At 37.2% G+C, this 51,433-nt stretch overlaps 1 protein-coding gene and 1 long non-coding RNA gene across 2 annotated transcripts; one reads left to right on the forward strand and one right to left on the reverse strand.

The window, feature by feature from the left end:
• Positions 1-933: 933 nt before the first annotated feature.
• Positions 934-4,369, reverse strand: RPS16 (ribosomal protein S16). The gene is made up of 6 exons (XM_034402737.3): positions 4,258-4,369; positions 4,090-4,142; positions 2,701-2,802; positions 1,925-2,021; positions 1,332-1,379; positions 934-1,128 (listed from the first exon to the last, which is right to left on the reverse strand). Exons 2-6 carry the CDS (start codon positions 4,135-4,137, stop codon positions 983-985), a joined length of 441 nt encoding a protein of 146 aa, XP_034258628.1. The 5' UTR covers positions 4,138-4,142; positions 4,258-4,369; the 3' UTR covers positions 934-982.
• Positions 4,370-4,414: 45 nt separating this feature from the next.
• Positions 4,415-46,225, forward strand: LOC132712600 (uncharacterized). Its single transcript, XR_009623245.2, has 6 exons — positions 4,415-4,671; positions 31,396-31,518; positions 31,743-31,810; positions 42,165-42,425; positions 43,325-43,392; positions 45,968-46,225. It is a non-coding gene; the product is annotated as an uncharacterized LOC132712600 (long non-coding RNA).
• The last annotated feature ends 5,208 nt before the right edge of the window (positions 46,226-51,433 follow it).

Genomic DNA, 51,433 nt, shown 5'->3' on the forward strand with positions numbered 1-51,433 from the left:
ACTTGACCTTATTGCTATGTGCTCAAAAGCCCAATTAGTTATTATATGTGCTAGTCGTTCCCGACTCTAGAGGGCGGTGCTCATCTCCGTTTCAAAGCCGAAGAGCCAATGCTGTCTGAAGACATCTCTGTGGTCATGTGGTTGGCATGACTAAACGCCAAAGGCACACAGAACGCTGTTACCTTCCCACCAAAGGTGGTCCCTGTTTTTCTACTTGCATTTTTTATGTGCTTTCGAACTGCTAGGTTGGCAGAAGCTGGGACAAGTAACGGAAGCTCACCCCGTGTGTTTAAATATTATTTTTTCATTATAGAGGGAATTATAGGCAGGACTGAGAACTTTGTATGCAAATCTATTAACACTACAAACTAGTATCTGGTAGATACAGAATCTTGCAATACATGGGAGATTGTATGGGAGACATTAGATGTTTCTGTAATTTGAAAATAAATTATACAAAACTAACAAAATTAAACAAAACCTAGTAATTCTAATTATAAGTTAATTACTATTTTACTACTGTCCAGAATTCCATATATGCTTTGTTACACTGTGGTAAAAATATTTACTATTGAGTTTAGGATCACAATCTACAGCATCCACTGAATGGAGGACTTTGTTCTGAAATGTCTGCAATGTAGCTGAAGTGAAGCCAAAGAAACTGAAATAGGACATATTTTTTATTCACACCAGATAATATTAAGTGCTAGCCCAATTTACTATATTTTTTTATGGAACTGTATTTTTTTATGTCTAATTAAGTTATAATTCATGTTGAGTAAACCCTTAAGACTGCACTAAGACAGAAGTTGAAATAAACTAATATAATTTTGACACTGACTCTAATCATGGATGCATTCTGTATCATACATATGAAGCATTCCCCTTAAACCTCACAAAAACAGATTGAAATATAGTTCTCAGAAACACAGGTTATTTATTAAATTTTATCCTTTATTTCAAATAGACAAAAAGTTTCCTTTTAACGATAGGATTTTTGGTAACGTGCACGAGCACCAGGTCCACCAAACTTCTTGGACTCACAACGCCGAGGATCAGCAACTAACAAGGTCCTATCATACTGGATGAGGATATCCTTTATTTCCTTCTTAGAAGCTTCATCAACATCTTGAGAAAAATGAAACATCTGTATTAGACTTTGAAGCTATTGTTTATAATTAGTCCTCTAATATTGCTCAGAAAGGGTAATTTATAGGAAGCATCCAGAAATAAAATCTTTCAAGAAGCACTTAATTTATATGGTCAATATTGGCTTAAGTATACATGAATGGGATGAAAAGCAGCAAAAAATAAAGTTAATGAAAACTTACATTTCTGATAATAAGCCACCAGTGCTTTGGAAATAGATTGCCGAATTGCTGTAGAAGAAATAAGTAAAATAAAATATTAAGTTGAAACAAAAATGCTGCATGTTGCTGGTAAAAGTTAAATCAGGTATTTTAACTGTGGAGTCTTTGGAGCAATACTTCAGATTTACATTAGTATTTATTTGTATCTCACTTTTCCAACCCACCTTCTTTTCCCCACAACTACTAGTGGGTTGGGTGGAGAGTGACTGGTCTAAAGTGACCAGCTGGCTTTCATGGCTAAAGTTTCAAGCAGAAGTCATAGTCTCCTGGTTTAATCTCTAGATCAAACTGGCTCTCTGGTATCTATACATATGTATAAACAATGATAAACAGCAATAATCTGCTACAGAGCAAAACACCAAATACAATATAGCAGACTTCTCTAAACTTGTAAATCAGGTTGACTATCAATCAGTAAAATACATCTAGAAATATCCGATTAGAAACTGATTAATACAGGCGATAACAGATTTTACAAGTATACATGTTGTTATATTTGGATAGCTGATACATTTAATAATATACTTTTCTGCTGTAAAATGAGCTGCTCATACCGTATATTTGGGCCACATGACCACCACCCTTCACACGGACTCTTATGTCAACTCCTGCAAAGCGCTCTTTGCCCAAAAGAAGTACTGGTTCAAGCAGCTGGGAAAGAAAAAGCATTTAGTTATAATCCTAAACAAGCTTCCCATTTAAGGCAGAAATGTCTGAGTAAACATACATTAGATTTATAGAATATAAGCTATCAGTATTCTTTGAATTTACTATTTTTACATCACCAAGTGAAATTATAGTAACTATTCTGCTTTCATCCAAGAAACTTATATCTCGCTATCTTAACAATTCACCCAATGATTTCATTATATTTCAACAGAGTATCCTTAAATAACTCCTCCAAGAGTTACAACTAACTTGCATGCAATGACACAGAAACAAATAGAACCATTTCATTTGCTTTCAATCTTTACAGCTTTCAATTACTGTATTCCAGCACAAAAGTACTGAATACCAGGATTAAACAGTACTATTGACAGAAATCATTCAAGCAAACATCAATATAAATCTTGCCTAGTTCTCCAAAAATGCATGTAAAACATTGGAACTTTAATGACAAGGCAGGTGATTCTGAATAACATAGATAAAAGAGTTTTACAAAACCGTTAACTATATTTATCAAGGAACAATTCAAACCCACTTGAATTTCACTCTCCCTTTACCAGAACTATAAGTCTTTAAAGAGAAGAGGGGAAAAAAACTATAGGAAACAGTTATTACTTTATACATAGTCACAAAATATATTATATTTACATAGAAAATAACTTACTTTGTATTGGAGAGTTCTGGGTTCAATCATTTCCAGAGGCCTTCCATTCACCTTAATAAGCCCATTTCCTCTTTTGCAGTGAGCAACTGCAGTAGCAGTTTTCTAAATGAGGGTTGGTTTGGTAATAAAAATATTAGGCAAAGTTATAGCATTTAAGACAGATCAGCACTGCAAAAAATATAAACAACCAGAATATTCCACTACATACATCACTGTTAATTATCACTGTATATATATCTTGCTATTGAAACCAATCAACGGAAAGTTTTATCTATCCCACTTTTTGTTGCCATGAAGCAAGAAACCTAAATTATAGATGCAATTGTCAATCAACTGATAGGAAACTAAAAAAAAAAAAAAAAAAGGAATCCAGTGATTACAAGATGAAATGAGAAATTTTTGAGATAAGTACATTCTATTGCAAAGCCACTGAGCTTATGCCAAACATTTATGTATTATTTGTTAAATGTGTTTGCCATCCATTATGCCTTCGGGCGACACTGGGTATTTGAACATGAATTGGTGCACACCAGATCCACTAGACACAGGAATAGTTTTTTCCCAAATGGCATCACTCCGCTAAGCAAATAATTCCCTCAACACTGTCAAACTATTCACTAAGTCTGCATTACTATTAATCTTCTCATCATTCCTATCACCCATCTCCTCCCACTTATGACTGTTAACTTGTTGCTGTATCCTTACGATTTATAGTTTCCTAGTATGATTCAATTGCTTATTTGTACCCTATCACTATCGTTAAGTGTTGTACTTTATGATTCTTGACGAATGTATCTTTTGTTTTTATGTACACTGAGAGCCTATGCACCAAATTCCTTGTGTGTCCAATCACACTTGGCCAATAAAGAATTAATTTATTCATTCTTTCTTTCTTTTTCTTTCTTTCTACCTACCTACCTACCTAATCTGGGAGCTGGTTAGAATGGGTCTTCACGAAAGATAAGCAACCAATTCCTATGGTAGCAGTCATTTTGGTTAACGGCAAAGGATGGCGGGAATTGCGGTACCCTCTTTCAACCCCCCACGCAGCCCCATCCCCAGAACACGTCGAACCGCTTATCCGCCCTTCCAGCGCACGTGCCGCAGTTAAAGCCCCGCACGAGGAGTAGAGAAAGCGCCAAGGAAGCCCGTTTTCCTTCGCCCAGGTTTAGGCCAAATCCCAAGTGGAAAGAAAACGTGGCTGTGGAGGAGTGGCATTGCGCGCACAGAAAATGAGAAACGAGGGGTACTTTTCAGCGCCGGAAAGCCGGGCGGGCCAAGGCAACTTTCGGGCAACAAGAACATTCCCGTTGCCCCCTCAATTTCTCGGCTTTTTATGGCGGAACAGGAGACGAGTTAGGCCCGTTCGAACAACCACGCGAGCCTCACCTTCCTGCCGAAAACCTGAACGCTCTGGAGGGGCCCCTTAGCCGGCATGGTGCCTGAAGGAGACAGAAAGATAAACCGACAAAGGAAGTGAGTGACCAGACCGACACTCTCCCCACCCCCCACCCCCCGCGGGCAAAGCTTGGACGAGCGAGAGCGACTCCCACCCACCTTCTGCAAAAGCAGCAGCGAAAGAAAGAACAGGGTTTCCCAACTAACTTTCCCAGGGGCCGGCTCGGCCGAAAAAGGCTATCGTCACTTCCGGAAGCGCGATGCCGCGCTTTCCGGCAGCCGCTCTGGCTTCTGTTTTGTCTTCCAGCTCTCGTTTCTGTGGGTGGGGCTCCTTGTCGGAATGCGCAGGTGGTTTCTATCCACGCATTTTAAACATGAAGAAGTGGCTGTCAAAGATATGGATAGATTGTATTCACGTGTAGTTACGCTTCAGTATATTATGCTGTGGGAAACCAATCGGGTATGCTTAGCTTAATTTCGGTGTCTTATGCAGACCCAGAAAACTTGTTTGAGAAGACAGTGGCTTCACCAACCATGGGTAAACGTGTGCGGAAATGCATGCTTCAAATCTAGGTGAATGTTGGAAGACCAGTATTGCCAAATTAAAGCCATCAGACCAGTTAATCTTTGGCTTGTTCTGTTAAATTTAGACATTGTTGCAGTAAGATTATCAATTTATTTGTTTTCTCTGGAGCTTCAACTTTGGATTCAAGATATTTAGTATAAACTGGAGGAGTATTTCCTATATTTAATAATAGAGTGTTGAATCGAACTTTCGAATCAAATTTATCAAATTTCTATGCCGGCCAACTCCCAAGGAACTCTGGGTGGCTTACAGCAAAAAATAATACAACAAAGAACATAGGAAAATTATTAAAAAACATTTAAAAAACATTAAAAGCCCATGCACACCATTCATGGCCGGATCTCACAAGATCGCAACAGCGAGATCAATGGCCCCAGGCCTGCCCCCAGGTCTTCACCGTTTTACGGAAGGCCAGTAGGGTTGTGGGTAGTCCGGATCTCAGGAGGTAACTGGTTCCAGAGAGCTGGGGCAGCCACAGAGAAGGCCCTCCCCCGTGGGCCCACCAGCCGGCATTGTTTAGCTGACGGGACCTGGAGGAGACCAACTCTGTGGGATCTTACCGGTCACTGGGAGCTATGCGGTAGAAGGCGGTCTTGAAGATAGCCTGGCCCTGAGCCATGTAGGGCTTTAAAGGTAATAACCAACACCTTGAATTGTGCCCGGAGACCAGTAGGAAGCCAGTGCAGCTCGCGGAGAATTGGTGTAATGTGGGTGTATCTAGGTGCACCCACGACAGCTCACGCAGCTGCATTCTGGACCAACTCTAGTCTCCGAACACTCTTCAAGGGTAGCCCCATGTAGAGCGTGTTGCAGTAATCTAACCTGGTGCCACATTGGTGGTAACAGGTAACTTAAGTTAGCCTGTATAATGGAATCTTGTATTCAGGATTTGTCTTATCTCCCTCCATTAGGCAAGGGAGATGATCATCTATTATTTGCCTGACTTAAAGATATGATAAATACAGTAATTTAGCAGGATTCACTTAAGAACCAGATGATTCACTTAACAACTGCAGTAATTTGTTTAACTGTGGCAAAGAAGGTTGTAAACTAGGGCACAACTCATTTAACAACTATCTTGCTTAGCAATGGAAATTTTGGTCTCCACTGTGGTTGTAAGTTAAGGACTACCTGTAGTGTCTTAGCATAATAAATGCTTTTCAGTTCTGCTTTTCCATTTGAATTGAAGATTTGCCAGAAATAAGTTTATTCAGTTTGCTAAGGCCTTTAAAGAGAGGATTATCTTCAGTCAAAGTCCTAATAACATCAAGACTAGTTAAATAAGTATTTTGTAGTTCAATTCAAATTGTCTTAAATGGATGATTATCAGTTATTTTCAGGGTGGACCCGCGGCGATATGGCGGTGAGTGAGTAACTGCTGCTCCTCAATACCATCAGTCACCGTGTTTTGGGGACCCCCTGAGGGGCGTGGAGCCCGGAGAGCCCCACGGACGAGAGAGCGAGCCGGGTGAGCGTGAAAGCGGGCGCAAAACGCTGATCGCAAGACCGGGCGGCTCTGTCTAACCCAGCACGCGTGAGTCGGCCAAACTAATGGCTGACGCGAAACTGTGGTAACCAGCAACCAGATGGAAGCAAGGGAGATCGGATGCTGCAGTGTGGATCGATACACACCTTTCCTGCATTGAGGAGAGAGGACATCAGGAAAGGGGTCGGCGAAATCGGGCGGGAGAGCCTTACAGATGAGAAAAGCGGCGATTGAAAGCTTCCTGTGTATTCCGGCAGAGAGAGAGCCCGACAAGCCGGCATCGAAATAAGAAAGAAAATTGTACTGACAGTGTGCGTGCCAGAGAGGATCGGTGAGAAAATTTAAGACCAGCACTTATTTCCTTTTTTTACTGTGAACACAAGCAGACCCAGCGGAGGCTGAAATTGGGTGGATCGAGTTTGGCTTTCTTTTTTGCACTGAACAGGAAGCTCAGCCATTAGAGTGACTTGACGGAGGAATAGCCTGCCCAGTGGTGGACAGTTTGGCAGCAAGAATACGATAGAGTGCTGAACCTGGAGGACTTATAGAAGATCAGAGACTGGGCAAAAAAGACTATATCCCAAAAAGGAATAATAAGTATATATATATATATATATATATTAAAAAAAAAAAAAAATTAAATTAACAACACTTGAACCTTTAGATAATTTGTCTTCAGTATCCTGATTATTAGATCTGTAAATACTTTGATAAATTGACTTCTTTTTTTTTTTTTCTTCTTGACTAGATAATATAATACACTCTTAAGTTTTGATATTTTAAATCTTTCTATATATATATTTAATTGTTTAGCATTTATAGTATTTACCAGTATTTTTATAGTATCTAAAATTATAATTATATAATTATAATCGTATTTAAAATTAAGTATTCAAAATTTCTATTTATAGTATTTATAGTATTTTAAGTATTTAAAAAGTATAATATTGAGTCAAATTAATTGCTTTATTGATATATTGATTGTGAACTGCTGATTAATTGATATTTTGATTTGTATAGTACTGAACTGTCTAACTTATATTTACTAAGCCAATTTAACATCAAATATATTTAAATAACATTCTGAGTACAAGATATTGTGAGGAAGAGATTAGAATCATCGTATAGATATTGATATTGACTGCCCACCGGAAAACTAGCTATACCTGTTTACAAATTTAGAAGGGAAAATTAGATATAGTAATATAGATATACAAATATATATTTATATATATATATATAAAAAAAAAAAGATAATAGAGGCGCTAAGTGGCGAATGAGAATTTGGAGTAACATCGACAGGATAATTAAAGAGCAAAAGAAAATCTTAAAAGAAATGACAAGCATGGCATCCACTGTGGGGAAAACAGGAAAAAAGACTCCCTCTAACCCCACTATAGCGACAACCTCTCCGGCGACACATAAATCAACAGAAAGCCTGGCAATGCAAACTCTGCAAGCATCATTAAGCCTAATTCAAGAAACAATGATGGCAATGCAGGAAAAATTATTAAATAACCATGTCGAATTAAAATCAGATATACATGCATTGGACCAGAAAATGAATGATATCCAAACATCAATAGTTAATAATGAACTACGAATCCAAAAAGCCGAAACAAGAATAGACCAAACTGAAAAGAAATTAGACATTGTGGATCAAGCACTAACCAGTCAAAATAAAGAGATAGAAGATACAATAATCCAATTGGAGATGGACCGGGCTTCCTTTTATTTGCGATTTCAGAATGTTGTTGAGGACAAAGAGGAAGACCTAGGAGAAAAAATGACGGAGCTGATAGCTGATGCACTTCACCAAGACAAACAGGCAATAATTAGGGAGCTGGACGACGTATATAGGGTCCAGACTAACTATGCAAGAAGGAACAAGCTTCCTAGAGAAGTTCATATCCGCTTCGCACGGAAAAAAGTTAAAGATACTCTTTATAATATGGCAAGAGACGAACAGATTACATATCGAGGAAAAGAAATAATAATCCTAAAACAGATACCAAGAAGAGTCCGGGAGATGAGGAAGGGATATAGATTTTTGGCTATACAGTTGAACAAAAGAAAGATACTATTCAGGTGGCTTCTCACAGAAGGGATGCTAATAACCTGGCAAGGAAGAAAAATTAAAATAGAAAATCTGAGTACAGCACAAGACTTCCTTGACCAGCTAAGAGGCGCGGAAGAAGAGCAGGGGAGTAAGGAAGATCTAGAAATAGCAGCAGTGGAGGAGGAAGCCCTACATCAACAGAACACGAACGAGGCAACTGTAGAGGAGAAGACAGAAGAAGAAGGAGAAGCCAAAGAGAAGAAAGCGAGACCAGTAAGGGCCGTAAGAAATAAACAAGAACCAGTAATCAGATAGGGGTTTAGAGATGAATGGCTTGAAGTTAATATCCGTAAATGTCAATGGACTAAATGATTATAAAAAGAGGAAAAGAATATTAACAAAACTAGGTAAACAAAATGTTGATATAATGTGTTTACAAGAGGTGCACATAAAAAAAGAAGAAAGTAAATGTTTAGAATATAAAAAATTTGGTCAAACATTTGATTCGCTGGCAGAGAAAAAGAAGAGGGGGGTGGCTATCTACGTAAAAAAAGGAATTGAAGCAGAATTGAAATTTAAAGATACAAAGGGTAGGATCCTTATGATTGAAGTTAAGAGAGGGAATTCCAAGGTATTATTAGTGGGCATTTATGCCCCGAATAAAAAACAGGGAGAATTCTTTAAGAAACTGCATGAACAATTAGTGAAAATGGCATATACTGAAATCTGTATGATAGGGGATTTTAACGGCATTGTAGATCCGGAGAAGGACCATAAGAGCAATAAAGTTAAAAAAAATAAAAGGACAAACTTACCGAGAGCATTTTTTGAGTTAGTCGATGAATTAGATCTAATTGATATTTGGCGTACCCTGCACCCAAATGACAGGCAATATACCTTCTTTTCAAATGCACAAAAGTCGTGGTCCAGAATTGACATGGCATGGGCCAGTAGAAATTTGGGGTTGGAAATTGAAACTGCAGTAATTAACCCAAACGATTGGGCTGATCATAATCCATTAGAAATCAGATGGAAGTCTCTCCAGAGAAAATACCAACGGAGGTGGAGGTTTAATGCTAAACTACTGGGCGACAAAGACTGTATACAAAAATTTAAAGAAGAAATAAATTTCTTTTTCAAGGAAAATGAAAACAAAGGCATATCCCGCGCAATAGTTTGGGACACAATGAAGGCCTATCTGAGAGGAGTCGTGATTTCATATATTGCACATAAAAATAAAGAAGAAAGGAAGATCCTGGAAGAGTACTTAAATCATATAGGAGAATCAGAAAGAAAACTCCAAGATAATCCAGAAGATGAAGCAGCCAAAGAAAATTGGATGATGTGGAAGCATAAAGTAAACATCATGGAGCAAGAAGAGTTGGCACAAAGAATGAAAAGAACGAAACAATATCTTTTTGAGAATACCAACAAATCGGGGAGGTGGTTGGCCTATAAATTAAAAAAGGAAAATGAAAGGGGAATAATTCATACTTTAGTAGACTCTAAGGGCAAATTATTGATTACCGAGGAAGAAAAACGGGATAGGGTGAGAGAATATTACGAATCCCTATATAAAGAAGAGGAGATATCGGATGACAAAATAGAACAATACTTGATAAAAGCAGAGCTCCCACAAATAACTGATGATGAGAAAGAAATGCTTAACAGAAAGATCACAATTGAAGAATTAAAAATAGCCCTTTCCAAATTGAAAAATAATAAAGCGCCAGGACCTGACGGATTTCCAGGGGAAATATATAAAAAATTAGAAGAAATACTCCAACCGAAATTAGTAGAAATTTTTAATGATGCACTGTTAGACCACAAAATTCCAGAGTCATGGAAAGAGGCGCATGTCACACTTGTGCCGAAAGAAGGTGCCGACCCAAAACAAATTCAAAATTACAGACCAATCTCGCTCCTAAATACGGACTACAAATTATTCATGGGCATAATGGCCGAAAGAATGAAAAAGATCTTAAATAATTGGATATATAAAGACCAGAATGGATTTTTACCGGGGAGACAAATTAGGGATAATATGAGAATTGTACTAGACACGCTAGAGTATTATGAGGAACACCCTGGAAAACAGATGGCTCTGATTTTTGTCGATGCTCAAAAGGCATTTGACAATCTAAATTGGAAATTCATGAATAAACAAATTGAGATGATGAAATTTGGAACAAATTTTGAAATGATGATTAAATCCATTTATAATAACCAAAAGGCGAGTATCTTGGTGAATGGGGATAGGACTAAAACATTCCAAATTAGTAAGGGAGTAAGGCAAGGTTGTCCCCTATCCCCTTTATTGTTCATTCTGGCCCTAGAAGTTCTTCTAAGGAAAATTAGATTTAACGATGAAATAAAAGGATTGCAGATCAGAAAGGAGATTTACAAGACGCAAGCATTTGCGGATGATGTAGCCCTAATCCTTGAAGACCCTATAGAATCGGGACCTAAAGTATTGGAGGAATTAAGTAAATATGGAGAGGTGGCAGGCTTCATACTGAACAAAACCAAAACCAAAGTATTGATCAAGAACACAACTGAGAGCCAGAAAAACGAGATAGAAGAAGTACTAGGATTACAGGTTGCCAAAAAAATTAAATACCTAGGAATTTGGATTACATCAAGATGTTCGACCTTGAAAGACGATAATTATATTCCCCTAATCAGGAAAATAAAACAAGACCTAGATTGCTGGAAAAAAATAAGACTATCACTTTTGGGCAAGATAGCCACAATTAAGATGAACATCCTCCCCAGAATATTATTTCTATTTCAAAATATACCCATAAATTTAGATAAAAAATTCTTTTTAGAACTAGACAAAATTATTAGAGAATTCATATGGGAGGGGAAAAAACCGAGATTTTCCATTAAAATTTTAAGGGGCAAAAGAGACATAGGTGGATTTGGACTCCCGGACTGGGAAACATACTACAGGTCAGCCAAGCTAGTATGGATAAAAGATTGGATCACCCTGGAAAATAAGAGAATTCTTACCTTAGAAGGCCATGACCTGCAAAAAGGCTGGCACGCCCACATCTGGGAAACGGAGAAGAAAAGGAAGACACATTTTCATAGACACAAAATTAGAGATTCCCTGATACAAACATGGACCCAGATTAGGCAAAAATATTACAAAAAAATCCCAAATTGGCTCTCAACGATGGAGGCCCTGACCCACCCAAATAGGTGGGAGAGGGAGAAAATGGGCAGATATAAAGATATCCTAGACGAAAGAGGGTGGCTTAAACCAAATGATATTTTACGAGAGCAAGGAATAACTTTAGATTGGTGGACTTATGCACAAGTAAAATCCAGATATCAGAAAGACAAAGAACAATATGGTTTAGAACTGGGATCAAACGGACTGGATAAAGTCTTGATGGGAACAAACAAAAAGATTCTGGCAAAATTATACAATTATATATTAAACGGTGACAAGTTCGAAGATGTCACGAAGAATCAAATAATTGCATGGGAGAAAAATATAGGGCGCAATATAAATTTTGGGGAATGGGAGGAGGCATGGAACAGAAATCTTAAATTGACTAGAGCGGTGACATATAAGGAAAACCATTACAAAATGTTTCATAGATGGTACTTAGCCCCGGCCAGACTAGCGAAGATATATCCCAATATACATCCCAATTGTTGGAAATGTGGCCACGGTCAAGGCACCTTCTTTCACATGTGGTGGACATGCCCGGAAGCAAAAGGATACTGGAATAAAATTAGGAGATGGTTATATGAAATAACTGATGAAGATATTGCATTAACACCAGAGATTTTCCTCCTGGGAATAATAAAGAAGCCATATAGAAAGGAAATGATGCATTTAATGATCCATATAATTACAGCCGCTAGATTGGCATACGCACAGTATTGGAAAGAGAAAATTCAACCACCAGAAGAGCTTACAATTAAGAAAATACTTGAGTGCGCAGAGATGTCTAAATTAACCTATGAATTAAATGATGAAAAGTCAGTTTACTATATGGTGTGGGAAAGGTGGTACAAGTGGTTGCATGATAGAATGAAAGAAAGATCTAAAGGTGTATTAAATAATGGTTAAAAGTGAGTTAAAATGTCACCAAGTATTATTTATGGAAATAGTTAAAACACTGCACATCCGATACAAATTGAAAAGCTATATTATGTATATGTTGTTTCATGTTACTGTTTGAATGTTTGTTTGTTTTTTCCTCTTATTTCTCTTTTGTTTTTGTCCTTTATTTTTTGTTTGTTTTTTTTTTAAAAGAAAATCTCAATAAAGTTTAATTAAAAAAAAAAAAAAGGATTTGTCTTATCTCCCTCCATTAGGCAAGGGAGATGATCATCTATTATTTGCCTGACTTAAAGATATGATAAATACAGTAATTTAGCAGGATTCACTTAAGAACCAGATGATTCACTTAACAACTGCAGTAATTTGTTTAACTGTGGCAAAGAAGGTTGTAAACTAGGGCACAACTCATTTAACAACTATCTTGCTTAGCAATGGAAATTTTGGTCTCCACTGTGGTTGTAAGTTAAGGACTACCTGTAGTGTCTTAGCATAATAAATGCTTTTCAGTTCTGCTTTTCCATTTGAATTGAAGATTTGCCAGAAATAAGTTTATTCAGTTTGCTAAGGCCTTTAAAGAGAGGATTATCTTCAGTCAAAGTCCTAATAACATCAAGACTAGTTAAATAAGTATTTTGTAGTTCAATTCAAATTGTCTTAAATGGATGATTATCAGTTATTTTCAGGGTGGATAAAAATCAATGATTTTTTAAAAAAAATAAAAAAAATCAGGTTTTTTTGATTTAAATCGGATTTTTTTTTATTTAAATCGGATTTTTTTGATTTTTGAATCTTCTAACTCTTTATTTTGACTTGTTAATGCTTGGTCCACGATATCCAATTTCTTTTCGGTTTGGTCAATTCTTGTTTCGGCTTTTTGAATTCGTTGCTCATTATTGAATATTGATGTTTGGATTTCATTCATTTTCTGGTCCAATGCATGTATATCTGATTTTAATTCAACATGGTTATTTAACAATTTTTCCTGCATTGCCATCATCGTTTCTTGAATCAAGGTTAACGACCCTTGCAGAGTTTGCATTGCCAGGCCTTCTGTTGATTTCTGTGTTGCCGGAGAGGTTGTAGCGATGGTGGGATTAGAGGGAGTCTTTTTTCCTGTTTTCCCCACTGTTGATGACATGCTTGTCATTTCTTTCAGGATTTTTTTTTGCTCTCTAATTATCCTATCAATATTACTCCAAATTCTCATTCGCCAGTTAGCGCCTCTGTTATCTTTTATATATATATATATATATATATATATATATATATATATATATATATTTCTATATCAAATTATTTCTTATAAATCTTTGGATGAATAAAGCTAATTTTCTAGTGGACAATCACTCAATATCTATAAAGGGGTCTAAATCTCTTCCCAACAATACCTTATATTCAATATATCGTTAATATGTATTAAGTTGGCTTAGCAGTTATAAGTTAGACAATTCAATACTAGACAATCAATATATCAATTAATCAACAATTCACAATCAGTGTATCAATTAATTTAGCTGTACTCTTAAATGCTTAAAATACTATAAATACTATATATAGGAATTTTAAATACTTGATTATAGATACAATTATAATTTTAAGTACTATAGATACTAAACAGCGGAATCAATATAGAGGAATTTAAAATACCATTGCTTGAAAATATAATATATATATCTGGCCCAAGAAAAAAAAAATTATGGATATATTTACAATTCTTGCTGGTAATAGTAGTTTTAACAATCAGGATACTGGGAAAAGAGTATCTAGAGGCTCAAACACTGTTAGCTAAATATTTTATATTCTTCTTTTTTTTTTTTTCCCCTTTAGGATAATTTTAAATAACGATAGTTTTTAAATAATTTTTAGAAAAGATTTAAATTGTTTTCCTTCAAACTCCTATATGACTATATACCAATGAATTAATTAGCTAAATACTGTAGTTCTTATATTACTAAATATTAATAAGTTAATATATAAAATATGCAAAGTTACTATAGATATAAGTAAGTATACTTAGATAATTAATTAATTAATTAGATGAATGCAAATCAAATAACACTATATAAGAGTATATCTTGTAAGCAAGGAAAGTCAAGACTTAAATAACCTAAAAATTAACAGTTCTTATTAATAACACTATTACTATGCAGAAGGTCAGGAAGTTAAGGACAGCGTTATTAAAAGTAAAAAGAAGAAAGAAGAAAGCTATCAAGTTGCAATAAGGGACAAATGGTATTTTCCACAAAGATAAAGTTTTTTGATTTTGATTTTTTTTTCCCCACTCAGTCATCAATCTCCTCCAATCCTTCCTTAGCCACAGCCAAAGCTCTACGATAAATCTCGCAGCTAGATTGTCTCTATGCCTGTCCTTTTCAGTTTTTGCTCTGTCAGGCTTCTTTAATGGCTGCACTTCCTGTTCTCTGGTACAGGCAAGTAAGGTCCGATCTTCAGCTTGATTCACCTTCCTGCTATGGCCAGCAAATGAGGAACAAAATTTTTCTGAGTTCTTATATGTTCCTTGCTCTCTGTGTCCACCAAACCTCTTTTTACGCAGGCAGTTTCAGCGTCCTCAGTCTTTCCTTTTCTGCGCCGGCTAGACAAGCTCTGTGCCTTAGCAAACTGCTCTTTGATCTCCGGCGCCACTCGTTTCCACTCTGAGCCCCTCGCGCTCGTCTACGCCGACCCCTTTTTGATGTTCAAATCCACATAGGCAGGAAAAGTAAGTTTCGATCACGCCACTGCAACCTCTGATCTTCCTTGCTTCCTTCTAGTTGTCAGCTACCACAGCTTCAAGTCAGCCATTGAGAGGCTGACTCACTCACGCTGGTTTGACAGAGCCGCCCGGTTTTTGCGAGAAGTGCTTGCGCTTCACTTTCTCACCTGACTCTCTCTATTGTCCGCGGGGCTCTCCAGGTCCCACGCCCCCGAAGGGATCCCCAAAACGTGGTGACAGGCGGTGTTGAGGAGTAGCGATCACTCACTCAGCACCATGTCGCTGCAGCTCGCCAACCGGATTTTTTTGATTTTTATCGAATTTATTTTAATAAAAAAATTTTGGGGTAAAAATCTATCGTAAGATAGTTTTCTATTTAAGATACATAAATAATTTAGTTTATTCAGCATGAAATGGAGCTTAGTTATGTAGCATGAGGCTGTATATTCTGCAACTCCAGGACTATCGGTGAGTCAACAGTGGGTCAAAGGAGTAGCAGAGATGACAGTTGCTCTTTAAAAATTATGATTTAAATCGAGTTGATTTAAATCAAGCCTTTTTACTAGTGATTTAAATCATGATTTAAATTGTGATTTAAATCACTCGATTTAAATCAAATCCACCCTGGTTATTTTTCATTTGAAATCTTGGAAAGAGTCAATGCAAGGCAGAAGTAAGGAAGAAGGATACCCAAAGGAAAGATTGGAAACAGTTCAGACATACAAGCTCAATGGTTTGGCTACATAATGGTATATTATTAAAGAGAACTCCAGAAAGCTAATGCTAAACTGTGCTATAGCTTGCCTGTTGAACTTTAAAATATATCCAAACTATTTCTGATCCTATGTTTTACCTTCCAAAATTGCCCTTCCTTGGGCTCTACATGGTGCTATTTTGTTCTTTAAAACACTTGAATTAAGGAGGATTCTATTAGAAGGAAAATCAAACGTAATTGGCAAATCAGCTGTCATAATATTGAACAGGTAAGAATGTACAAATACTTTGAAGTTATTTTTCAAAATACTACTTCCTGAAGGGCACATGTAATAAATGCAGTGAAGATTACATTATTACATCAATTCTTTGTCCTTTCTATTCAAGGTGGAGTCTAAATAATATTTACAGTTAGGACTTGATGGTATCCCAGTTGATAACATATATCCCAGTTGTGTGCATGTAAGACTTCTTATCTTTGGAGTTAATAGAACCTTAATTGAATATAGTCATTTTTTGAACGTCACATTGTGCTCTGAGTCTGAATGCTGCATGTGTTGGGTGTAATCTCTAGAGCAGGGTGTCAAACTCACGGCCCTCAGGCCGGATGCATCACGCACTGGCCACCCTTGTGTTAGCCAAGGTGGAAAAAGTTGTGATACGTCACATGATGACAATGTGATGACGCGAGTTTGACACCCCTGCTCTAGAGGCTCAAACCTGATTTCACACAATCAAGTTCTAGCTTAGTTTTATGTTCTGCCTTGTGGAGATTGTCTCCCTTTGATGGAAATGCTAAATGAAAAACCCTCAGATTTATATATGCCCCATACTCTTCATTCTCTGTTTGAGATTATCAGAGAGTTTAGATGTAGACAGCCAGAGAAACAGAACCTTTATTCTCTGACAGAGTTCCCCAACCTTTTCAACTTTGTGGACTGGTGGGGGGTGGGGGGAGCAAAAGAGATGGTTCCACACACACACGCCATTCATGCAAATGCACATGCGCTCACCCACTGCTCCCACGAGTGGGGATGCATGCATGTGCTCACCTGCCATTTCCATGGCCCAATTCCAAAAGGCTCAATGCTTAGTACTGGGCTGCAGCCCAGGTGTTGGGGACCCCTGTTTTATGCTATTGTTTCAACTGGGAACTTTATCTGTGTGTATATATTAAATATGACTGTTTGCCATGTTTATTTTTATTGTTATTATACACTGTCCAGAATCACTTCTTGTGAGATAGGTGACCATGTAAATTTGATTGATTGATTGATTGATTGATAAATAAATAAATAAATGTTACAATCTTTATATATAAGGGAGCCTTTAATCTGACTCATTTTGATGTCTTCTGCTGCACTATAAGGAAAACCTGCATGAACAGTCTGTTGAATGTCTCTCTCCCTTCCTGAAATGTTTGAAAGAATGGACTCTGTACTATATATTATTATTATATTTCTCTATTATTCTTGCTTTTAAAAATGTTATGACTTTTATATTTCTGTCAGAAATAATGTTGATGTCACAAATTTTGTGTTTGTAACATTAAGATGCAGATAGTCAAATGTATATATATGGTACATAAATCTGTATGTTAGGTGAACTATGGACTGTTTGCAATTATACGGGAACTTGAATGTTCTGTTTATACTAGTCATTAATAATTGAGTTTATTTTTTTATATGTTATAAAAAAATGTCATGAGTCAGTCACAATAAATGATTTTTGAAAAGGCCACTAAATACTTTCAAGGACAACCAACTGAACAGAATCTATAATTACTGTATGCAGTTATATCAGAAATATTGTATAAACCAAGCTGCAGTTGTTGGAGCAACCACAATGACTGAAAAACATGGACATGATTACATGTTTATATGCATCTGCATCTTATGCACTAATTATTTTAATTTAGTGACTTGGCTCTTAATATTTACATTGTTTATATTTTGCAGTTCTAATTATTCCCAGAGGTTACTGAAGCATCTTCAAAGTAGTAGTGCTATGTGGTCCAAATATATTGGGTTTCTTTTCTTGTGTAGAATTAGGTTTTAGGAAATGAGACATAGGAGACTCATTAGTTGATACCAAATTTACCCCTTAACATCATTTCAAGCTTTAAAAGGCACTGAGAAAAGAGCCTGGATTGGAGTATAATAATACTGGATTAACAAATTATCTACTGTTGGGGGAACATGGTTCACAGAATATACAGTGAGGATAGAGTTGTTTGTTTGGCAGGTGAGGCCACTGTAATGTTTTTTCAAAAGAAATTTGGAATTAATATATAGATATATGAAATTTGGTTGAGGATATCATCATATCATTTTTCCAGCACAATTTTTCTTTTAAGATGTATGTTCCATTATAGTCCATTTGCCTACAATGCCTATTTCAAGAGAATGAATAGTCCTGTATGGGTATAACATCCTTTTGTTCTAAAACCAGTTCAGTATTACTGAGATGATTCTTGCTATCGTGTTACCCATTTCATCTGCTTGTGACAGGAGAAATCAAAAACAATTACACAAATGCAAAATATTTGGAAGTATGTTAAATTGGAGAGCCTTACAACAAGTTTAGAAACATGAGTTAAATCCAGATTGTTATGAGAATGATGCTACACAACTGCAGAATCTGTAAATAAATGGTCATATGTGGGCCCACATGAGAATATTCCAAAGACTCAAATCTTGAATCAAAGATTTTATTTGTGCAAGCAGAACGTTTTTCTACATATAATAATATTTAAAAAGGCATTTCTGAATATTAACAACAGGAATGGGAATGTTTTATAGAGCAAGACAGAATGGCTAAAAGTTTTAGACTAGGAGTGCAGAGAGCAAGGGTCAAGTCCATTTACATTTTTGGAAACTGACTGGATAATGTTGGGCCAGTCATACACTCAGCGCAAAGCAGAGGTGGGTTTCAGCAGGTTCTGACCAGTTCTGGAGAACCGGTAGTAGAAAGTTTGAGTAGTTCGGAAAACCGGTAGTAAAAATTCTGACTGGCCCCGCCCCGATCTATTCTCTGCCTCCCGAGTCCCAGCTGATCGGGAGGAAATGGGGATTTTGCAATAGCCTTCCCTTGGAGTGGGGAGGGAATGGAGATTTTACAGTATCCTTCCCCTGCCACGTCTACCAAGCTACGCCCACCAAGCCACACCCACAGAACCGGTAGTAAAAAAATTTGAAACCCACCACTGGTGCAAAGTAATCATAAGGCACTGTAAAATGAAATCCCCACATTTTAAAAGAAATAAGGTCTTAGAAGAAAAGATATAAATGAAATAAAATATTTTCCTTTATTCTTGTTAAACCTTATTGAAATAATCAAATGATACAAAAAGAATAACTTGCATTCTGTATGTGTGCCAAACAATAACTAAGATATAGAAAGTGGTATCAAAAAAGGATCTTAAAAATCATACTTTTATATCGTAGCATGTTCTTTCACATGACATGTTGGACATTACTAGTAAAATTTTGGCATCACATGTAGTCTATTTCCTATATATGTTGTATCTATGTATGATGGAGTGGATCCTACATTTTTTCTATGTGTTATGTATTGTTATATTAGCCATAGTGTTCATGTACAAACCTCTTTTTTGGTTTTTGGGAACTACTGTAAAGCAAATTGGATTTTTCATTCTGCAATAACACCATTTATTTTGTTTTTAAGTCAATGAGTATGTACCAGAAGCAATATATTCAACAAAGGCACTAACTCTAATTGTATAATGTGAGTATTCAGATGAAGAAGAGGTTCAGGACATTAATTCTTTTAAAATGGTCAAAATCTCAAATTAGCCATGATACTAGGTGCTGTGTGAAGATGTAGACTTGAAATACACAGAAATATCTATAAAACCTGAGTGGTTTGTTTTGTCTCTAGATCATGGATGTCCAAACTTTTGGCTTGCCTGGGCCATATTGAGTGAAGAGGAGTTACCTTGGGCCACATATAAAACAAGTAATATAGTTAATGTATACAAATCACATAATAATGTTAAAAGTTTACAATCTTATGGGGCTGCATTACTAGCTGTCTAGGGCCATATAGCCTGCAGGTTGGGCACTCCTGTTCTAGCTTAACACTTAAAAAGTACAAGCTTTCATCTGGACAAAAGCATTCCTAAAACTTAGCCTTCCCCATTCATGCTAAAAAAAATTATATTCCATTTAACCATGATAATCAAAAAATCGAATTTTCAGCTTATACTTAGAAGCTCAATGTAAGCTTCTGTTTTACAATTATACAGGGTTTTTAAAAATCATTTGTTTGCCATCAGGCTAATGATTAGGAATATCTTTTTGCTTATATTAGCTGTTTGCATTTACCATGGTTCCTTGTCATACAAGTTGCTTTGTACTGTCAGGACTGTCAGATAGAGAGATGAATATATTTAGTAACAGTGGCTTCCTGCCACATCTTTAGTCAGCATGAAAAAGAAACCATTAAAGGATGAGCTGTTTGTAAAGTAATGATGGGAAGTGGTGGTCTCTTGAGAACTTGCCAGCGAAGACTTCGAAAGCGGGACCAAAAAAAAAAAAAGTTGGCCTATGTCACATGCAATTAGATGCTTCACAAATCTAATTGCTTAAATACATTACTTATGAATAGCTTCTGTATCTTCTGTTTGTTAAGCAGAACTTAGCCATTTTTTAAAAATGAATACGAAGTAGCATTTGGAGTGGGCTTTTCTATGTTTATTCTTTGCTAGTGTGAAGACTAAAAGAAATGTTGCTTCTTTTCTTTAACTACTGTGTCTACAAGAAGCAACATTTATTGTGTTCTTGAAAGGCCAATTGTTGTCTCACCTAGTTGTCTCAGTAGACTCACCTAGTCTAGTAAACATGTAAGAGTTAGGAGGGTGAATGGTGAGCTGTAACATAATAGGTTCGGTGTTAGGTCATATGTAGAGATTGGACAGCAGATAAGGATAAATGGAAAAAGCTAAGAATCAGCACTGATAATTCATTGTAAGGAAATATGGAACTGAGAAAGAAAGGGGGTTTCTGTTTAAATTCTGACTAGGGATGCAGAGTTTAACTGATGACGTGTTCTATGGTTGCCAGACAATTGAGCAGTGAAAGGATAATATTAAAATACATTTCATACTTATTTGGGAATAAGCCGCTTTGCATTTGGAACATGTATCAACGTCAACACAATAGGATTGAACGATAAAGTAACTTGGTAGTTCTGTGTAAGTATAAATGAAAAAATCCAAGGAAATAAAACATTGCAATATGCTGTCAGAAATTAAAGAAAAAACATTAAAAGCCAAAGAAGGAAATGACAGTGTGGTACCTATAATTATCTGAACAAAGCTCGATAATTGCTTCTGCTTGATCAAAATGTAATTCTAATGCATAGGAATCATTGGGCTCTGGTTTATACAAATACATTGCAATTTCTGATGCTGGCACTAGAGGGCCTTGAATGCTGAAGAAAGATGCTAAATCTCCAAATGATTCAGTGCTTTAGTCTGTACAGCAGAATTGTTGTTCTTAAAACACACACACACACACAGAAACACATTATATGAATCCTTTATGTAACAGTTATGGTAGTTGTAGAAAAGTTTATTGATGCATGTTTATTAGAAAAATCAAGGAAAACCGATAGAACAGTTTTTAGAAAGAAATGGCCTTCCAAGATCCTCATTTCTCTTCACCATCAATTTCAAACTGCAAAATTCTTCTTAAAGCTTTTAAAAGGAGCTATGAAGAGGTTTGTCAATATTCTTAGGACTATTAAAGACATTTAGACTTGTAATCTTTCCACCTGAGGTTAAAATTCAAGGCCTTCCAGGATTTACTCTAAATAAAGTCTTTTTTAGGGGATGCAAAATGCACAGTCTGGAATTAGTGCTGTCAAAATGAAATTGTCCAGATCACCATTTTTGCCTCTTTCCCCTCCCCTCTGTGTAGTGATTTCATGGCAGGCTTAGTGGGCTTCCCCAGCCTTGTAATACTATTTATATATTATATTTCTAAATTGTGCCAAAACCACAATTTTATGGCTAACATAAAGATATATTGAAAGTATATTGTATAATAATGTAAGAGCAAATATAGCAACAGTATAGTTGAATTATCAGCAAATAAAATTGCACTTTATTAAAATCATTAAAAGTAAAATTATTAACAAAATAGTAATATATTACTATTATTAGTAATAGATCGGCAGTTCTAACAGCTGTCAAAATAATTTTTGAAAAACAAATATTTTTTTTAAAATCTCTGAGAAAACAAATATGTTCAGTTAATACTGAAAGCATGATAATGTAGGCACCAGATAGACATTGCTGGGTGTCATAAGTAGAGAGCTTGCTTATAAATAAGCCTTGTGACTTATGTACATATCCTCAATGTCACTATGCAAATATGAAAGTTAGATCTGCATCATGACATCATAATTCATTTGCTTGTTTGCTGTGTAGTGCATATCTATAGTTGTCTCATATGCACTAGTTATTTAGAAAAGTAAGCTAATAACATTTAATTGCCAGGATGAGAAGGTGAGTTGGGAAAAACAAGCCAAGGGTGCTCTGACCTGGGAAAGGAGAAAAATATTTTCAGTTCCTAATCAACTGCAAGAGCTTGACAATCACTTAATACAAGGAGAGAGTGGATTTCTTTCCTATCCAGGCCTGGGGCTTAATGGAAACCAGCAGTTTAGGTCTCCCTGTGTTCTTTTATGCCCTTGTGTTCCTCCTTTAAGTACATGTATATTGTAACTTATCTTGCATTGAGCTTCTAGCCTAGAAGCTAGATAATCTAGGGCAGGGGTGGGCCAAATCAGGGTTGTGTTTGACCTCGGGGGGGGCAGGGGGGGCTTGGCCAGGGTGGGCATGGCCAGCTTGACATCACTTGTGTTGGTAGTGCCTGTGATGACCCGAGTGAAAACTGGCTCCTGAGCTCTGTTTTCGGCTAGCATGGCCTCCTGCCAACCCTCTGCTAGCAGCCCTCCTGAGTTCCATTTTTGCTGGCAGAGGCACCGCAGGGCCAGTCCTTCGCTGTTTACAGGGCAGTCCCGTGGGCCAGATCTAAGCACCCCATGGGCTGGATCCAGCCCCCAGGCCTTGAGTTTCACCTGATGTAGGGCAGTATTGGCTAACCTTTTCCAGACCAAGTGTCCAAAGCGTGCGTGCCCGAACCCCCAAAATCCAATGCGTGCACAGCCCCTGTGCATGTACCCTGCCCCTGTGCATGCATGTGTAGCGACCCTGCATGCACCCCGACCCATGTGCACACGCCCCCTGTACATGCCCCGTACATTCGTGCACTCCATATACCCCACCTCCCTGCGCATGCATGCGCAGCCATGCATGCGCCCCAACCCCCTGCATGCATACACAGCCCCTGCATGCACCCCCATGCATGCACATGCAGCCCCCTCACGCCTCCTGCACATGTGGCCCCCCACATGTGGCCCCCATGCATGCATGCACCCCACATGCACCCCATCCCCGCGCATGCACGGCAGAGACCCGAAGACCAGCCGGCTGGTGGGAGGTGCGCGTGCATGCATAGCAGAGCTGAACTGGGGCAACAGCTTATGTGCCCACAGAGGGTGCTGCGTGCCACCTCTGTCACACGTGCCATGGGTTCGCCATCACGGATTTAGGGTAAGAAGCTGATCAGAACTGCAGGGAGGAGGGGCAGTTGGGGCTTTCTGAGGTTGTGAAGAGGAAAAAGGGAAAGGAATATCTGAGTGATAAGACACCTAATAGGAGAACAGAGTCCCATCCAACTCAAACAATAGAAAAACAGCTACATTTGATTTAGCCTATCTGTTTTCCTAGAAATAAATTATTTATTTATTTATTTATTTATTTATTAAATTTTTATACCGCCCCCTCTCCCAAAGGACTCGGGGCGGTGAACAGCCAAAATTAAAAACACACAATACAAATATTAAAATACTTTAAAACAAAATTAAATTTATCTTTGGCTTCCCCAATTTAAAACCCCTTACCCATAAAATTCCCCAATTAAAAGATTTTTAACCCAGCCTGGCTTGCTGAAATAAAAAAGTCTTCAGGGCCCAGCGAAAGGTATGGAGGTCTGGGATCAGTCGTATCCCTGGGGGTAGCTCATTCCAGAGGGCGGGTGCCCCCACAGAGAAGGCTCTTCCCCGGGGGGTTGCCAGCCGACATTGCCTGACGGACGGCACCCTGAGGAGGCCCTCTCTGTGGGAGCGTGTTGGCCGGTGGGAGGTTATCGGAGGCAGAAGGTGGTCTCGTAAATAACCGGGCCCTAAGCCATGGAGCGCTTTGAAGATGAGAACCAATACCTTGAAGCGCACCCGGAAGACCACTGGAAGCCAATGCAGCTCGCGCAGGAGAGGTGTCACGTGGGAGCGCCATGTCGCCCCCATAAGTACCCACGTGGCCGCATTCTGCACCAGTTGGAGCCCCCGAGTGCTCCTCAAGGGGAGCCCATGACCCCAAATACCATGGCATCTCATGGACCTTTTCCTGAGGAGATCTTAGGGTCAGAAATTTTGTCAAAACCAATTTTTATATCCATGAGGTACTATTCCTTTACATAGCCTTTCTCCAAGGCATTTTAAAGACAACATTTTAAACTCCCTTAGAATTTCTACCATATGTTAAATTCTACCATAAGTTTTATTCTTGATATTTTCCATCATTTTGTTAGTGTTTGGGGATTTTTTTTAGTTTATCATGTGAATTCCAGCTATTTGGTTGTTTATTATTCATTTATTCTTCAAGTTAAGCATGTTGTAATAAGACAGGCATTATTTGTATTGATTAGCAGCAGATACGTTTCATGCTAAATTGTGAGATATTTGGTTGGGTTTGGGCTTTGAATAAGTCTGCTTACATGTCTGACATTCCATGGGCTCAAACAAGTGCAAAACTATGTTTACTTAACTATGATTTCCTGAACAAGTCACAATTGGTAGGATTCACACAAATGCTTAGCCAACAAATAACATAGAATGTTGGACTTAACTGATTCTTGACTCATCTTGTGCTTTTATTTTTATTTTATAATGATGCAGCATAATGCATAAATCCAAATTATATAAAATGTCTAGGTCATTATTGGCCAAGACTGAAAATTTCAGGTAGTTTGGGATATTTAACATGATAAGCCTGAGAATTTGATGATCTCATAGAATAAACTTTAAATAAACTTTAGATTCTAGAACTATTGCTGTCTCCCAACAAAAAAACAAAACAAAACCTTGTTGCTGAATGTTCCTTTTTAAAGCTGCCTTATCCAGATCTTTTGAATTGAGCCACCTCAATGATTAGAGACATACTGTATCAGCAGTGGAACAAACTACTTCCTCTGCTGCAAGGATTTAAGTGAAAACTGAATATCCATCTCTCAAGGATGCCATAGTAGTATGTTCTTAAAATTAGCAGGAGATTGGATTAGATCAGTCTTTCTCAAACTTTTTAGCCTAAAGCAGCGGTCCTCAACCTTTCTGGATCTACTGGCGCTGTTGGCGATGGGGGGGGGGTGAGGATGGTTTTTCACGTGAGCACTCCATTTGCACAAATGTAGCTTCGGGTACCTGCATTTTTGTCTGCCACTTGCATGGCCCAGTTCCCAATTTGCTGCGGCACAGCATTGGGCTACAGATCCTTAGCCTAGAGGACCCTTGAAATATTTTTCAGGTCTTAGGGAACCCGGCCAATCTGGCTCAAATATAGACCAGAAATTACAAAAAATACATTGTTTCATGTAGGCTTATATTTATGAATTAACAGTGTTTTTAAACTAAAGTGTTTCTTCCCTCCGCTCCCCCTCTATGGGTAGTTTCTGCTGCATGTGATGTCTGGGCCAGCCCAACCCCAGATCTTCTGCACTCACTTTAAGATGGAGCCCCCCAGGCCATTGCACCTGGAGAAAGGCCCGCGCTGGCAAGGAGATCTCCAGTATTCAGGCTCTGGCACCATCTCTTGCACATGTGCAATTTCACTATCTGCTGCTCCTCCTTCCTCTCCTTGTCATTTACTCCTCTTTGGTTTGTGCTTTACTCTCCTCCCCGCTTGTATGCACATGTGTAATCCCAACCCCGCCCAGGGCCTCCGCATGCTCTTGCTGTCCAACCCACTTTTGGAGGGTTTTATTTGGTTTCTGCTTTTTTAAAAAATAAATCATAATCTCCCAAAGAATTCTTGGTAACGCCTCAGAGAACCTTAGGGTTCTATGCAACTCTGGTCGAGAAATCCTGAGTTAGATAATCTCCAAATGCTTTTTTTCAAAACTCTTGTATTCTGTTTTTTTAACTGTAACATTTGCCTCAACACTGCTACATTCAGCACTTTAATTAGCTCAGCTTGCCTATTTTATTTGTCATTGGAGCACAATTGACATTTTAACATTACTTCTGCTTTAAGTCATAGAATTAAAATATTTTAGGAAATATTTAAAAAGAAGCTACATAAAGTAGCAACAGATGCTAAAAAGCAGGTTGCTTCTTGCTTGATCAGTGACAAGCTGATTTATTTGCATATGTAAGAAAATCCCAATATAACTTGCTGCCTATAAAAAGAAACAAGCTTCTGAACTCCAAATAAGCAGCATCTGGGAAGGTCAAGGAATTCATCCTCTGAGAACTTCTCTGTCAAGTATGCCAACAATAAACTGAGAGGAGTTACCATGGCACCAACACAAAGGGAAAATAAATTGGCAAGAAGTGACTAAGGCTGGCTATAGCCGTATAAGGTATTTGGGAAAAGCATGACTTTGCTACTTGATATTGATTATAACTCTATGAGATCTTCTCTCATTCTTTTCCTGCACCTATTAGGCTTTACTACTTACATGTATTTATTTATCCTGGAAGGAGTTGTTCCCAATTTGCATGCCAGGTTGATGGCAAAATGATTAGATGCACAGACAGCAGCTTAGTTGAATTGTTATATACCCTATTAAATAACCTGATATAATATTTTACCAACATACTTTACCTTTTATAGTTACATTGTTATTATGCTGTAGTGTATAAATGTATGGATGAAATGCATTAAAATACAATAGCCCTGTCATTTCTAGAGCCTAGGAATTTTCTTCATCCCAATCAAACTCACCATGTCACATTACCATCACGTGATGTTTCACAATGTTTTTCCCTATTGCGGAGCTGGGGTGGGCGTAATGATGCATCTGTTCCACGGGCTGCCAGTTTGACTCCCTTAGCATAAATCATAATTCCTTTATTTTCAGATAATTTAATGTGTGTCCATTTCTTTGATTCTAAGCAAGGCAGAAAGTAACGTTCCTCTCCTTTCCAGATTAAATCCCATAAATCTTATAAAATAAATGTATGCAACCCAGTGCAATAGAACTGTACTCAGAAAATCTACTCAGTCACATACTTGTCTGTAAGTAACCGCTGTATTCTCTCTCTCCTGCACCATTCACTGAGGTAACTTAATATTAGAATTAAAACAGGTTTAGGAATAATAGGACAAAATGCAAAACCAGATCATAATACATACATTTCAAGGAGAATAATCAATTCCATAGTTATAACAGAGAAAATAGACTACCAGGAAACACATCACTCTACTGCACTTAGGGTCTGCTGCCAAATTTTCAAATGAAAACTCAACGTAACAGTCTCAGGGGAAAGCTGTTCTACAGGATGTGAAGCTACAGAGGCAGCCTATTGTGTAATAGGCTCGTGTGAATTCCCTACATCAGAAATTAAAAAGACAAACCTCACAAACCAGCAGCCTGAAGGACCAGTAGATACATACACACTCCAGGAGGCAATGAGCTTCTGCAGATGAGAGCAGATTCAGATAATAAAGGGCTACTTATTGGCAGAGAGCATAGCCCAAATGTATCTGTGCAGCTACGGAAAGCTGGGCAAAGGACCTCGGCATACCTCTTTGAGAGGACAGCAATCTAGGCTTTTGCTCCTCTTTTGGAAACAACTCTGACTCTAGGTTGGCATTTTTGCCACTCTTACTGCATTTGGACCTATTCATGGAATTCTCTGAACTGTTACAAACAAGTCTTGTGGTTCTGAATCTGCTTCTCTCTGTTCACAGATTGTCATGGCTCAAATTATGGCCTTTGTGAAGTTTTGGGTGTTCTCTGGCTAATTACTGATTCTGTTCCCAGTTGTTGTTAGAATGCTTCTGTTAACTCTTTGAGGTAGTCCAAACAAAAAGCACAAACCATGAATAGTAACACTACCTTTATTATAAGGTCACCATTAACAGAATCTTGCAAAATTGTAAGCACCTCTCTCCTCCTTTACTTTTACTGTACAGAAAACCATAGATGGTCCTTTCTGAGACACTTTCTCCATTCCTCTTTTGTTTCTGTGGACATTATGGTTGTGTAGTCCGCAGCTCTTCCCCATTTCTCAAGTCATTCCCACATACCATTACAGTTTCTGACATGGCAAAAAAGCCCTAAGAACTACTTATTTATCTGGTTTTCTATTGTGTTAGATACCATTAGATACTCTTATCACCTCATATACCATTCTCAATAAGCTTTTTATATATAAGAAAGGTACCTGCAAAGTTGCCTGTTCTCTATCTGTGAAGACTTTTCTTGATATTTTAAAACCATGCTATTTTAGTGGAGAGATCTTAAGAAAATCTTACTTATACAAAGGAATTTTGTTTCCTCTGCCATGAGCAGGAATGATAAATGGGTTGGAAATAGCATTCTGATCCTCAAATTATTTTATGAAATGTTCTTGAGATTTTAGATAAATAACAACCACCTAGCTTAATTAGTGTAGCAAAACTATATAAACTGCTTATAGGCTTTGGTCTGTTTTACCTAGAAGAATGCTCACTGTCCTCCCAACATCCTAAACTACAAATTTCAGTGTATCTACCTTCTCAGATGAATGAACTAAAGCAGGGGTGTCAAACTCACGTTGTCACCGTGGTGTATCGTGATGTATCTGGACTTTTTCCCTCTTCGCTAAACCAGGCTGGGGGGGCCAACACATGACGCATCCAGTCCACGGGCCACGAGTTTGAACTAAAGTGTCAGATGAAGTGGTGGTTCTGCTGCTTCTCTGCCTTGCTTAGACTGATGCAAAACCTTTGAGGAACTTTCATTTTTGCCTTTTACAAGGAAAAATACACACAATACATCAGAGAATATATTATTGTATTCCCATGGCAGACACAGTTGCGTAGGCAGACAAGCCTTTTAAAAGAAAGGATTCCATTGGCATTAAAAGCCTGAAGAAAGATTCACAAACTTAGTAAAGGAGGAACTAATACTTTCATTAGATGAGATCTCAAAATCTTTTGTGAATCAATCCAATATTATACTGACATAAGAAAGCAACAATAGGAAAATAAGAGCTTGCATGCAGAGTAAAAGAAAATGTAATGGGCAAACATGAAATATGTACCTATTTCTGAGCATTGGCTCACATTATTAAGATTAAAAAGGGTGCTTTGGTATATTAGTATTTGGAACAATTTAGAACATAATTGTATATCCTGAGATATACAATTCATTATGTTATATTTATAGAAGGAGTATTATTGGGGTAAATCCAGGTCAGCAATTCATTACTTCAACTTGACAGTAATGGGTCCACTGAAATCACCAAGGGAAAAAGCTATCATTCTGCCAAAATGTGCAAGATAATGATTTATGATTCATAATCATAAATCACTCAGAGATTCATTCCCCGAGTTTATGACTTATCTGCAACTATACCTGCAGTTATATAGATGCGTAGATTTCCTCTTCATTCTATTAGAGAAAAAGTTGGTGAAAAGTTATTATAAAATTACCTCCTTTCTCAAAAAGATCCTAAAAGCTGAAGAGGTTCTAATGCACTGGCCGCTCTTGTAAATTTTAATTTACATATTAACTTAAAATAATCCTCAGTAATTCTCAAAGTGAGGACTTTGGTGATCCATTAGGTAATTTGCTGCAGCAACTACATTCATAGCTCTTAGAGTCTACTTGCTATCTCAGATTGCTTCCCTATCATGCACCAAGAATCAACCTGAACATCTGTCTTTGCTATAAGAACCAATTCTCACCCTGATGAAACCTCTTAATAGCTTTTCTAAAACAATCAACAAATGCAGCCTGCCCCTCCTTCATGAAAAGGACAGACTTCCTTCCCTTTTACACTGAAAGCAGAAGATCCAGAACCCTTCCTGTACTAATTTCCCCACTTATAGTTTTCTTACCTGAAAGTAGAGAATTTTCTGGAATTCTTCCATTCTACTTTAACATTCTTCTTAGTAAATCTTACTAACCAGAACATAAAGAGATTGGCTTTTGTAATTAATCATCGCTAGCATAGGTTGGTTATGAAGAAACTTGATGTGTATTAACAATCACCTGGCAGGAGCCCAGTCACTGCCTCAGCATTATTTTTCTATTTCTGCCAATAACCATCTGGAAAGAGCACAGTCACCACCTTCGGTCTGTCTGTGCTCAACTAAATGTGATTTCTGACAAGCAGCTGAAGAAGAAATGAGCAAATAGGAAATACAAGCATATTTAACATGTGATTTCATTGGGCTGTGCATCTGTTATCAGTAGCTCCTTAGTTCTCAAAAGATTTTTCTTGAAGAATATTCTTGACTTGCAAGTTTATGACAAAAGTAGTTGTTACTGTGGCATTGGGCACATACAATAATTCAAGTGGTAAATCATTTTTGAATTCAATTTTGATACAAAGCTTATTTTAAAGTATCTTTACAAATGGACCAAATTGAAGTAATATTAGTTACTAAAAATGTGAACTCCTGTGTTCTTAAAAATGAAAATGTTGGGAGGGGACATTTATTTATTAGGAGGGTCTTGCATTTTCTACATGTTTATTCAGTAGTCAGGATTGCAGAAAATTTGAGTAACATTGAATTAAGACATTCTCCTTTGAAAAGTGTTGTAACAACTTGTGTACTTAATAACTATTTAAAATAACTTGTAACTTTTAAAATTCCTGTTAATATTTCCATAAAGTTAGAACTTTATACATATATATTTGTGTAGTATTTCCAGACTGGCAGTAAGTATTTTGATAGAAATTTATTCCAAATAGCAGTTATTGCCTGGGTAGCAGTGAAGTCTGCAGGGAGATACAGTGCTAAGTCATTTCCTGGCTCTACAACACTTGAATCCTAGTAGAGAAGGGAGTGCTGCCGTTTACAATAATAGCTGCTCAAACCACATTTTACTACATTCCTTCCCTTTTTAGCAAGCTGTTACAAATGTATCAATTTTTTAAAAATCATGCAAAACAACTGTAAGGCCTATTTTTCAAATGCTTGTAAACATACATGGTAGATCTTTGAACTAAGTGGTATATTGAACTTTCACACACAGAATTCATAAAACATTTTGGTAGGCAAAGAAACTAAGTGGCCCAATATTATATTCTTCTAACAAAAGTTATGTGTGGTAATGATTTACAATACCTGAAAGTAGTGAGAAGGTAAAATTTATCCAGAAGTAGACAATAACAGAACAAGATAATTATCAATATTTATATTATGTATCAAAGAAGATCTTCTCTGAGAGTCCCTGAAGAAGTGGTGCAAAGATTAGCAGAATTCTCACATTTAACCCTTCTTACCTGGGTTAAATGTTCTTGAGTATTTTTATAGGTTGATAATGTGTCCCTTTCTGTTGCTTCGCTATAGTATGGGCCAAGCAAGATTTCAGAAAATCCAGTTAACGGTGGAATCGGAATGGGACAACTTGCCAGAGCCAACTCGCTGTGGCCAACGCACTACAGGACAACATGCCACAGGACAATTTAACAAGTCAGTTTAATCATTTAAAATAAATAAAAATATTTTAATTTTTGTCATTTACATTTCACTCTGTCCCTGCTTTTCCATCCTTCCTTTATTGATTCTATGCCACCATTTCTTTGAGACTATTGTAGAAACTGTACTGTTGCTAGTTTGGTTATCCTGGTTAGGCCCATATATAAGAGACTGTAGACTTTCTTGTAATAGTAATATTTATTTCTTTTCTTCCTCAGGAACACAATTAGACAGGCATCAATCTGGGAGGAGTGAGAACTTATATACAGAGGAGGCGGGGCTAATGGTAAGTAGTAACCAATGGTAAGTGACACAATGACATCACACAATGACATATACACAAGCATACATATTTACAGATATCAGGTTAGGTATTTTCATCTGTAACAAATCCCCCTCTAAAATACCTAACTAATGGTGGGTTATTAAGATTATATATGTACATTAAGTTTGGAAGTCAAATACATATGTTGTTTGGTTGGTAATGGCTTAGTGAGGATATCAGCAATTTGTTCACTAGTATCGCAATGGACAGCTTTAATAAATCCTATACTTGACAGTTGTCTCACATGTTTATATTTGATATCGATATGTCGAGATCGTTGACCTATTGCTTCGGAAGCTGATATATCTATTGCTGCCTTATTGTCCTCATTGATAATAATTGGATAAACAGGTTCATCCCACACATTGGATAACAAATCATCGAACCAAGTTAGATTGTTGACCGCTTTGGATAAGCAAACGTATTCGGCTTCCGCTGTAGAAGTGGCAATTAAATTCTGTTTGCCTGTGTACCAGTGCACCGCACAGCCATTTATAAGAAAAACATATCCAGAAGTGCTTTTTCTGGTTTTTGAATCAGTAGCCCAATCAGCATCAGCGTAGCAGGTCAAAGTTGGTTTTTCAGAAATGAATGGTTCTAAGAATAAGCACACATCAATGCTAGATTTTAGATATTTTAGAATCCTCTTAATTCCCTCCCAATGGTATAAGTTAGGATTGCTTACATGTCTTGACAACAAATTTACGGCAAGGGTGATATCAGGCCTGGTCCAATTAGATATGTATAATAAGGACCCAATAATCGATCGATACAAAGTGTTATCCTTGAATGGTTCGTACTCATTATACACATTCCTATAAAAATCAGTTGACATAGGAGTATCACAAATTTTTGAGTTAATCAAGTTACATTTTTGTATGAGTTCCATAATCTTGTCTTTCTGAGATAATTTGAACCCCTTATCTGTTTTGTCAATTTGGACTCCTAAATACTTATTTACCTTTCCTAATATTTTTAAGTTGAAATTTCTGCCTAGTTGTTCAGCGAAATTATCACATTTAATTTTGTCAGGTCCAAAATACAATATATCATCAACATAAATCAAAACATATTCAATAGAATCATTATTTTTTTTCGTGAAAAAGCAAAAATCAGACGAAGTAGCTACAAAGCCTATATTTTTAAGTATCTTTTTTTTTTATTGCAAAAGTTTTACAATTACATTTTCACCCCTTTTCCCCCCCCCCACCTCCCCCCCAGACTTCCCAACCTCCCTAACCCTCCCTAACCCTCCCCTCCCCCCAGACTTCCCTATAATATACTCATACTCATAAAAAACCCTTAATATAACACTTATATATAAACTTGAACCCCTCCCTCCCCTGTATAATTTTTCTCTTTACCTCATTACTTTAAAATATTTCCAATACATTATTTTCAAATAAAAGCTATTTGATACTTTCTAGTTTAATATTTGTTCTGAACATATTCTATCCACCTTTTCCATTCCCATTCATAAGTCTCTTGTGAACAATCTTTTAAATATGCTGAAATCTTCGCCATCTCTGCAAAACTGGCCATCTTCAAAGTCCATTCCTTGATAGTGGGCAAAGCTTCATTCTTCCAGTATTTACCTATCAACAATCTTGCTGCTGTTATCATATACAATATCAATTTTGTTTCACCCAATGTAAAACCCTTAACTATACCCAATAAAAACAATTGTGGAGAGAATTGAATTTTTTTCTTCAAAACATTCTGCATGACCCACCAAATTTTTATCCAAAAAGCCTTAACTTTCCTACAGGTCCACCAAACATGATAATACGTAGCATCCAAACATTCACATCTCCAACATTTTGGCTGAACATTAGGGTACATACATGACAACTTTTTGGGATCTAAATGCCATCTATAAAACATTTTATAGAAATTTTCCCTCAGGTTCTGCGACTGTGTAAATTTAACATTCTGAACCCAAATTTTTTCCCATGTTTCCAACATCACTGGTTCTTCAAAATTTTGTGCCCACTTAATCATACAATCTTTAACTAATTCAGTTTCTGAATCCCTTTCTAGCAAAACATTATAAAGCCTCTTGATATGCATTGGACCTTTCTCTCTTATATGTCTAACCAATTCTTCCTCATGCAACATAATACCAGTTTTTTGGTCCTCTTTCCATCTCAATTGTAATTGATTATATTGTAACCAAGTTAAATTAATCCCTTCGTCCAACAGTGTCTGCAATGTCTTCAGCTGCCATCTGCCCGCATCTGTAAAAAGAACCTCTTTGTATAAAACCCCCCCGAGTGACATTATATTTGTATTCCACAAAGTATGACCAAGATCCAGCCATAACGGTATTTTATAATCCCATTTGAGTCGGTGCTTCTTCCAAACTCTCATCAAAGAGTCTCTAAGTATATGACTTTTAAATACTTTATCAACTTTGTCATCATAAAATAAGTAGGCATGCCATCCAAATTCAAGATCAAAACTTTCTGCATTCAATATTGCAACCTTTTTACTTCCAAACCAATCACTTGTTAAAGTTAAAGCTGCTGCATCATAATATAGCTGTAGGTTTGGAAGTTTAAGACCTCCTCTTTCTGGAACATCTTGCATAATTTTCAATTTCACTCTCGGCTTCTTCTCGTTCCAGACGAACTTATTCACTCCAGATTGCCAAACTTTCAATTGTTTATCACTTTTAAGCACCGGAATCATTTGAAACAAAAAAAGAAATCTTGGCAAAATATTCATCTTAACTGCTGCTATTCTTCCAAGTAGAGACAGCTGCAGTTTTTTCCAAGTCTCCATATCTTTCTGCACCTCTCGCCACAACACCTCATAGTTATTTTGAAACAATTTCATGTTTGATTCTGCAACCTGAACTCCTAGATATTTTACCTTAGGTACAGTCTCAAAACCTGCCCTCCTTTCAAGCTCATATTTACGATCTTGTGTCATGTTTTTAGCTATCATTTTAGTCTTTTTTGGATTCAGTCTAAAACCTGAAACTTTACCATAGTCTTGTATAATGTCCTTCATCAAGATTATTGATTCCATTGGTTGTGATAGGGTAACAACCAGATCATCTGCAAATGCCTTTATTCTGTAATCCTCTTGCCTAATCTTTATACCTTTCAAGATATTAGAGTCCCGTATTGTATTTAGCAAGACTTCTAGTGTTAAAATAAATAAAAGTGGGGACAACGGACATCCCTGTCTTGTTCCTTTTTCAATTTTAAACTCTGTTGTCAGACTTCCATTAATAATGATCTGTGCCTTTTGCTCTTGATAAATTGCTGAAATCGCCTGTATAAATTGATCCCCAAAGTCCATCTTTTTTAAAGTCTTTAGTAGAAAATTCCAATCCACTCTATCAAAGGCCTTCTCTGCGTCCAAAAAGACCAGCACTGCAGGAATCTGTTTATTCTTCTCAAGATATTCCAATAAATCTATTACTTGCCTTACATTGTCCTTCATGTACCTGCCCTCGATAAATCCCGCTTGATCATCATGAATCACCTTTTGAATTACTGGCATCAACCTGTTGGCTAGTACTTTCGCAAAGATTTTATAATCTGTATTCAAAAGAGATATTGGTCTATAGTTCTCTGGTTTTTTAGGACCGATTTGTTCTTTTGATATCAAAGATATGTAAGCTGTTGTCCATGATGGGGGTATTTTACCCCCTTGCTGAATATTGCAAAATAAATCTCTAAGTTGTTCCACCATTTCAGCTTGCAAAGTTTTGTAATACGCTGCGGTCAAACCATCCGTGCCAGGAGCTTTGGCTGTTTTTAACTGTTTAATTGCTACTATTATCTCCTCCTCTGTTATAGGATAATTCATTCTGTCCTTTTGTTGATCAGTAATTTTTGTAACTCTTTTATCGTTTAAATATTTTTCTATAAGTCCATTCTGCACCTCCTCTTTAGCATATAATTTAGTATAATAGTCCACAAAAGCTTCTTTAATTAATTTTTGTTGAAAGATTTCTTTCCCTCCAATATCAATACTATCAATAGTCCGTATACTTTGTTTTTTCCTCAATGTGTAAGCCAACCATCTACCTGGTTTATTAGCGTTACAAAATGTGTTATGCTTCACATATTGTAAGTTTGTTGCAACTTGTTCCGCCATAAGCATTTGAAATTGGTCTTTCAAAAGTTTTATAGCACTACGTATTCTTTCATCTGTTGGATTTTTAATAAGTAACTGTTCTTTATTCTTTATTTCTATTTCCAGTTCAGATCTTTTCTTTTGTCAGAACAATATATGTTTAGAGTTCATGTAGATAAGTACCCCTCTCATATAAGCTTTACTTGCGTCCCACACAATTTCAATTGGGGTACCTTTATTCAAATTTATTTCAAAAAATTCTTTCAAATGCTTTTTAAGTTCTGTTGTATTTTTTTCATATCTAAACAAATTCTCATTTAATCTCCAAGAACGTCTCTCAACCTTGTCCATCTCAATTTCTATCCATACTGGGCTATGGTCAGTCAAAGTTCTTGGAAAAATCTTTGTTCTTTTTGTCTTAACAAGTAAATCATCTGTCAACAAAATGAAGTCAATCCTAGAGAAGGATCTGTGTCTGTCAGAAAAAAAAGTGTAGTCCAATTCTTTTGAATTATGTATTCTCCAAACATCTTTTAGTTCCATATCTTCTTTCATGTCAAAAAAGGTCTGTGGTAATCTGATCCTAGACTTTGCCAAACTCTTTTTATCTAATTTAGAGTCGATTACTCCATTCCAGTCTCCCATAATTAAAATAGATCTGTAATCCCATTGCAATATTTTAGTATGTAACATCTTATAAAAATAGTCCTGTTGTTGATTGGGAGCATAAATTCCAATCAGAAGAATTTGGCCATTTACTGTAAGCAATTCAATTGCTACAAACCTACCATCTTCATCTGCTTCTATAACTTTAGCTGTTAACTTTTTATTTACATAAATAACCACACCATTCTTTTTTTGCGAAGTTGAAGATATAAAATGTGTTCCTAGTTTGGAGTTTATCAAATATTTTTGATCTTGAGTTGTGATATGCGTTTCTTGTAGACAAATTATATCATTATTAAATTGTTTCAAATATGTAAATAATTTCTTCCTTTTCTGTGCTGAATTCAACCCATTAACATTCCAAGATAAACACTTAAACATCATCACCCTCTTTCTGGAGCAAAGAGCAAAATAATTGAAGGTCATCCGAAAGCTTCGATCTCGCTCCCCCCATGGCTCCAGTCTCTTGTGCAGTACTCTTAACTGCCTCCTTGTCTTGTCTTTCCTGTTGTTGTTGTTGCTTTTGTTTAAGTAACTTAGATTGAGCTCGAGTTACACGTTGATCCTTAACTTCAATCATCCGAACCGGGTCCAAGATTGGAGAAGATTCCAGCAAGGGCTCATCCAGAAAACCTCCTTCTGCACCTTGCACTTCCTCTAATTCCTGCTTAGACTGTTCTTGCAATTCTCGTTGAGGTTGCTTCTCTTCACTCTCTTTAATCTCCAAAACTGTAGATGTACGTGGAGATGGTGTTCTTTCCTTAAGAATAGTAGTATAGAAGTGCTGTGCCTTCTCCACGGTATTCAAACGGTATCTTTCTCCCTTGTATCTGAAAATTATGCCAACTGGTGCATCCCACCAGAAAGGTATCTGTAAATTTTGCAATTCCTTAACAAGAAAGCCAAATTCTTTTCTAGCTTTCAGCATTTTAGGAGGCAATTCTTTATAAATTCCAATTCGTGAGCCCCCCACTTGTACAGAAGTGTAAAAGGATTTTTGCAGGATATCGTTTCTTATTTCTCTATCTGTAAAATATATGACCACATCTCTAGGTAATTGTCTTTGTCTGGCCACCCAGGAGTTCACTCTGTAAATTTTGTCTATTTTGTGAAAAACCACATCAGGATTAACTTGTAGAATCTTGGCCAGGGCCTCAGAACAAACTTGTCTCAAATCCTGTCTTTCCTCCTCTCGAATTCCTCGAAGCCGTATAGCAAACTCCATTGCCCTGAATTGTATCATGACAATCTCGTTTTCAACTCTTTGCATTTTATTGTCAACATCAGCAATTTTATAATCATTGTCTTTCATCTTAACATTAACTTCTGATTTAAGTTCTTCAACTTTAAAATCAACTTTCCCAATAAATTCTGCCAGGCCAGATGCCACTTCTGATATTTTTTTGGTCACCTTGTTTTGGTTCTGTTTCACCATATCTTTAACTTCATTAATTTCCTGCATAAATTCCTGATGTGATTTTTGAAGTTTATCATCTATCTCCTGTTGAGATTTTTGAAATTTATCATCCAAAGTTTTAGAAATAAATTCTTTTAAATCTCCCACATCAAATTCTTTTTTCTGAGTCTGTAGCTGTTGAGCAGGGGGAAGCTGCGTTTCATGTTTGTGTGTGGGGGATCCCCCCCCTGTTGCCTTCCCTTCCTGCTTCTTTGAAGCCATCCTGCCATGTGATCTAGTTTTTCTAAAGAGGGAAGTTCCTTTTCCTTTCCCTCCTGCACAAAGACTTCTAAAAAAGTCCCCCAGATTTGATCAAATAAAGGTTGAAGTAAAGCAAAGTCAAGTATTGAAAAGGGAGAAATTTTCCACTTGTTTCTCTTATTACAAACAAGGCAACTTTGTAGCAACTTGGAAACTTTGTAACAAAGCAAGATAACTTCACCAATCCACACTCGCTGGCTCGTTAACTCTAAGGCTGAGCGCCATGTTTTTTCAAAGCACTTTCACTCATTCGCATTTTTCTCAGATTAAAAAGTCAACAAAGCGCTAATACTTGTGTTTCCAAGTTTCAGGATTCAGGTAGTTTCGCTGTTTATTAAAGCTGGTTCTTTTCGCTTTGAGTTTCCTGCAGCCGGCTTGTTCTGCAAAAGCAGAATCGTCCCACGTCGCCCGGAGTTTCAGCAGGTTGGGAGGGAGCCACGCCTGTTCTCTCCCCAGAAACTTCCCTGGGGGGTTACAGGGGCTCGACCTGTGCCCTGCGATCTCTACTTCATCAATCCTGTGGATTTTGAAGTTTTCGAGCCGCTTCTTCGTCGCGAAGCAGCTCTACAGGCGGCGGGGCTGGCGGAGCTTCAAAAGGCGCCGCCGTCGCCGAATACAGGGAAACCGGAAGTCCTATTTTTAAGTATCTTTGATAAGCACTCATACCATCGCTTACCAGACTGTTTTAGTCCATAAAGGCTCTTATTCAATAGCCAAATTTCTCCCTTTTTTGTATCTTTTTCCGGGGGTGCTTTCACATAAATTTCTTTATCTAGATCGGCGTGCAGATAGGCTGTCTGCACGTCAAATTGATATACTTCCAGATTTAAGATAGAAGCTAACACTAGTGCTGTTTTCACACTTTCTGATCTAACAGTTGGGGAGTAAGTGTCTTCATAGTCATCCGGAAATCTTTGGGCAAAGCCTTGAGCCACTAACCTGGCTTTGTATAGGAATTTACCATCCTCTAGCTCTTTGATTTTATAGATCCACCTGGTGCCAATGGGGGATTTCTCAGTGGGTAGGTCTGTTGGTGTATATACATTTAGTTCTCTCAAACTGTCCATCTCTTTTTTCATTGCTTCCTCCCACTTACTTTTTTCTTCTATGGGTAGCTTAAGTATGTCATCATATGTGTTGGGAGTCAGGTGTTTAGCTTGGATAGACAGTACGTAATCATCTAATCTTTTAGGGATTATGCCCCTATTGGATCTAATGGGCCTATTCTGGGGATGTTCATCGCTATGCATATACTTAGCTTCTTTTTCGGTTAATTGATCTACCTTCAAAGTGGGGTGTCCTTTTTTCCATTCATCATTAACTATTACTGGGCATTTGATTCTGTTTGTAGATGTGGATTTGGGGTTCGTATCTGATGTGTGATGTTTGTGTGCGTGTGTGTAATATTTTTTGATTCTGGGTAAATTTCATTGCGATGTAATTTTGACCAGTTCATGTGTTCATGAAACACGGCAGATCTGGATACAATGAAGTGGTTATTTTTATCAATGAAGCGATATCCCTTGGTTCCTGATTCGTACCCCATAAATATCAGTCTTTTGGATACTTTCTCTCCTTTGCGCCTTAATTGTGAGGGCACATATACATCAGCAGATACACCAAATACGTGCAAATGCCCAATTTTTGGTTTCCTTCCATACATGAGTTCGTATGGGGTCTTGTTGATAGTGCTGGACCATAAGCGATTTATAGTGTAATTGGAATAAGTAAGGGCTTCAGCCCAGAATGATTGGTTTAAGCCAGCATCATCTAACACACATTTAACCATGGTTTGTAGCAAACCATTTTTCCTTTCAGAAACTCCATTTTGGAATGGGGAAAATGGACAAGATTTAAAGTGCAGTATTCCTTGTGATTTTAGCCAAGTTGAAAATTCGTTGGATAGGAATTCCGACCCCCTGTCAGTCATTATTTGTTTAATTTTGGTATTGTGTTGTGTTTCTACCATTTTAAAGAACTCCTTAAATTTTTTGAAAACCTCACTTTTGTGATTAAGGGTGTATACAAAACCGAATCTACTGTAGTCATCGACTATGGTCAGAAAGTATCTTTTTTTATATTTAATTGAAGGTTTTAATGGGCCTACTACATCCATATGAATTAGTTGAAAGGTTGATTGTGTGGTGCGAGTGGCTTTTTTGGGTTTTGGTTTGTTTTTAATTTTGGATGAATTGCACACAGAGCATTCTAAGTAATTTTTACAGTTCTTTATTTTTAAATCTTCGGAACACTCTAACATTTTTCATATGACTGGGAAGCTCGCGTGTCCTAGCTTTCTGTGGAGTAAGTGACTACAATTATCGTGAATAGGTCTTCCATTGTTTAAATTTTCAGACATATTAGTATCAGTGGTCGATGCATTCTTATTATTACTTTCATCATGGCTATCTGAATTTGGCTTTTCGTTTCTTAATTGATAGTTTGCATAGACTAGTTCGTTATCTTGTGGCAGTAGGTATGTTAGTCCATCATTTGTAAATAGTTTACCTATGTTTCTGTTGTTCTTAGTCATAAATACCTTTCCACCTCTGAAAGTGGTTTCTATCTCATTCTCTATGCTTAATTTTAGGGGTGCCAATATGTTATTTGGAATTTCGGGCACAAATAGTACCCCCTCTATTTTTCCTATACCCTTTATATGCGTGTCTCCCATTCGTCTCACTAGGACTTTATTTTGGTTTGCTACTTTAATGTAATATTTCTTTTCAGTGAAGTTGCTTAATATTTCTCTATTATGAGTTGTATGGCATGTGGCTCCTGAATCTATGAGCCAGGTGTTGAGTGAATCAGACATCAAAGTGTTATTGTTTCTTATTCCATATAGTGATCCTTTCTTATTTTCTTTAGGGTTATTTCTGTACGTTTGTCTTTCTCTAGAGTGTGGTGATTCTCTTCTCCTATACCTGTAATCTGGGGAAGTTCTGTCTAAAAAGTGTATTCTCCTATCCTTGTGTTTATATGAGACACTGTATCCTATATTCTTGGGGCAGTCTCTACTCTGATGTCTTTCAGATCCACATGTGAGACATTCATGTGGGTATCTGTCTCTGGCCCTGAAATCAGTCCTCCTTTGATTTCTACCTTCTCTTTGTTGTGTATATTGCTCTCTTCTAAGTCTATCTTCAGTAATAAGCTTATTGGTAAGGTTTTCTAAAGTAATTTGCTCTATACTTAGGTTATCTATTAAGGTAATGTAGTTATCCCAGCTGTGATCTAATGAGTTAATTATAATGCTTTTCATGGTGTTGTCAGAAATGGTTTCTCCCCTTTGAATAAGGTCTGCTCTTACAGCGTTTAGATTCAAGATATGTTCACTCATGGAGGTATCATGTTTTAGTTTGGCAGAATAGAATTTCCTAGAGATTTTTGTGGTGGTGGCTACATTTTTGCTATAGAACAGTCTGAATAATTTTTGATATACTTCAAATACAGTTAAATTATGCTCTATACTGGGAAGTATACTTGGGGAAATAGAGACAATTAATATATAATATGCTTTGTGATGGAGGCAGTCTATTTCATAGGTCCAAGGCTTATTTGGTGGGTTATCAATAAAAAATAAAACATTTTCTTTCAAATATACAATCTGTAAACACTGGTCCCATTCCATTAAGTTGCTTCCATCTAATTTCAATTTTATAAAGTCTGGAGGTATTGTCCCTGAGTGTAGTGAAGTGTTATTCATGTTTAGTAGCTGTCCATGATTTAAGACCTTAGCATACTCACAATAAGGCCTGGGTATGGTAGATGTATGTCTGTATTTACTTATCTCTATGTTGCGCTGACTTGTATTTATGTTTCCTTCTTCTTTCTTTGCAGGCTCGTTCTGGGCATGCTCAGTCCTCATTTTTCTCCGGCAGTCGACGAGGGAGGTTCCTGTGTCTGCAGCTCCTGGGGTGAAGTCCCAGACGGCCTTCTGTTGCTCTGCTTTGTTTCGGGAGGGCCTCTGGTGACTGAAGAATGCCTGGGGTGCTGCTCTGCTCGTCGGGGAGTCTTCTCTGAGGTCGTCAGTAAGTGGAGCTTGAGGCGGGCCGCCATTGCCAATGGAGTCGGGTTGTTCAGGGAGCTGCTCTTCAGTAGGTAAGTATGATTGCCAGCTTGTCTTTCTTCGGGTGGCTAGGCCTTTCTTTAGACAGTCTATTTCTTTTTGGCCTTTGGTAGATGGTAGTTTAGAATTTTCTATTTCATTTTCTGGTTGTTTGTTTGGTATTGTTAGTTTAGTCCCGAGTGCTGCAGTTAGCACCTGTATAGCATTGTCTATTTCTACTTCAGTAGGTTGAGCTTTGTTTTGTTTAAATAATTGTTTTTTATTTGTTTTTGGACTCGGGTAATCATCTTCTTGGTAGGTTTTGTTTTTTATTTCGTAGTTTGAGGTTTGGAATTCTTTTAGTAATTGGTCAGGCATTTTAGAGGTATTAGGTGGGTAAGATGGCTGCCATGAAAAAGGCGGGAAGCTGTCGCCATCTTTGGTGTCATTTTTGAAGTCAGGGGTTGAATTTCTTACCTTGCAGTTTTCTTGTTTGTTATTTTCGTTATCTGCTGCTGTTCCGTGGTCGTTTATCATGCTGCGGATTTTCACAAGCAGATTTGATTCAGCTGTAGTTGTTTCTATTAATTCTAGTATTTTTCTTTTTACCTCATCTTCTTTGTTTGGTGTTGAGAAAGTTTGTTCTGCTCCAGCTAGTGGTTGTTCGTTTTGTGTTAGCAGTTCATTTTCTTGTAATTGCGTTTGTTTCTTAATATTTTCAAGTGGTGTATATTTGTCAGGAGTTAGTTGAGCTGCCATTCTTTTCGTTATGTATCTGGTGGCAGGTCTTCTTTTGTCGTTATGTGAGTCTTGCATCTTTATGTTCGGTTGGGCCTACCAAACCATCCTCTTGCTACCAATTTGTTGCTAGTTTGGTTATCCTGGTTAGGCCCATATATAAGAGACTGTAGACTTTCTTGTAATAGTAATATTTATTTCTTTTCTTCCTCAGGAACACAATTAGACAGGCATCAATCTGGGAGGAGTGAGAACTTATATACAGAGGAGGCGGGGCTAATGGTAAGTAGTAACCAATGGTAAGTGACACAATGACATCACGCAATGACATATACACAAGCATACATATTTACAGATATCAGGTTAGGTATTTTCATCTGTAACATGTACATCATCAAAGAACATCATTGCAGTAAAAGAAGAGTGTATAGAATATGGAGCAAACCTGTTCCACCCAACATAAGCAAAAACACTAAAACCAACAAACCTCAAATCCAATTTATGTTCAGAAAAGAGAGTGAATTGAAATATGCTAGAGTTGTGTTAGCAAAATGCCAGAGTTATTCCATTCCTCTGGTATTGCCTGAAAAATATCATCATCAGAGGAAAGAGTCAGAGATAGTGCATAACAGGGAAGCAGTATCAAATTCAAAGGTATTTCAACAATCCATTGTGTTATCTCAGTTGACATGAATGATAACATTCTCACTGACAAAAATGAAGAACTATGGACACTTATTTCCTCCTGAATTACAACAAAGTATAGCATGATAAATTTAGCAGATGATCACACCACACGGTTCAGTGGACAAAGCTAAGTACAGTATTGACTTCAGGCAGTTAATACAATTACATAGCAACACGAGAATGATAAGACTATAATAATCCACTGTCCAGAGGGCTGCATAATTATGAGCACACTTTAATAAACACTACAAGGGTTTTTAAAAGGATTGCATTTCTTTGTTTTTAAGTACCTGATATATATCCTGTGTTCTCTTCAGATAAATTATCTGAAAAGCTAACAAAAAGAAAAAGTAACAGTACATAATGCCATATAAAACAGAATGATAAAAACAATGAGCAAATTAAAACTATTTTGACTATCACAATTTAAAAGCTTGAATAAGTGACCAACAGTTTGAAGCTAAAAGGATAGTAAACTGGATGACATGAGGCTCAGTGACAAGAAAATACTTCATAGATTATCAGTCACTACATTTCAATAGATGGTAGGACTTGGGGGGGGGGAATTCTCAACAAAATGGAGGTGAAGAAGATGTATCTTAATGATATTGGTTAGCTAAAACTTCTGTATTGTTTCACTCTATATAGGTATCTCACTTCACAAACTCATTAGAAATGTCAGTTTCATAGCTCTAATCATGGCTCTTCCCAACCTTCCTAGATAAACAAGAAGAAATGTTCTGTTCATGAGGGAGAAGCTTATTTGCTTCAGATTTTAGACTGTTGAATTATTGATGGTATTTAAAGGACACAAATGTTTACAGTTCTATTGTCTCTTCTTTTGCACCTCAGTGTACAGTGTATACTACAATACTTGGAGTTATTAACAGGTAGCATTTCTCCAAAGAGCTCTAAGGATTACTCATTCATTGTGGAAAAAAGACCTTCTGTTCCCAAAGTAAAGAAGGTTTTATGCTGGACTAGGAAAGGTAGCTGTTAACTGATCAAGTTTGAACTACCATTCCATGTATTGCAATAATTTATATGTTTCCTTAATTTTTTTATTTATTTAAATTTACAAGGTGAATAAAATCTGGGTAGCAAAAAATGAATAATGCTATTATTTTCTATTGTGAACCTCCGATTTTGTTTGTTTATATTTTTTATATGGCTACCCAACTCACAGCAAGAATGCATTGCATAAGTCCCATAAGTATACCAAGTAAGTGAATGCCCAGTCATAAGATGCAGAGCCTGATAATTCATAAAAAATAGAGACACAATAGCCAAGTTGCCTATGGCACATGGATGAATATAGATGTTATTTACAGATAATTTTTTAAAATGGGTGGGGAGTTAGGAAGGGATGGATATAGGCAAGCCTTTTCATGCCTACCAGTTTTATGAAGAAGCATCTTCCCTACAGGAGGAGGATAAATCAGTTATCTGGCATTTCTCTAGTTGTCATGGAAATACGTTTGTGGTGACAAACAGCATCTCACAGCCACACTCAATCCATCTGTTTCCACCAAAGTGCCATTTTCAGCAGCTCTTAAAAAGAAACTATGGAGTCAGTGCTAACAACAACAGCAGCAAAAACTGCAGGAAGCTTGAGAAGAAGAACAAATCTGGTCACAAGAAAATTAAAACAGTAACCTAAAAAGATTGTGATGATAATCTAGTAAAGCTGTCCCATCTTTGTTAAAGATCACTACTTTGTTAAATATATGTTTCTGGATCTGCAAAATTTAAGCATTTTACTTACATGTAGTGTATATAATTTAACAAGAGAGAGATGGGTCTCAAGTTGGGAGTAGATTAATCAATGGGGCTGAAGAATACTTCTTAGGTGAGTTTAGGATTTTGGTTATGATATTGTAGGAAGTTAGCACTCACCCCTCTCCTAGAAGAATGAAATATTTTAGGAAATATTTAAAAAGGCAGAAGCCATTTCCTGGATGAGAAATGGAGAATCACCACATGGCAAGACTCAAGCAAGCTTGAGAGACAACCTACAAAGTTAGCGAAGACCCCTAGACAACCTGGGAGTTTGACAACCAATCAGGATACTTTTCTTATACAGGAACAAGAAACTCAGAGGTGGGGCCCAACAGAGGGCATAAAAACCAAGGCACTCCCAGCATCTGGGGCTTCTTTGTTTTCTACCCAGGAACTCAAGCCATGTGATTCTGCTCAGGAGCTCAAGCCATGTGCTCCTGTTCAGGAACTCAAGCCGTGTGATTCCTGTCCACCATTAAACCATCTTTCCAGCAGCCTCCATGTTTCCAGTGTCTTTTTCCCTACTTGGAACTGAACCCAGATGGACATTTCTTCCAGCAATATATTACTCTAAAGACAAAAGTACTTTCCTTAGTATCTGATAATGAATTTTCAAGGAGAGGAAAGTCAAGGAGTATGTGTAGTAACTTATCAAACCATCCTACTTGATGCTGTTCCAGTATAGACTAACTTTTCCATTATTTCCAGACAGCAGAGCCTATAGCAGTGATGGCTAACTTTTCTGGACCAAGTGCCCAAAGTGCATGCATGTGTGCGTGCCCGAACCCCCAAAATACAATGCGTGCGCGGTCCCTGCACATGCATCCCGCTCCCGTACATGTGCATGCACTCCGCGCACGTACCCCACGCATGTGCGGCCCCCCTGTATGGGTCTCACCTCATGCGCATGTGTGCACGCCCCCCCTGCATGGCCCATGCGCATGCACAGCAAAGACCCAAAGACCAGCTGGCTGGTGGGAGGCATACACATGTGCGCAGTGGAGCTGAACTGGGGCGACGGCTCGTGTGCCCACAGAGAGGGCGCAGTGTGCCACCTCTGGCATGTGTGCCATAGGTTCATCATCACAGGCCTATAGGAACTCTATTTCAATGGATCCCAATGCACTGGATGAAAAATTTCTGATTTGCAAAATATGTGTCATAAACTCATAACATAATTCCATTGTACATGGATGTATTCTTACAGCCTTTTTATGTCTAGAAACAAGCTATAAAGTTTTGAACATTGTGATTCTGTTCTGATTCAAAGCCTTAAAATGCCACTCAATGCTAAGTTAGGATTTTATTTTTTAGGAGTTCTTTAAGATGGGAATCTTCAATATAATTCATCATGTTGTAAAAAATTGCTCTACAAGAGAGCCAGTCAGGTTCATTAATTGTTCAAAGGCAGGTGGATTTAATTCAATTTGAATAAGAAAGTCTTCATGTTCTTGGCATTCTTAGAAATTTGATAATCTTGGGTAACCTATGATCCCAAATATTTTGTTTCTGTCTTCCAGGCAACCTGCTTGCACAGAAATATGCTCATGATATTCCAAAAGACTCATTATAGAAGCAGCTGTTTTACATTCATATTTAACAATAAGTCTTTTTTTCTCTCCCGCTTGGTATTTGCCTCCAGAACTTAATCCCTGATGGCATTCCACAGATAAGCCTTCAGTGCACTCCTGCCCATCAGGCTAGCATTTTCAGTGAATTATCTCCTATCATTATGTCATTACCTATTTTAGCCATGTATTTTAAAATAAGGCTAATGGGATTTTCTAAGAATCAACATTTGCAATCCTTTTTCTTTATGCAATTCCTTCCCACCTGGCAGCTTTGTAACAAACATCCTGTTAAGTGGCGTAGATATTAATGGGAGGCCTAGCTAGGGAACCAGAAAGATTACGTATTCTTTCAAGATCATGAAAGCAAACATTTTGATTCTTGTTTGTAATTTTTTAAAAAAGATATTTTTTTCCCAGTATATATGTCTGCTGGTAAAGTGCAGACTTTTTAACTAAGTATACAAGTACCTTTTCCCATTAAAAATCAAGATTTTTGAATACATCTATGGAAGGAAAACATAGCATTTCTGGAATGAAACTGGAAATTTGCTAAATGTACCTTCCCATTTGTTCCTGTGCTTGAAGTGAATATGTTTATAGGAGCTCACTCCACAGCCACGGATCTGGAATTCTTCCTAGATGTCAACCAGACAACTATTGCATTTTGCCAAATTTAGCTGCTTTCTGTTTTGCAAAAGATTCAGGAGAAAATGAAGCTTTACAAACCAATGGGCCTAATTAGTTATCAGATGTTCCTGATTTTATTTTTGACTCAGATATTACCAGCTCCATAGAATATTATGTCTGCTCTCTTCCCAGCAACATAGTTCTATTGATCTGCATAAATTATTATAAAACTCTATATTTTTTTGGAATTCCACCGTTAACTGAAAACTTCAGCCTACAGCAGCCCTGTTTCTTCTATGAAATGCAAACAAAAGCAAAATAAACAGGAAATGTATTTATTGATCAAATTTATATGTTGTACATCTTTTTGATATGGCAACTCTATAATAAGATAATAATGACAGACACATTCTTTCCAATGGAAAACTCATTGCACCTTCTTGATCTCTTATGGATTTTGATATAATCAGTCATGGTATCCTTGACTCTCTTGAAGGTTGGAAGTTGGAGGAATTGGATTTCAGTTTTTTTCTTCATGATCAGTGACTCAATCTGAGGCCTTTGCTTTGCCTCCACATAATTGTGCTGGGGCAGGTTATATGCAATCGTAGGGGCTGAGATATTGATATAGGGATAATATTCAATCATAAGTCTTGATCTTTGACCAACAAAGTTATGGTATTGAGGAAGTTGTTAGGATCTGGATGGAGTGAGAGATAAGGGCTAGACTTAGTGCAATTTTAGCACGAATTAGAGGTTATGGATTCAAGGACTCTGTTTCTGGTGAGCTTCAAATTTCAGGTTTTGATGGGGTTGTACTTCCCCAAATGGTATTGGAAGTCCTTCTGAACTTGCCACTGTTGTTCAATGAGCAAGTGGCAGCTATGGGCAAGAGAACTTTTGCATAATTCCCTTTTTATAAACCAATTATGCTTTCTGAGACTCTGGGATCACATCTGCTTTCTGGAATAGCATTCCAATCTGTTAGCAAAGCTTTAAAAACCTGACTTTTTTACAGTCTCTCTGGTAAGGCAATTTATCAATACTTATCAGGAATGTTAATTGTTTCTATATTTCCCCAAAGTGGTGTTTTGGGATTAAAAAAAAAAAAAGATAGAGGATTGCTACTGGAAAAAGGCACTGTCTGGATGCATTGCAGCATTTGATGAAGGATGTACCACAATCACACAATAAAATATAATCGTCATTTTTCTGGCTAAAAGTAAAACTGTTTTCCAAACTACAAATTTTGATTAACTGATTTGCAAAGTAATTTAAGATTTACAGGGCAAAATATTCAGAACTGAGTCTGACGGATCAAAAGAGTTTGATACTAAATTTATTTTTCATGATTGAATATACCATAAAACGTAGGGAACAAACTTAGAAGGGGAAAAAGTCTTGCTTTCAGTGTATAGAAACACAAAGATTTATTTGGAGAAACTATGCAGAGATGGTTACAAAACATACTTTAAGTCCCAGAAACAAAGAAAACATTAGGAAAAAATTCAGACTGACCCTGTCTTAACTTCCTGGGGTATAAGCAAGAAAGAAGAGAAAATGCAATTAAGCTTTCAAAAATCTATTGCTATAGCCTGTATCAATAAATATATTTCCAGTCAACGTTGTAGAGTTAGTTTCCTTATATGGGCTTATCTCAAAGGGCTGATAGAAAGCCATTATATTCCATTGTATATAGAAGGAAAGAATTTTAGATGTTATGTCAGGCTTCATTCATCGTTCTATTGAGAAAACAAGATCCACTCTTCTATTTTACCCAGCCATATTCCATCGGCTACCTTGACCAAGTCTACGGATTCCAGAGAACAAAACTATCTTGTTACAAAAGCTGAAAGTAAACAATCTTGTTTATACTTTAGACAACAAATACATATACAGATATGAGACAAATCTTTTAAAAATCTGATCTGGAAATAGCCAATAAAATAAATTTTTAAAAGTCAGTTGTGAAATAAAGTTTTGGATATAGGCTAAAACATTGGATTTCTTTAGCCTTGATTTTATAAGCAGAAAACGTTATTCTAGAAAGAGCATATTAATTCATAATTTGCTCTTAATTATGATCTCAATATAATTCCAAACAGAATCAGCATAGTCTGTAAGAAAAATTAATCCCACAATGAAGCAAGAATTTTTAATCAAAACAACTGAATTAACGTTATTTTGAATTATTTTCTGTAGAATTTTAATTTCAGTATGTCTCAAGGTAAATAATTTATAAGCCACTTACTTAGATAATAAGATGGGCAGTGTATAAATTTGGTAAATACTACACATTTTAAACAGATAAAAAGTTGAGAATATATCTCAATAAATGCCACTAAATGCAATAGAGCAAGATCTCATCTATATATATGTAATCCTATCCTTCTTTATGTGAAGGTGAGCTATTTTGAGCTCCAAGCCCTTTTATGTAGCCCAGGATCATAATATATAGCCAGTGTATATAGAAGCTTCATGAATTACTTTTGGTCAGCAGATAATACTTCCAGACACTGAGAGTGGTTGGAATGTAAATAAGTGAAAACTATGTGATTACTGTCAGGCCTAGCACAAAGTTAGAAGAGGCCCAGATGAGAAAAATGTCTGCTGCCAATCTCTTCTTGTTGCAATGCAAGAAAGTATTTATTTATATTTTTCATATGTTCAATTTGCAATGGCTTCTACACACAAAGATAATATTTATTATTATCTCCAGTTGTGCCAGTTGCGCCCCTACCTGGACCGTGATGACCTGTGCACAATCATTCATGCGCTTGTCACCTCCCGGATCGACTACTGCAATGCTCTCTACATGGGGCTGCCCTTGAAGACCACCTGGAGGCTTCAGCAGAATGCAGAATGCAACCGCGCGGGTAGTGATGGGGGTGTCCCGACACTCTCATGTTACACTCCTCCTGCGGCACCTGCATTGCCTACCAGTTGCCCTCCGGGTGAGATTCAAGGTGCTGGTAATTACCTATAGAGCCCTACATGGCTTAGGCCTGGGGTACCTGGTGGACCATCTGCAAACAGCAACAGCTCCCCATCGCCCAGTGCGCTCTCACAGGGAGGGCCTCCTTGGGGTCCCATCGGCCAGACAGTGTCGGCTGGCAACTCCCAGGGAGGGGCCTTCTCTGTGGGTGCGCCTACTCTGTGGAATCAGCTCCCCCTGGGGCTCCAGATGGCCCCTGACCTTCGCTCTTTCCGCCGTGACCTCAAAACATGGTTATTTGGCCTGGCCGGATTGGTTTTAAGGGGTTTTTTAAAGGGGAGTTTATTGGTTTTTATATTTGAATACTGAATTTTATGTGTTTTTTCTATTGTTGTGAGCCGCCCTGAGTCCTTTGGGAGAGAGGGCGGCATACAAGTTTAATTAAATAAATAAATAAATAAATAAATAAATAAATAAATAAATAAATAAATAAATAAATTTGCCTAAATTCCAAGAAGCCGACGCATGGAAGCTAGAATATGAGCTTATTATTATTTTTAAGGATCTCCAGCATCTTAAAATGAAGTATTTTAATATTAACATGTAACACAAATTGGCAATGATGCATAGAACCACTTCAGATACAATTTCCAGGTATTACAGAGGGGCAACACAAAAATATAGAACATAGAACATGGAATTCTTTAATGGCCAAATGTGATTG

Source organism: Pantherophis guttatus, chromosome 7 (assembly GCF_059756535.1).
Source record: "Pantherophis guttatus breed Tessera chromosome 7, ASM5975653v1, whole genome shotgun sequence".
Taxonomy (NCBI): domain Eukaryota; kingdom Metazoa; phylum Chordata; class Lepidosauria; order Squamata; family Colubridae; genus Pantherophis; species Pantherophis guttatus.

Coding starts and splice junctions, on each gene's coding strand:
- RPS16 (XM_034402737.3), bottom strand. CDS start 4,137: ATGCCGGCTAAGGGGCCCCTCCAGAGCGTTCAGGTTTTCGGCAGGAAG. Junction 2,803..4,089: donor TTCAGGTTTTCGGCAGGAAG/GTGAGGCTCGCG, acceptor ACCCTCATTTAG/AAAACTGCTACTGCAGTTGC. Junction 1,129..1,331: donor GGTGGCTTATTATCAGAAAT/GTAAGTTTTCAT, acceptor ATTTTTCTCAAG/ATGTTGATGAAGCTTCTAAG.